This window comes from the organism of the source record quoted next, unplaced genomic scaffold (assembly GCF_019419815.1).
Source record: "Pyrus x bretschneideri cultivar Hongxiangsu unplaced genomic scaffold, Pyrus_bretschneideri_v1 Contig4, whole genome shotgun sequence".
NCBI classification, from domain to species: Eukaryota; Viridiplantae; Streptophyta; class Magnoliopsida; order Rosales; family Rosaceae; genus Pyrus; species Pyrus x bretschneideri.
In genome coordinates this window covers 6,487,028-6,557,998 of record NW_025999723.1, presented here as the reverse complement: position 1 = coordinate 6,557,998, position 70,971 = coordinate 6,487,028, and the positions used below count along the sequence as shown (strand labels likewise).

General features: G+C 36.9%; 7 protein-coding genes, 1 non-coding gene and 2 pseudogenes across 8 annotated transcripts; 5 read left to right on the top strand and 5 right to left on the bottom strand.

The window, feature by feature from the left end:
* Positions 1-7,549: 7,549 nt before the first annotated feature.
* LOC125468743 lies at positions 7,550-14,690 on the top strand (annotated as a pseudogene).
* A 1,233-nt stretch (positions 14,691-15,923) lies between these two features.
* LOC103948414 lies at positions 15,924-18,492 on the top strand (annotated as a pseudogene).
* A 9,486-nt stretch (positions 18,493-27,978) lies between these two features.
* Positions 27,979-31,103, top strand: LOC103948415 (very-long-chain enoyl-CoA reductase). Its single transcript, XM_048565221.1, has 4 exons — positions 27,979-28,290; positions 28,558-28,597; positions 29,529-30,283; positions 30,821-31,103. Exons 1-4 carry the CDS (start codon positions 28,222-28,224, stop codon positions 30,887-30,889), a joined length of 933 nt encoding a protein of 310 aa, XP_048421178.1. The 5' UTR covers positions 27,979-28,221; the 3' UTR covers positions 30,890-31,103.
* A 957-nt stretch (positions 31,104-32,060) lies between these two features.
* LOC125468767 (actin-like) lies at positions 32,061-35,051 on the top strand. The gene is made up of 5 exons (XM_048565220.1): positions 32,061-32,254; positions 33,355-33,424; positions 33,567-33,960; positions 34,140-34,753; positions 34,854-35,051. The coding sequence occupies exons 2-5, from the start codon at positions 33,365-33,367 to the stop codon at positions 34,917-34,919; spliced, it is 1,134 nt and encodes a 377-aa protein (XP_048421177.1). The 5' UTR covers positions 32,061-32,254; positions 33,355-33,364; the 3' UTR covers positions 34,920-35,051.
* A 2,134-nt stretch (positions 35,052-37,185) lies between these two features.
* Positions 37,186-40,608, bottom strand: LOC103948416 (dolichyl-phosphate beta-glucosyltransferase). Its single transcript, XM_009359448.3, has 10 exons — positions 40,394-40,608; positions 40,244-40,292; positions 39,937-40,043; positions 39,727-39,772; positions 39,328-39,462; positions 39,112-39,201; positions 38,852-38,980; positions 38,672-38,755; positions 38,429-38,493; positions 37,186-37,748 (listed from the first exon to the last, which is right to left on the bottom strand). Exons 1-10 carry the CDS (start codon positions 40,510-40,512, stop codon positions 37,562-37,564), a joined length of 1,011 nt encoding a protein of 336 aa, XP_009357723.2. The 5' UTR covers positions 40,513-40,608; the 3' UTR covers positions 37,186-37,561.
* An 86-nt stretch (positions 40,609-40,694) lies between these two features.
* Positions 40,695-40,767, top strand: TRNAK-CUU. The gene has a single exon. It is a non-coding gene; the product is annotated as a tRNA-Lys (tRNA).
* Positions 40,768-42,653: 1,886 nt separating this feature from the next.
* On the bottom strand, positions 42,654-43,634 carry LOC103948417. Its single transcript, XM_009359449.3, has one exon. It carries the CDS (start codon positions 43,543-43,545, stop codon positions 42,868-42,870), a length of 678 nt encoding a protein of 225 aa, XP_009357724.1. The 5' UTR covers positions 43,546-43,634; the 3' UTR covers positions 42,654-42,867.
* A 4,305-nt stretch (positions 43,635-47,939) lies between these two features.
* On the bottom strand, positions 47,940-50,472 carry LOC103948418 (glucan endo-1,3-beta-glucosidase-like). Its single transcript, XM_048565797.1, has 2 exons — positions 49,417-50,472; positions 47,940-48,302 (listed from the first exon to the last, which is right to left on the bottom strand). Exons 1-2 carry the CDS (start codon positions 50,434-50,436, stop codon positions 48,129-48,131), a joined length of 1,194 nt encoding a protein of 397 aa, XP_048421754.1. The 5' UTR covers positions 50,437-50,472; the 3' UTR covers positions 47,940-48,128.
* A 5,906-nt stretch (positions 50,473-56,378) lies between these two features.
* Positions 56,379-58,893, bottom strand: LOC103948419 (glucan endo-1,3-beta-glucosidase). Its single transcript, XM_018647764.2, has 2 exons — positions 57,823-58,893; positions 56,379-57,159 (listed from the first exon to the last, which is right to left on the bottom strand). The coding sequence occupies exons 1-2, from the start codon at positions 58,840-58,842 to the stop codon at positions 56,701-56,703; spliced, it is 1,479 nt and encodes a 492-aa protein (XP_018503280.2). The 5' UTR covers positions 58,843-58,893; the 3' UTR covers positions 56,379-56,700.
* A 4,030-nt stretch (positions 58,894-62,923) lies between these two features.
* Positions 62,924-65,687, bottom strand: LOC103948420 (glucan endo-1,3-beta-glucosidase). Its single transcript, XM_048565475.1, has 2 exons — positions 64,591-65,687; positions 62,924-63,406 (listed from the first exon to the last, which is right to left on the bottom strand). Exons 1-2 carry the CDS (start codon positions 65,608-65,610, stop codon positions 63,062-63,064), a joined length of 1,365 nt encoding a protein of 454 aa, XP_048421432.1. The 5' UTR covers positions 65,611-65,687; the 3' UTR covers positions 62,924-63,061.
* Positions 65,688-70,971: the final 5,284 nt, after the last annotated feature.

Sequence of the window (70,971 nt, the reverse complement as noted above, 5' to 3'; positions counted from 1 at the left end):
CACTTATTTCATTCATCTCATAACGCTTCCTTTCCCACTTGTAACATAATAAGGTTACCTTGGGTAGTGTAGGAACGACAGGTCCAAACACACTTTGGTAAGGAATTTGACCTAGATTGTAATTTTTGTTGTCCAATCAGTTCTACGCTGTCACTTAATCAACTGAACACGGTTCGATATCGTGGCTTTTCATTTATGTCGGTAGCTACAATATAAGTGAAAACATCATCGATGATAATCTTATTCCAATTCCATTTAGCTCATCCAAACTAGTATACTGGACCAAGAACTTTAAGTTTCGGGAGAAATCTAGATTAATCTCATGAGATGGAAATGATTTGAGACAACGATCAAGTTTAGATTCATTGTTGTACCGTGTCTTCCTCTTCTAGGGAAGTGAATCCTACAAACTGAGTGATCTGTCGTGCTCCAGGCCAAGACAGATTGATTGGTTATCTGCCAATGTACCGGACCATCTAACAAGGGCGTCCAAAATATCCAACAAGGGTGGCACACCCTCCAAGGATGTTGACTCGACGTCCGTTAAGTACGTCTATCCTTGCAGGCATGTTTGCAGCTGGTATATGATCTCGTCACTTTAGCTAGATCAGAGGAATGTGTCTGGAACAACATTCTGAAATCTAGAATTCATCGCACTTACTTATCATGCTTGTGCGGTATGAGGATTGAGATGAGACATAGTGGGCAACGTCCACGCAAATTCGTGATGTTCTCTAAGAACGTTGACGTTCTTATCTCCTCCTAACGGAGGGAAGACTATCTTATTAAAGTGACAACCCGCAAATGAGTGGTAAAGAGATCGTGTGCAAGGGCTCGAAGAGAGCTAATGTGAAAGAGAGTCATGATCGACAAAAGATACACATCCTTCTTTGAGGACCCATGGTGGTACGTTGCGGTGGCGCAACTTGGCACATGGAATGCTCATCCAAATGCGTAAATACGAAAATCATTAGGTTCGTACCCAGTAACCAACTGTAACGTCATATAGGTTGGGTGGCAATGAGCCTCAAGGCAGACCAACATAACTACGTACAAGGATTGCGTAGCCCTAGGCAGAAACCGAAAACTTGGTACGTTTACCAAAATTTGGGCGATCATTTAAATTGCGCTTTATGATCATTAGGCGAGGCTCTTTGGGGTGAACATGGGAATTCAATGTTCAATTATAAAACCCAAAATACATGCAATACTTTATCGAAAACCGTCGATGTAAACTCTCCGGCATTATCCAGTCTCCTGGACCTTAAGGGATAAGTAGGGTGGTGAACCCTTAATCGGCCATGAGGTTTAGCAGCAATGTGTGTCGACAAACATGTGACCAGTTTATCGATTCATCAACTAAAACCATAAGTATTTGTATGGTCCGTATTTTGGTTGGATTAGTCCACATATATTCCCTTGAATCCACTGTGAAAAGATGGTCGTTTCGTATCTTTGCGAGGGATAATTTAAAAATCAATTTCCCTAATGAGCATGCTTGGCAAAGTATGCTTGTAGGCACAATATCCTTACTTCAGATAAGAAGATGCGTTGTAGCATCATTGTTCGACCTAAGTATCCCAAAATGTCATGCCAAAGCAAGTAAACTGCTCAATCACCAGACTCCAGGCCGGCCATATGTGGTGTATTCCCAGTTGGGAGACAATCCATTGGCCCCAAATCAAAGCTTCAGGCTCATTTTTGGAGGTGATGCAAAGATATTTCACTCTATTTTCTTCAGTGGTTTCATTTATGATCATTGTCATCTCGAATATCCTTAAAAACTAAACGACATGGAGAATTTAAGGTCCCTTAAATGGTGATTTAGTACCATTCATACAATGAGGAGCGTGCCTGTGTTCTTAATCAGGTTGGATAGACCTGAAGTCATTGTTAGAGATGTGATTTAGGTGTAAAGTTAGTGTGCGTAGTACACATTCATCCAGACAACTAACTTCCCCATATTCCTACCTAATCATGTGTTTAATTGAATTTGTCACATGTATTAAGAAGCATGATTCAATTAACTCATATTCGATGACAGCATTAATAAGATTATCCATAAGTAAAACATACACCAAACTTGAATCCAAGAACATAGAAAAATGTTCACAAGGTAAATGGTTTACTAAGGGGATTTGGCCAACAAGGCCATCCATGACAAAATTTTGCTTTTCCAACTACGTTTGGTGGAGCAAAATTAGCCTCACATATTGATTACTAGAATGGTACTCCTTAACAACATTGGTAGGGGCACGAACATGTGCATAACCAATGATCTATTCCATTAAGACGGAAGTAGATTCTGCAGGGTTAAGGTTTAGGAATATTATCCCTTATTCTTGAATTTTTAGGTCTTAGGTACCAAGGATCAAGCTTCGAGCATGATACCACACCTTGGCAGGCCCTAATTATATGTTTGTGGTAGTAATCAGATCCAAGAATTTGGTAAACTTCCGCTTTCTACATTACTGCTTCAGAAGCGAGTTAGAAACAAGGAAGGACGAGAAAAGTATTCTCTAGTCAAAATTCGATCGGATTTATAAACTTCAGAATTGTACTCATTCATAGACATAATCATGGTATGCTTCAGGCAATGTCTTTCATGATTAGACAGTCCGTAGGAGCGAGCCAAAAAGCCATGAAATCCTTGATTAAAAGGTATTTCCATTTGTAATGCTTCGGGCACAAGTCTTCGAATGAAGATCATGGTGGAGGCTTATTCAGCTCTTCCTTACCATTGTTGGCGTCAATGGTTTCTTAGCTTCTTGATAGTCAAGTGGAGATTCACGTCTTGTACCCCACATAAAATGGTTTCTATTAGAAACATCCAAATCAGGAAAATCGAACTTGTTACGGTACGACAATCCACTGAATGGAAAGAATTAGATTGTGATTGGTGCTATGGGAAGGAATCATCCATAAGCATCAAAGTTAGAACATTCGAGTTATAAGACATGGTTTTCATGAAAAACGTCGGGTTTTCATGGGTGTGTTGTTTTATGAAAACTTCGGGTTTCAAAGGCACTAAATTTGAAACTACAAGTTCAATTTAGTTCATGAATGTTTAGTTCATAAAATAGAGGTTCCTGCAAGAAACACCGAACGTAATATACAACTAAGTGTAGTGGATTTGAGGTTCTTCGGGAACTCAAGTGTGAGAGCTTCGTTACTATGAAAGTATGTGACGGTTCAAAGTATAAAAATAAATTATTGAATCGTTAATGTCCAAAAGTGATCTTCATGTCAATAATTTTGGATTCATTATCAGATTAATGGACTGCATGTCACTTTTAATTAATTCAATAAATCGAGTCATACATGGTCGATTGTAGAAGCTAAATAATATTAGAGTAATATTATCAGGTCGAAAATATAGCCCCAAAAAATATTTAGGCTCGGGTTAGGTGCCTTAAGTGAAAGGCAGAGCCCAAAAGGGGCCTCGGATATGGGCTGCAAGCCATGGGTCAGGGGGTATAGGCGTATCCATTAAGGTTGGCTTTTTGGACCAAGGAGGTAGGCACGAGAGCAAGGCCTAACAAGTTTGCTAGATTGATAATGCAAGGGAAGCCCAACCGAATGGCTGGCATCAAATTGGGTCGTAAGGATGACCCAGCAAGCAGCACAGGTTTGCTGCTGGCAGTCCAGTGGCACGCGGGACAAGGGCCTAACAAGTATGATAGCTTGCTAGCATGGGCCAAGAGCATATAAAGGTCCAAAAAGGAAAGCTATAACCTTCATTGATGAATGTGGGCTACGGGCTCGAGTTATCCCAACCAGGCCGAAGGCCTGGGGTGACCATCTGCTCGCAGTAAGGCTGTTGTCAAGGTCCATGTGAATGCAGCAAAGCCCAGAGGGCTGCTGCCCAGTTTATGCTGCAAGGGGTGGTGCCATACCAAATCCAAATTTCCAAAATTTTGACATAGGTAGGGTTTAAGAAACCCTAGAATTGCTTCTAATTTAATTTGATACTTTGACTCACATATTCCACATAACAATTTAATTGTGCAATGCATGAAACAAATATATAAACATCTACAATATATATATCGAAAGGAAAATATAAACATAGGGGGTTCATGCATCATGAGGAATGTTTTCATGCTTCATGTTGTTTCAAATATCTTACTTTATTTTAAGCGTACCTGATTGGCAAAAAACAACAAAAGCCTTTGAATTTGTAGAAGATCCTTCTCGGAAAGCCGAAATTGCATCTCCAATGCGTTGTATCGCGTTTAACATAAAAAATAAAAAAATTAAATTGAATCAATAGCATGTAGATCAATTCAATAAAATAATAAATTAATCATAAAAGGAATGATTAAAACGTAATACTCCCCTGATTGAAGAATAAACTCTTTTTAGTGCAGCGTCAAGAGCGTGCTGATAACGTGTTGTATGCATAATTTACTGAACAATTATGGAGGCCATATGGAGAGAGAGGGTGCGGCATATAGAGTGAGAAGAGAGAGATGTGTAATTATGGATGTGTTCTAGTCCACCCCATTGTGCCTTTATTTATAGTAGTAGGGAAGGTTAATTCCATACCCTTTAGGATTACAACATTGAATAAGTAATCAACTCATAATAGGTATATAAGAGATTTCCCTAGATATATTAGGATTTACACAATCACATTCCTAATCTAATAGGATTGCAACAGATAACAAGTTTATCCATAAATATAAATATACCAAATGTAACATTTTTAATTCGAACACTAAATGAATATATTTAGAAATAAAATTTAATTTTCTTGACATGTAAATATTCTATTTTTGAAATAATTAATTACATTTTTTAAAACCCAAAGGATCTTGATAAAAAATTGAAAAGGAATAAGGTTTAAATCAATAAAGTAGAAAAAATAGGTATGGGAACCTAATTGCTTCTTAATTTAATCTCCTTATTTACGATTTCTTTTACTTTCACGTCTATTCATCTTCACATCGACCTATACATTTTATCACTTGGTTGTTCGCTCATAGTCTTGAATCCAAGGTCCCTTGCTCGGCCGCACATGGTTTGATTAATATTAAATTTAATGCGCAAACAGAATCACACTTACATGTTTTCTACGTCAACCAATCTAGACCACATGGTAAGACGCCCATGCATTCAAACCAAATGACAAAAAAGTCCTTCCAGGACGCTTGGTCCAGCCCAAAAGAGAGAAACATGGTGTAATTCATGGTTACAAACATGTGTGCAATCATAATGTCATTTATACAGTTACTAGGGCAATATAATTATGTTTCCCTCTTTTCGGCCGGGTCGGATTAAGAGAGGGATTTATTTTGTCCTTTTTCTTTGGAGTGTAGGCGTGCCACCCCCAAACAACGGATTTGGCTTGGATGAAATTTGTATTTGAAGTGAATCGTGAAGCTTTTAACAAAACGATTGAATGACCAAGCAAGGAACCTCTTCTTGGCCTAGATCTTTCACTCCCTTAGGATCAAGAGTGGTTAGAATGGATTTGTATATTTTGTGATTTTTGAATAAATGCAAAGAAATTTAAGGGTGGGAGGAATTAAAATGCGTTAATATAAAGAACGATAACGTAAAGAACAAGAATGTAAGTGTGTAAAGTAAATCGACGTGAAGTAAAGTGCAATCGAAATAAACAAACTCAGCTAAAATGAATTCAAATAACAAGATAATTAAAAGTGCTTAAAACAATAAAGCTTAAAGCCAAAAACTTATATGAACTAAGAACTTGAAAAGTAAACGGCCCGCGGCTAGAAATAAAAACCTAGATTAAAAATGGCTATTGTTTGTCATTTTAGGTCCTTTTTTTTTAATCACTTTCGGATAAAAAATATTAGTTCATCCTCTTGAAGTTGAAACTCTTTGAATGTGATTAACAATCAATCAAACTAATTTGGGCAGGTTATATCACATATATTAGCTACTGAAGCTGTTGCAGGATTTGTTATGACCGCACAAATACATAACGAATTGGGAGATAAAGATTACTGCGTAAACAAATATATCAAGAGGTCACACATGCAGCAGATAGACTTGTCTTCATTGCCTTCATCTGCACTTTCATATTATCCGTCCTCTCTTCTTATGCACTCCCCAAGAAGGTTTATTATAATTGGGAGGGATATGAGGATTGGTAATCTATATATATCTTCATTTTGTTGTACTATTCTATATATTAATGTGTAAGTTGCCACTTAATTTAATTCAAAAGACAAAGGTGGAAGAAAACCGACTAAACTGAAATTTTATTGGCACTTGATCTAAAAAGTTATCATGCACTTGTGTTATAAAGTGGAACTAATTTTCAACTAGTTCTATTTTTCTCCTCATATACTCTTAAATCAAATGAGGATTTTTTTTGAAGAAAAATCAAATGAAAATTAAAAGGCAAAAATAAGTGGATATAAGTTCAGAATAGAAAAGAATAGTGAAAATCAGTACCCTTATAAAAACAAAAGGGAGAAATTAATTCCCACTCGGATGAATACAATATATTTTTCTTGGTGGGCTGATAACAGCTCCCACTTGAATTTCATCCTCCAGATCTCACAATTGAAAACAAGAGACCAATCAAGTTATACTAATGTTTGAATGCTGAAATTAAAATTACTTGCTTCATCGAGCAAGACCCCATATAATTGCTAGCCTTTCAAGAAGCAGATCAAATAGCAAGGTCTCAAGTTGCAGTTCCAAAAATGTTCCCCTTACTGATGTGCTTTGGTGGGGAAAAATGAAGCAACAATATTTCCTTTTTTGTTCTTTTCTAAAAAAGAAACAAAAAGGTGAAAGTCTTGCATCCGTTAATATGGCAGATGAAGTTGCAGTTCCAAATTCTTTATACTATTTTTGGGAACAAATTAAACCTGTGCTTTCTCTAGAAACAGAAACGATGGCAATGCAGATACAGGGTCCTAATTAATCTCCCTTTTTTCTAAATATTAAAAAGGCTATATCATCTATGGCCAAGAAATCGGAACAAACTTTTGTTCCACAGGCTAGGACCCTGGACGCAGACACAGAGACCTTGATGGTGCTGAGGAATTAAAGATGAGAACATTAATGCTATCCTCCAAAACTGCCCGGATTACAACTCTTGTATTGAGGGTCCTGACCGCCGTAATACTGATTACATCTTTCGTGCTCCTGAGTAACAGTGGCGAACTATAGATGTGCCCCACAATTGAGAGAACTCAGCAAACTATAGCGATAGTGTTATAGGAATCATACTCAAAAAGTGTTTGATTCCAAAATGTAGGAATCAAACTCAACTATTGTGGAAGACCTTCATATGTAACCTTGTGGGTCAATATTTGCATCGGATTTGCATTTTTGTTTTATGGTTAATACACTGTTTTGATTATGATTCTGGGTAGTATTTTTTGTTGGATTATAAACCTGTTTATTGATTCTACATTACTAACTTAAGATAGACACCATTCTGAACTCTCTCTTCCCCCACTGCACAGCAATTGTTGTTCCCTGCCAACGTCACTCTCCCTCTTACTCTCTCTGCAACAGTTTGTCTTCCTTTATTCTTCTCTGTCATGTTTTCAAGATGAGAATGGCGGGAGAAGAAGGTCACGCAATTGGGATTGATCTGGGGACAACGTACTCGTGTGTCATAGTGTGGGAGCATAATCATGTAGAAATTATAGTGAATGATCAGGGCAACAGGACCACTCCATCTTATTTATATGCTGTTTGTGTAACATAGAGCTGGGTAGCATAATAACATTTTTCATTAAACCAAGTCAGTCAGTGTGTTGTTTTGGATATACGACCTATTGTATCTGCTTATTTTATATTTTTTGAAAAATAGCTGTTTCTTTTAATTAGTAATTAATTTGCAGATGCAAAGCGGTTAATTGGTAGGAGATTCAGTGATACCACCGCACAAAGTAATATGAAACTCTGGCCGTTTAAAGTCACTGAAGGTCGTGGTGGGAAGCCCTTGATTGTGGTTACCCACGAGGGACAAGAAAAACAGTTTGCTGCCAAAGAAATCTCATCAATGGTTCTAACAAAGATGCGGGAGACTGCTGAGGCCTACCTCCACTCAACTGTGAAGATTGCGGTTATCACTGCCCCTGCTTACTTCAATAATTCACAACGTCAGGCTACAAAAAATGCTGGCTTCATTTCTGGCCTAAAGGTGATGCGTCTCATCAACGAACCAACTGCTGCACCAATTGCTTATTGATAGTGTTTTATAAAGTTGATGTTTTGTATGATCGTTTTGGAAGGATTTTAGGTTTTGAGAATGATCATGATTGCAAAGAAATTGAGAAGGGAATGTCGGCTATAATGTCTGCTATTGCAGCAGCTCATAGCACTCATATATATGACATCAGTAGGGTTTTAGGTGTGCACAGTCAGCCCTTATCTCCATTGGAGCTAGCTGACAAAAGCTTATCAACCCTGATGGTACAAAGCTAATCTTAGCCCTTCATTGGAGCTTTTAATCTAAGCCTTACACTTGTAAAAAACTATCACTAAAAACTAACTGGCCGTTACATTTTTAAAGAAACTAGCCGTTGGCTTTCTTAGTGTAGTTGCTGCATTCCTTCTCGATCAACCCAGAAATGGTTTAGCATCCAACACTCCCCTCTAAACTATTTCTGGTGTTGACTCCAAGCAAGCTTCTGAGGTACGTGAACCTTTCTTTTGGTAGTGCTTTTGTAAAGATATCTGCAATTTGGTCTTGAGTTCTGTAGTACAGTAATTTGATGACATTATCTTGTAGTGCATCTCTGATAAAATGAAACTTCCTTTTGATGTGTGTAGTTTTTTGATGAAATACCCGATTCCTTGTCATTGTTATGGCTAATTATCACACATTAGCTTAGTTGGTTCAACCTGTAATTCCCCAAAATCTTTGAGAACAAATCTCAGCCAAATTGCTTCAGATGTTGATTCTGTAGCACTCACATACTCAGCTTCGGCTGTTGATAGTGCAACACTTGTTGCTTGACTGAGGCCCACGAGAATACACTAGAGCCAAAGGTAAATACATACCCCGATGTGCTACTCATGTCATCTTCATTGCCTCCCCAGTCACTATCACAGAAACCAACTAATATAGTTAACTGTCCTTTCTCATATTTGATCCCAAAATCAATTGTTCCTTACACATACCTGAGAACTTTTTTAGCAATTCTTAAATGTATTTTGGGAGAATTATGCATGAATCTTGATAGTAGACTTGCAGCATACTTGATGTCTCGTGTTGTTGCTGTGAGATATAGCAAGCTCCCAACAATTTTTCTGTAGAGACTTGCATCCACTGGTTCACTTCCATCTTCACTCTTGAGTTTTCCATTTGCAATTAAGAGAGTGTTTATTGGGTTGCATGCCTTGAGACCAAACTTATCTAGCAGTGTCTGTGCATACTTCATCCAATGAATGAAAATGTAGTCTGATTTTTGGATCACCCTCATTCCAAGAAAGTGATGAAGTAACCCCAAGTCTATCATCTCATATTTTCCCATCATTTCATTTCTAAATTCATCCACTATTCTCTTACTGTTTCCTGTAAAGATCAAATCATCCACATAGATAGATACTATGAGTATATCAGACTTTTTTTCAACTTTGGTGTAGAATGTTGCTTCACTAAGGCTTTTCTTGAACCCACACTTAGTGAAATGTGAATCAATCTCACTATACCAGGCTCTTGGAGTCTGTTTCGAACCACAAAGTGTCTTCTTTAGTTGATACACCTTGCTCTTAGACCCTTTTACTTCAAAACCTTGTGGCTGGTCCACATAGACCTCTTCCTCTAGCACACCGTTCAAGAAAGTAGACTTAACATCTAACTGTTGTAGTTACCAACCCTTCTGTGCAGCTAATGCAATTAGAGTTCTAATTGTATCCAGTCTTGCCATAGGTGCAAATGTCTCATTAAAGTCAATTCCAGGCTTTTGGCAGTAGCCTTTAGCCACCAATCTAGCCTTGTTCTTTTGCACAGATCTATCTAAGTTTAACTTGGTTTTATAGACCCATTTCACACCAATCACAGGTTTATCACTTGGCCTGTTAACTAGGGTCCAAGTTCCATTTTTCTCTATCATTGAGATTTCATCTTTCATTGCTATCTGCCATGCTTTGTCATTCTCAGCTTCTTCGAAGGTTTCTGGTTCAATGACATAGAAATTGCAAGTAAAATAGATTTCATCCAAGCTTCTCATCCTAATTTGTGTTAACCCTGAGCTTGAGTTTGAGCTTTGTTGCTCTCTCTATTGGGATATTGAACCTACAATTGAGCTCTGTGAACTCTGAAGGGTTTGAAATGATGAGTTCTGAGAAAACTGCAAGTTTCCTTTTTCATATTCATGGTTTCCACCAACTCCATTTTGTACAGTTCTTTGCTCAGTGACACCAATTTGTAGTGATACTTTGTCTTGTTCCACTGCATTTGTTTCCCAATTCCACAATATTTCTTCATAAAAAAATCACATCTCTTGAGAGATTGATCTTCTGAGTTATCAAGTTGTATAATCTATAGCCTTTTTCACTAGTTCCATATCCAACAAAGATGCACTTGTTGTTGGATTCTTGTAACTTATGTCTGAGTTGTGATGGCACAAGTACATAACACACAAAGCCAAAAACTCTCAAATGCTTGACTGCATTGTTTCTTCCACTGAACACTTCAAATGGAGTTTGTTTCTCGAAAGCCTTGGTGGGACATCTGTTCAAGAGATACATAGTAGCATTTACAGCTTCTCTCCAAAATGAATAAGGTATTTTCTTTTCATGTAACATGGACTTTGCCATCTCCATTATAGTTCTTTTCTTTCTCTCTGCAATACCATTTTGTTGAGGAGTGTATGCCACTGTGAGTTGCCTTTCTAGACCCATTTCTTCACAGAAAGCATTGAATTCCACTAAGGTATACTCACCTCCCCTATTACTCCTTATTTTCTTGATTTGATGCCCACTTTGTAACTCCACCATTGCTTTAAACTTCTTGAAGATGTTAAAGACTTCTGATTTGAATCTCATAAAATATACCCAACACATCATTGAGTAGTCATAAATGAAAGTCAAAAAATACTTGTTCCTATTGATGGATACATTTTTCATTGGACCAAACACATCAGTGTGAATTAGTTCTAGTGGTTTTGTAACTCTCCAAGCCTTCCCAATTTCAAAATTGTCCATGTGTTGTTTCCCAAGTGCACAACCTTCACAAGCTTCATTCATATCATCTAGTTGAGGCAAGCCTTGCACCATTTCATGTTTCTGCAGGTTTTTCAAACTTTGCACATTCAGGTGCCCAAACCTCTTGTGTCATAGTCTTCTTGAATCAATTGTGCTTGCTTCCTTACCACTTCTTCCAATCATTTCAGCAATAATGGAAAGGTTATGTTTTTCATCTCAACTTTCACAACTAGATTTGACAGAGTCCTATCATCATATATCTCAACAACAGTATCTCCAAACATAAAAAAGTAACCATGTTCCATCATCTGTCCAACACTGAGAAGGTTTTCATCTAGACCTGGTACCAACATGACTTCCTTAATGTGTCTTCTTCCCCTCTTGGTTTCTATGATGAGAGTGCCCTTGCCAATTGCTTCCACAATGTTGCCATTTCCCATCTTTACTTTTCCAATAAATGTAGTGTCAATGTCGGTCAACAGAGACTTATAGGCAGTCATGTGATTACTGCACACACTGTCTATATACCAGACTTCATTGTCTTTTACAACACTGGCACTAAAAGCATAGAAGACATTTGTTTCCTCCTCCACTTGGTTTGCAATGTTCACTTGCTGAGTAGTATTTGATCTGCAATCCTTTTGCAAGTGACCAAATATGTTGCATTTGTGACATTTTCGTTTCCCCTTGAACCAACATTCACCAAAGTGTGCCTTACCACAGTATTTGCATAATGGTTTGGACTTACCACCACCACTATTGTTTCCACTGTTGTATTTATGCTCCCTATTTGATTTTCCTTCCCACTTCTTGTTTTTTCCTTTCCAATCTTTCTTTGGTCTGTTTTGATGTTGATTAGAGTGACTAGAAGACCCTATTTAGTGACTGAAAAAAAATTTCAGTTACACCATCAGCATGTCTCTCGAGCCTTTGGTCAAAAGCTCTTAAAGAAGCCAACACATCTTGTACACTGAGGGTATCAGTATCTATGGTTTCTTCTATCACACTCGCAATAGAGTCATAAGGCTTAGTTAAACTAATTAAGAGCTTTTGCACAATTCTTTCATTTGGCAGATCTCCAAAGTTTTCATTTGAGTCACAACATCAAACAGCCTAGAAAAATAGTCCTTAAGTGGTTCATCTTCTCTCATGCTTGTATATTCAAAATCACGTCTAAGAGACTGAAGTTTTACTTTCCTTACCTTCACATCTCCTCTATATTCTTGTTGCAGAGCATGCCAAGCAACCTTGGCAGTTTCTTCATTTGCTATCCTGGGAAATATGAAGTCTGAGATAGCCCCTTGAATGATTCACAACGCTCTAGCATCATTCATCATATTCTCCCTCAGCGTAGCTATCTGTTTCTCTGTGAGATCCTCTTCTAGGGCATCAATCTCCATCTCTGGTATTTCATATCCATTTTGAACCATTTCCCAGAGATCATACGACTTGAAGATGATTGTCATTCGAATCCTCCAGTAGTCGTAGTTTTCTCCATCAAAGATCGGAGCTTTGAGGTCACCACCCCCAAATCCTTTCATCTTCGACTCGTATTGACACTTAGGGTTTCAGCCTTTACCTAAGCAACCCCAAAAACAGATTCCACAAGCACCCAGATTTCAGTGATCAAGAACTAAGCTTTGAGGCCATGATAGTATTTTATAATGATGATGATTGCACAGAAATTGAGAAGGGAATGTTTTGTATGTTTGTTTTGGAAAGATTTTAGGTTTTGAGAATGATGATGATTGCACAGAAATTGAGAAGGGAATGTCGGCTATAATGTATGCTATTGCAGCAGCTCATAGCACTCATATATATGACATCAGTAGGTTTTTAGGTGTGCACAGTCAGCCCTTATCTCCATTGGAGCTAACTGACAAAAGCTTACCAACCCTGATAGTACAAAGCTAATCTTAGCCCTTCATTGGAGCTTTTAATCTAAGCATTACACTTGTAAAAAACTATCACTAAAAACTAACTAGCCGTTACATTTTTAAAGAAACTAGCCGTTGGCTTTCTTAGTGTAGTTGCTGCATTCCTTCTCAATCAACCCAGAAATGGTTTAGCATCCAGCACTTATGGCATTGACAAGAAGGACGGTTGGTACAGCAAGAGAAGTGTGATGATATTTGATTTGGGCGGTGGGACTTTAGATGTTTCGTTACTTACCATAGGGGATGATGAGCTTGAAGTGAAGGCCACTGCTGGAGACACTCGCCTTGGAGGTGAAGACATCAATAACAGAATGGTGAATTACCATGTTGAGGAGTTCAAGAGGAAACATGATATGGATGTTAGCGGAAACTCGAGAGCACTTAGGAGGTTAAGAAATGCTTGTGAGAAGGCAAAGAGGAGACGGTCATTTACTTCTACCACTGACATTGAAATTGATTGCTTAGATAACGGTACTGATTTCTCTACTACTATTACTCGTGCTAAGTTTGAAGAACTAAATAGGGATTTCTTCAACAAGTGTATGGAGCCTGTTGAGAAATGTTTGAAGGATGCTAGCATGGACACAGGCAGCGTCCATGATGTTGTTCTCGCTGGTGGCTCCTCTAGAATTCCAAAAATGCAGCAACTGTTGTAGGAAATATTCAAGGGGAAGGAGCTGTGCAAGAGCATTATTCCAGATAAGGGTATAGCATATGGAGCAGCAGTTCAAGCTGCCGTCTTGAGTGGGAATGGGAATGGTAAGCTTAAAGACTTCACGCTCTTGGATGTTACCCCACTATCACTTGGAATTGAGAGTGAAAGACCCGGTACATCTGAATTATTCATGAATGTTGCAATTTCAAGAAACTCTATAGTTCCAGTCATGAAGAAAATTAAAGTAACTACCGCTTATGAGCAGTTTTCCCTGTATACGAGGGTGAAAGTAGCATAGCAAAAAACAATAACTTTTTGGGTAAGTTTACTCTCAATGAAATTCCTCCAGCTCCAAAACATATTCCTTCATTTGAAGTTTGTTTCAACATTTATGCCAATAGTGTGTGTAAATTGTGATCTGATGTGGCAGTTGCATTTCCAGCTCATATTGCTAGGATGTTTAGCTAAATTGGTTGTATGCTTATTTGTTTAAGTCTCATAGGTCTTAAGTAAGTAAGCAGACATGTATCTTCATCTTATAGGGTGTAAGATGGAAGGCTGGGATTGTTTTGATGTAATTTGAATACTGTCAAAAGTGTGCAACGTTTAGAAGAGAGTGGATTTTCCATTCCTCTCTCAGATGAATGAAATGGTGAATGTGTAAAGAATATTCAGAGTCATATTATTTGTTCTCTCTCTCTCTCTCTCTCTCTCTCTCTCTCTCTCTCTCTCTCTCTCTCTCTCTCTACCATCATCTCTTCCATTTTCATACTGTAATTTCTTCTATTCTCTGAGGAAATCTGTGTGGTCATAGTTCACAGTTGCATAGCTAATTCGAACACTAACAAATAGTACCCTGACTGTCTCCGCCAATGACAAGGCCACCGGCCAGAAGAAAGGGATTACAATTATGAGTGAGTTTTGAAGGAATTGAGAAGGTGAACTAAAGCCCTATATGGTCGGCTGGATCGGATTGGAGCATTAGTATTTGCTTAATAATTAATTAGAATTTAGTTGAATAATGGTGCGTTGGGTTTTTCTCTTTTGTTGAGTCTCTGCATTCCATTTTCAATACATTTGTTCATGCAAAGCTAGTTGAGCATTGGATTGAAGTTTATTTTATTTTATGTTAAGTTGTTTCCAAAATTCAAAAGTTACATGTGTCTGCAATTGATAACAAAATGGTTTCAAGAATGGGGTGTAATATCCACACACACCTTTTTATTTCTCTCACATCCCTTATTAATTTCTAATCTTTGATATTCTTCGATTCATTCGATCTGACGGCCGAAAGTTAAAAGAGTGAGAAATAAAAAAGGATATATTGATAGCACACTTCTTCAGGAATAAGGAAGAAAGAACAAATGGGCTCCCTTGTTCAAAAATGCTCATTCTTTATGTCTCTTAAATCCAAAACCCAGACCATTACATGGTTCAAAAACTGAGTTTGACAATTTTATAACCAAATTGGAGTTCGACTCCCATGGCGGGAGTACCCGATTTTGTGACTTATCATACCAGTCGCAACGCACAGAACCTAGCTACTCCATCTGAATAGCTCACTTCCACTTCCGAATCTTGGATTAGCTTGTATGTGTCATCAATAGAAAATAAACATATTAATTAATAATAAAAAACCACGTCATATAGTTTATTAAATGTGGTCTAAAAAGTTAATTTTTTAGCATTACCACAAGATAAAAATAAAAGACAGACAAGTATTAAGTTTTAGGGTATTACTTTTGATGTTTGTAGAAGAGAAATGTTAAGGAGGGCTCTCTCAAATGTGGAACTCCCCATGGATTCTTTGCCATTTAATGTTTTTTGCACAATGTTTTATAATGTTGACATGAAAATTAACGTTAAACTATAAGGTAATAGAGAGTCCATATAGAATCTCACTTTGTAAGAGTTTTCCTTAGCATTTCTAGTTTGTAGAATTCATAAAGCTCTACGGCAGCCAGGTAGCTGAAAAGGTGTTACAGATTTAGTATATTAACATTTCAAATGTGTGCGTTGTCATTAATGAATCTTAGGCATAGAAAAAAAAAACCTAACATAAATTCTGGAGACTCATTGCATTCCAAGGTGGTTTTAAAAAGTGGTCATTGCATCCCCCAGCACTGCCCCTGGTTATAACGCCGACCTAACTAGTTTTCTCTGTGACCATTCGTCTTCTTCTTCTTCGAGTTTTTGGGCTGACAATGGCAGGAGAAGGCGGCCACGTAATTGGTATTGATCTCGGCACAACGTACTCGTGTGTGGCTGTTTGACAGCACGATCATGTTGAAATCATAGTGAATGACCAGGGCAATAGAACCACTCCTTCTCATGTTGCTTTCAATGATACTGAGACATTAGTAGGTGATGCAGCATTTAACCAGGTCATTCGAAACCCTGTCAATTCCATCTTTGGTAAGTTTAACTTTGCCTTATGCACATCAAGACAATATTTTTCCTTTTCCTCATGTTTATAATCAAATGCATATCTCCTGTGATTCGGTGGATGTTGTAATTGTTCAGTTTATATCCTGTTTCTTTTTTCCCACTACTTCCGTCGTCCGATCGCTATATATACTTACACACACACATTGTGTTCATTTATTCTAATTAATGGGATGGTTGTAATATGAATAATTGTAATGACGAAAAAGCCAGTGAAGTTTTAGTGTATGCCATCACGAGTTTTCTTGTTTTATTCAGAAATTTGCAGTTTCTCTTCAAAGTTTCTTTGCTTTATTGTGTTTCTAAATGTGGCACCAATTTCAGATGCAAAGCGGTTAATTGATAGGAGGTTCAGCGACCCTTCTGTTCAAAATGATTTGAAGCTCTGGCCCTTCAAGGTCACTGAAGGCGCTGATGATAAGCCAATCATTGTAGTTACTTATAAGGGCGAAGAGAAGCAGTTTTCTGCTGAAGAAATATCATCCATGGTTGTGGCAAAGATGCGAGAGACAGCTGAGGCCTTCCTTGGCTCAATAGTTAAGAGTGCAGTGATCACAGTCCCTGCTTACTTCAGTGACTCGCAGCGCCAATCTACCAAAAATGCAGCTATCACTGCTGGCCTACGGGTGATGCATATCATCAACGAACCAACTGCTGCAGCTATTGGTTATGGCATCGACAAGAAGGCCGGTTGGTACAGCAAGAGAAATGTGATGATGTTTGACTTCGGTGGAGGTACTTTAGATGTGTCACTAGTTACCATTAGTTGTGGTGTGTTTGATGTGAAAGCTACTGCCGGAGATACTCACCTTGGAGGCGAAGACATAGATAACAAACTGGTGAATTATTGTGTTGAGCAATTCAAGAGGAAGAATAATTTAGACGTGACTGGAAACTCCAAAGCTCTTAGGAGGTTAAAAAATAGTTGCGAGAAGGCGAAGAGGAGACTTTCCTTTGCGTCTTCGATTGACATTGAAATTGACTGTTTGCATTGTTGGTATTCAAAGTTTACTAACTCAATACCAAAATATGTGGGTGATAAGTTTACAAACTCTATCACACCTCTCACTTTCACTCTCAATAAAATTGGACAAAGAAATAGAGAAAGGAGGGAAGCAACAAGCTTTGGTAAAACACTTGGACTTTGATATATGAAAGAAGTAGCAAGCTTGGTGATAACAAACACTTTGAAATATTAGAAGAGTTTACAACTCTTAAAGCTTACAAGCTGAAAATGAGAATGGAAATGGGATTTGGATGGGATGATTTAAGCTTAGCAAGATGGCCTATTTATACAAAACAGAAATTGATAAACAATGCAACAACACTTGCAATGAATGATGGTGTTCCACATCTTTACACCCTTTCAAACACATGCAGCAACTTTGGATAGTTGGCACACACATGTCTTGCATCATTCCAGGTTGTAATCACAACCTTTCGGCTTGCACACAGCAGCTCACATCTCTGCTGTCTTTCAACACACTTTCAGCTAGCACATGGAGGAAACTTTAGTCTTTGTAGTTGTAGCATGAGTGGATACAACCTGTAAAGAAACTAACAGCCATTAGCAACCTTTTACAGCCTGTTTTGAGTTGAATTTCCAACATGCATGAGGGTATTGATTTTTATACAACTATTACTCGCGCCAAATTTGAAGAACTCAATAGAGATTATTTTATCAAGTGTATGGAGCCGGTGAACAAGTGTTTGGAGGATGCTAAAATGGACGTTAGCAGCGTCCACGATGTTGTTCTTGTTGGTGGCTCTTCAAGAATTCCTAAGGTGCAAGAACTCTTACAAAATGTCTTCAAGGGTAAGGAATTGTGCAAAGGCATTAACCCGGATGAGGCTGTAGCTTACGGTGCTGCTGTTCAGGCTGCAGTTTTAAGTGGGAAGGGAAATGAGAAGCTTCAAGACCTCACTTTGTTGGATGTCACACCTCTATCACTCGGGGTGGAGACTGGGCGCGAACGCAACATGACTGTTGTGATTCCAAGAAACACTAAAATGCCCGTCAAGAAGAATTATACTGTTACTACTCGCCATGACAACCAAGCAGTTGTTAGATTCGCCGTTTATGAGGGTGAGAGTACAACAACTGTGAATAACTACTTTCTGGGTGATTTTAGGCTCAAAGATATTCCTTCAGCTCCAAGGGGTGTTCCTAAATTCAATATCATCTTTGATATTGATTCCAATGGGATTTTGAATGTATCTGCTGAAGACATGTTGACTGGGCAGACGAAGGGCATTACTCTCACCAATGACACAGCCTGTGAGGGAATTGAGAAGATAATGTAACATAGATCACGCCATGCTAAAGACTGAAACGGTAATTTTCTTTTACTTATGCCGGTCCTACTTTGTAATTCTTCTTGATAATTTGGTTATAATGTTTCAACTATTATGTTAGTTTTGAATTCGTGTTTCCACATGTTTCTCTTTGTTTAGAGAAATGAGTGCATGATGATATTTTTGGAGTATCAAGAAAGAGCCGGTTGGTGATTTGAGATGTGAGTCAAAATCTTGTATATATTTCTATCTTGAACTAGGCACAAATTAGTCCTTTGTTGCTATGTGCCAGCAGGGTCATGCTGAACTTGTCGAGGAATTGTCAGAGTCATGTATGGAAATTGAATCAATGAGGGTTCTTCATCGTAATCTTTTCGTTTTAGTGCATTCAACTAATCATGTCATCAAATTCCAAAGACATGCTAGTTTTGGATGAAATGTGTAAAAGTAATGTCTGTATGTAAGTAGTTTTATATTTCATACAAACAATAGTGGGAGAAGGACGAATAGAACCTAGAACCTTAGGTGCAAGGATAAATGCTCTCAGGTGCTTGACCAACAATTAATCATTTTATAGTTCCGTTGATGCTACAATATTCATAATTTGAGACGATAAGCTTAATTTGTGTTGAGTTGTATTTAAGAGTAGAAATATTTTCTATTTGCTTTCTTGGTTGAGTAATGTCAAGAAGACCAATTTTTTAGACCAAATTTTCAAACTATATGATGTGTCACAAATAGAAAATAAGCACGTTAATAAACAAGTATCCAATCCTCAACTACCACATCATATAATTTATAAAATATAATTTTAATAGTTGATATCCTTAACATTATCAGTCTCTATTTGGTCCGTTGACATTACACATTACCAAAAAAAAATATCTAGAGATTGCATTTCCAATGAAAATTTATATCCAACTGCAAAAATTGTGTGAATGAATGCAAACACATTAATTCCTGGGAACAATAAATCTTCAAACTCCTGATACCATTTAGACTGTTTCCTCTTCCCCCACTTCTCTGTTCAAGAACAAACAAATGTGTTCTTTAACCTTTACAATCACTCAAGCAAGAAATTTTGATGAGCTTATAAGATCACTTGCTTACAACATAAAACCTTTGTGAGCTTATAACTAAACCGCTTCCATACAATTTTAGAAATTTACGTATGAAACAAAATTGGTGTTCGATGAGGCCGAGGATGAGGTGAATGAGAGGAAGGTTAAGAAGGCGAAAAATGGAAGTGGCGGTGATGCAAGGAGCTGGTCGTTGGAGGAGTTGATGAGGAAGGAGGAGAATAAGAAGGAAAGGATTAATAGGAAGGATTATTGGTTACGTGAGGGGATCGTTGTTAAAGTCATGACCCATGAGTAAAGCCTTGGCTGATAAGGGTTACTATAAGCAAAAAAGGGTTGTAAGGAAGGTGATTGATAGGTTTGTTGGGGAGATTGAATGCTCGAAAGCAAGCATGTTTTGAGAGTTGACCAGGCAGAGCTTGAGACTGTGATTCCGACTGTTGGGTGCCTTGTGAAGATAGTCAATGGGGCTTACAGAGGATCAAATGCCAAGTTGCTGGCAGTCGACAAAGATAACTTTTGCGCTAAGGTGCAGATAGAGAAGGGCGTGTACGATGGTAGAGTGCTTAAAGCTGTCCAGTATGAAGATATTTGTAAACTTGGCTAGTGAATTTGATAGAATACTTGGTTTTGTGAAGATTGAACTATATTGTCTATGATGATCATCTGCATTTTAGATTGTTGGAAAATATTAGTATTTAGGTTTAGTATACTGTTTGGTTTTTTTAGCTTAGCTCGTTAGAATTAGGGTTTTTTTTTTTTTTTTTTTTTTGTGTGGCTATTATGTTAGTTTTTATATATATGATACTTTTTAACTCCATAGAATAATTATAGAATAACAAGTTGATCATAATGTAATCTCTTTATGTTATATAGTCGTCTCGGCTAATATGTAGTGTTTCTTTGTCTTTTAATGATATTTTTAGTTTTGTAATTTGTTTGTTCGTGTTATGCGTCTAATTTTCAAATTGATATTAGAGCAGGTTTGATCCCGCTATTTGATCATGAAAATTGTCCGTTGTTCATTGTAGTCCAAAAAAAAAGGAAAAAATAATTGTTGTTCATTGTTATTTGTTTGTTCTTGTCCCGTACTCCAGCGTTTTCCCTGCACCCATGCAACTTGTTTGACGAACCTGCACCTGACCCGCATCCTGCACCGTTTCCTCATCTGGATCCATTTCTACCGTTGTGACCACCTACCTGCAGTCGAACCCACCGCATTGCACCTGCCCTGTCCCTCACGATATGACTTGATGAATCACCACAGACCCACCGCCATCCCTCTGAATCGGAACTCGTTGGAACCACCACTGCTTCTTGTTGGATAAAGACGAGATGACCCGTTTGAATCTGCACGACCTATTTGAAACCACAGCTGCACCCTCTTATCTTACTCGCCCCCATTTGACAACCCAACGCCTGCAATTTGGAACCGCAACTGCGATCTAGAGAAGACCACTGCGATCTGGAGAAGACCACAGGTAAAAGCCAAGGAAAAAGGAAGAAGAAAAAAACGAAGAAGGACGCAGAGAAAATGAAAAGTAATTGTACAAATACGTGGTAGTAGTATTTTTGTAAAATGAAGGAGAGAAAAATGAAAAAAAAAAAAAAAAATTGGCCTTTTGTTTTATAGCTCACACGGTCAGGGCTAGGCCTGGCAAATGGGTCGTGTCTGTCGTGTTCGTGTCGTTTTCGTGTAACACCGGTTATCTTAACGGGTCGTGTCGTGTCACACCCGTTATCTTAACGGGTCCTTAATAGGTCGGGTCACTTTACCCAACGGGTAAAGTGACCCAACCCGTTATGACGCGCTATGATCCGTTAAGAAAAATGTTTTTTTTTTCCTTAAATTTGCACATACCACACGTTGCCACATAAATATTACTTCAAAACATTAAAACACATTTGTCGTTTAAGTACTACATCTACACTTGAAAATAAAAGCCTAATAAACAAACATCCATACACTACTAATCTATTACAAAATATTAAATGTGCAATGATATGCAAAATGAAAGAGTTTTTGTTTTAAAGGTTGTGAAGCCTTTCTCAAAAGTTTAAACCTTACCAATGGAACTCCAAGCTTGCATGTTATTCCTTTTACAAAATCCTCAATTTTCTTCGATCATCATGACATAAGATTTTGTGGTATCCACTAGTGTAAATATTTTAAGTTGAATATCAAATTCATCTCTGAATGTTTGTTTTTTGCGATTTTTGGCATATGCGATCTTGAAGCATATACAAACAAGTTTGACGATTGGATCATTGAAATTATTTTCGTAGAATGCGTATCCCATCAAAACGATAGATTCACTAACACTTGGAGTTTATCTATACTTTTATTAAGTATAACATAAGATTTTGTGGTATCTACTAGGGTAAATATTTTAAATTGAAGATCAAATTCATTCATTGTATTCATATAGGGTCAAGGATTGTAGCTGTAAAAAATCATCAAAATCAGAGCTAAAATAACCGTTAAATCGTGATTTTTCGTTGATAACCGTCGAAAAGTTTTGTCCATTACTTGATCTCTGAATGTTTGTTTTTTGAAATTTTTGGCGTATGCAATCTCGAAGTATATACAAACATGTTTAACGGTTGGATCGTTGAAACTAGTTTCATAGAATGCGTATCTCATTAAAACAATAGATTCACTAACACTTAAGAGTTTATTCATACTTTCATTAAGTATAACATAAGATTTGGTGGTATCCACTTGTGTAAATATTTTAAATTGAAGATCGAGTTCAATCATTGTATTCGTATAGGGTCAAGGAGTGTAGCTGTAAAAAAATCATCAAAATCAGAGTTAAAATAACCGTTAAATCGTGATTTTTCATTGATAATCGTCGAAAGGTTTTGTCCCTTTACTTGATCTTTGAATGTTTCTTTTTTGCGTTTTTTACCATATATGATCTTGAAGCATATACAAACAAGTTTGATGGTTGGATCATTGAAATTAATTTCGTAGAATGCGTATCCCATCAAAATGATAGATTCACTAACTCTTAAGAGTTTATTCATACTTTCATTAAGTATAACATAAGATTTTGCAGTATCCACTAGTGTAAATATTTTAAATTGAAGATCGAGTTCATTCATTGTATTCACATAGGGGCAAGGAGTGTGGATGTAAAAAATCATCAAAATCAGAGTTAAAATAACCGTTAAATTGTGATTTTTCAATGATAACCGTCGAAAACTTTTGTCCGGTTACTTGATCTCTGAATGTTTATTTTTTGCAATTTTTGGTGTATGTGATCTCGAAGTATATACAAACATGTTTGACGGTTGGATCGTTGAAATTAGTTTCGTAGAATGCGTATCCCATCAAAATGATAAATTCACTGACACTTAAAAGTTTATTCATACTTTTATTAAGTATAACATAAGATTTTGTGGTATCCACTAGTGTAAATATTTTAAATTGAAGATCGAGTTCATTCATGATATTCATATAGAGTCAAGGAGTGTAGCTGTAAAAAATCATCAAAATCGGAGTTAAAATAACAGTTAAATTGTGATTTTTGGTTGATAACCATCGAAAACTTTTGATCCGTTACTTGATCTCTGAATGTTTGTTTTTTGAAATTTTTGGCGTATGCGATCTCGAAGCATATACAAACATGTTTGACGGTTGGATTGTCGAAACTAGTTTCGTAGAATGCGTATCCTATCAAAACAATAGATTCACTAACACTTACAGTTTATTTATACTTTCATTACGTATAACATAAGATTTTGTGGTATCCACTAGTGTAAATATTTTAAATTGAAGATCGAGTTCATTCATGATATTCATATAGGGTCAAGGAGTGTAGCTGTAAAAAATCATCAAAATCGGAGTTAAAATAACCGTTAAATCGTGATTTTTCGTTTATAACCGTGGAAAAGTTTTGTGCTGTTACTTGATCTCTGAATGTTTGTTTTTTGCGATTTTTTGCTGATGTGATCTCGAAGCATATACAAACAAGTTTAACGGTTAGGATCGTTGAAATTAGTTTCGGAGAATTTGTATCCCATCAAAACGATAGATTGACTAACACTTATAGTTTATTTATACTTTCAATAAGTATAATATAAAATTTTGTGGTATCCACTTGTGTAAATATTTTAAATTGAAGATTGAATTCATTCATTGTATTCATATAGGGTCAATGAGTGTAGTTGTAAAAAATCATCAAAATTAGAGTTAAAATAACTATTAAATCGTGATTTTTCATTTATAACCGTCAAAAAGCTTTGTCCCGTTACTTGATCTCTGAATGTTTGTTTTTTGTGATTTTTTGCTGATGTGATCTCGAAGCATATACAAACAAGTTTGACGGTTGGGATCGTTGAAATTAGTTTCAAATAATTTGTATCCCATCAAAACGATAGATTGACTAACACTTAGAGTTTATTTATATTCATTAAGTATAATATAAGATTTTGTGGTATCCACTTGTGTAAATATTTTAAATTGAAGATCGAATTCATTCATTGTATTCATATAGGGTCAAGGAGTGTAGTTGTAAAAAATCATCAAAATCGGAGTTAAAATAACCGTTTAATCGTGATTTTTCATTTATAACCGTCGAAAAGTTTTGTCCCGTTACTTGATCTCTGAATGTTTGTTTTTTGTGATTTTTTGTTGATGTGATCTCGAAGCATATATAAACAAGTTTGATGGTTGGGATCGTTGAAATTAGTTTCAGATAATTAGTATCCCATCAAAACGATAGATTGACTAACACTTAGAGTTTATTTATACTTTCATTAAGTATAACATAAGATTTTGTGGTATTCACTTGTGTAAATATTTTAAATTGAAGATCGAATTCATTCATTGTATTCATATAGGGTCAAGGAGTGTAGCTGTAAAAAATCATCAAAATCGGAGTTAAAATAACCGTTAAATCGTGATTTTTCGTTTATAACCGTCAAAAAGCTTTGTCTTGTTACTTGATTTCTGAATGTTTGTTTTTTGTGATTTTTTGCTGATGTGATCTCAAAGCATATACAAACAAGTTTGACGGTTGGGATCGTTGAAATTAGTTTCGGAGAATTCGTATCCCATCAAGTTCAATGGTGTGTGTGTGTGTATATATATATTAAATAGATTTAAATCTATTTATTTTGTACGTATAATTGATTGGTACATGGAGTAGTACATCACGTGAGTCATTATAAAAATAATAAGATATGTTATATGTGTGATAAAAAGTTAATAACTTAAAAAAAAAAAAAAAAAAAATTCTCACCACTTCTATTAATTTTCATTTTTCCCTCTCTTTTTTGTTTCCTTTTCAACTTTTCTTATAATTTTAACTTTTTCCTCCGGCAGCCTATGGTGCCTACCCATTTTTCCCTAATTCCCTCTCTTTTTTGTTTCCTTTTCAACTTTTCTTATCATTTTCATTTTCCCTCCCTTTTTCTTCAAAAAGGGCGGCACTACAGGGAATGGAATGGAATTATCAATTATGGAATCAAATCAATGGATGCATATTAATTAATAATTATTATAGTTTTTATAAAATTTAATTCAAAATTTAATATATATATATATATATAATTATTATAGATAGTTAATATTTTGGGGGTATAATTATTATAGTTAATTTAATATATATATATATATATTATAGTTTTTGGGGTATAAAATTGTTAAATTAATATATATAATTATTACAGTATTTTTTTAGGGTTATAAAATTATAAAAATAATATTCTGCTTATCGTATATCGTGTTACCCACATGTATACCCGAATCAACCCGTTATCTTAACAGGTGCTTATCGGGTTACCCGATAACGACCCGATTCGTTATCGTGTCGACCCGAACACCTGTTAATTTCGTGTCGTGTCATGTCGGGTTATCGGGTCGTGTAAGGAATTGCCAGGCCTAGTCAGGGGAAACAAAATTGGTTAAGCATTTTTGAGGCCCACATAGGTTGGTGTCTTATTTGGAAGTTTCCTGAAAATGTCACTTGAGTGGTCAATGTTACTCGAGTGTTTAGATTGACCACTCAAGTGACGTTGACCTAATAATAGATTGGAATTGTTTATTTGTTTGTTGATGTGCAGTTGAGATATAGGAATCTTGTCTGTTTCGTGATAGGGTCCATACTCCCATCTGTCTTCTGGAAACAGAATATGTCTTCCTAAATCTATTTGTCACCCGCCATTTGAGTCTATATCCATCTACCATATGTCTGAACTTGCCTGCTTGTTTGCTTGTAGCGGAGCCTGCCTATTTGTCTATCTATTCACGCAACAGAGCCAGAATGTATGTCTCACTAATGGAGTCTGCATCCACATTTACTTGTTGGCAAACTTATGTTGTTTACCGTCATGAGTTTGATGAGGAGTGTTGGAAAGTATTAGTACTTAGGTTTATGTTAATGTTTGCTTTTTTGGGCCTAACATGTTATAATTAGGGTTTCGTTTCCTTGTCTATAAGAGTTAGGTTAGTTTTCTATATATAATAATACTTTGTAACACTACAGAATAACAAGTATGTTACAATGTAGTGTCTTTGTGTTATGTAACCATCTTGGTGAATTTGTAGTGTTTCTTTGTTTTCAATAATAATTCATGTTTTGTAATCCATTTGCTCATTCGCCTGTGTTATACGTACTTTGATTTTCAACTCAGATATACTACCCTGTTTTATGGCATTGCTTCTCTCTCGTTGTATGTTTCCTGTTCATGTTGAGTACTAGGAAGCATTCCTTGAGAGTTTGGAGATCGTTTTTGCAATTTTAATCACTAACAGTTTTGGTTTATATAAGTTTGTCTACACACATAATAGCTTGATTGCGACAATCCTCTTGTCAATTGTCTATTCTTACTGCTTATATACATAACTAGTGTAATTACTCGTCGATATTATACGGAAATTTACACTGCATATAGCATTCGCATATGAAATTTTTTTACAGTACCTAGAAGAGACGAAGAAAAATAGGAATTTCAATGCGATGTCTGTGATGATGTGCCTACTTTCTAGTGACCAATCCATCGGACCAGACATTGCAGAGTTTCCTTGTTAGTTATATAATGTCTCAAGCACAACCAATTATGAGGCTTCTATAAAACTTAAAGACTCAGGTTTTTCACTTTGATTGCATACCCTTCAACTGAGGGACGCATGTATTTATAATGCCAACCAGATTACATCAGAGGGTTTGAAAACCCTATTTACAAGGCACTCTGAAATTCAAAAGATACAAATAGAAATCAGCAGATTACAAATATTTGAAAATTACATCCTATAAACAAGGAAGACCAAAACAGATAGAAGTTCTAAACAAAGTTGAACTCCTCAAAGCACGCTAGCAGTAACTGCCTTTTGACTTCGCCTAACAGCTTCATGTATTCTCATTAATCATTACTGGGATGAACATATCATACCTTTGTGCTTTATTTGGTAGCTAGTTATGTAACTTCTGCTTTGGTAGTATGAGGCTTTCTTTGACTCACTTCTACCATGCCTGCATTCTTGTTTAGTCATTTATGGAACCGAGTCTTCAACCGGTTTGATGTCTGAAGATTAGTGTTTCGTAATGGAAAGGTTGAAAAAGCATATGTATTGTAGGATGAGATGCACTGAATCGGGAATTCGTTTAGCGATTTTGTTTAAGATGGCATGGAAAAGTTGCACGTTCTGGTTCTTTTTGGCACTTTAGATCCAGAAGCTGTCGATGTTTTTCTGCTTTTGGAAACCAATGGTTCTCATTGCACCTGCAGTACATGGTCGTTCTTTTTATACGATTTCTAAGCACACTGTTACATTACTCCTTCTAATATAGACAAGCTGTGGATTGTCAAAGTACCAGTGTCAGTGTCAATCCCCCGCTTGTCTATCCACAAACCCGAAGGAGTTCTTGTCTAGTATGCGGCACCCGTATAGGGCTGCAAAATTCAAAGAAGTGAGACCAGTGTGGGGTTGGGTGAGACTAAATACAAGCGATCTCATTCTTTTGTGAGGAGGATCAGATTGATGACGTCGTCCGTCAGTCGTACGTAATAGAGTGCATTTATGCTCACCCGGAATTATTTCATACCTAAATAACCATATAACAAATTATCATGAAATGAGTACTTTACTCAATAACTAAACAACTATACTTAACAACCTGATATTATTCTGATTCATGATTTCTTTTATTTTAAGTAAGTAAACATGTTTAGATATTGATCATAAACAATAAAACAGCACGTGTCGAAATTGGATAGGTTATTAAAAACATGGCCCACCATATAAAAACATGGGCCCATCATGGAAAATCCCTTCCAAACTTTTTCACATAGACTAGTCACTAGTGTACATATTTAGTAGGAGTTTGGGGTTTAGTGTTGTTCATCAGCCTTGATAGTTTAGCTATCATAATTTCCTACCCCAACTACACGCCATTAATATTATACCATCCATCCGTTATCCCCCAAGCTAACTCTAACTCCCATACTCAAACAACATTTCACGTCGGTATTAAAGAGAAAGAGCCCATTTCCGGGTCTCACTCTCATTTCTCTTTCTTTCTTCCGAGTTCTGATTGATTCCCAACTCTCTGAAATTCGAATGGAAATTGCGTGAATTTGCTGAAAGAATTAAAAGGGTTTGCTGCTTGATCGATTTGCTCAAGTGGGTCGCTCTCACTTGCTCTCGACGATGAAGGTGACCGTAGTTTCGCGGAGTGGCCGAGAAGTTGTCAAGGGCGGCCTTGAGCTCAGTGATTCTGTATGCTTCTCTTTTTCCCGGAATTTTTCTTCTTTTTGATCTTATTTGTGATTCATCAAAATATCTGTTGCATTTCTGAGAAAACAAAGCAAATTATTTTCGAATAAGAAATTACTTGATTGCACTAGATGGGAAATTTTGAATTTGGGTTCTGTTCAGTTTAGTTAAAGATTCAAGTTTTGGATGAGAATTTTGGATTTGGGTTAGGTTCAGTTTAGTTAATTGTTAGCTTTTCTGAGTTTGTTGGTGTCACTGTTTGTGTTGCAGGCCACAGTAGCTGATCTGCAGGATGCAATCCATAAGCGAAGTAAGTGCTCTGATATACTTCTTTTTCTCTTGACCTTGTATAGCTGAATAAGTACAGTCTGTTGAGAATTGATAGTGTTTTTTCTGGTTGATTATCGTCTTTTAACGAAAACGATAAGATTGTTTGAGGGCTATATCTATAGCTTACAAATTGTGATTTGAAGGCTAGTTGCTCTGCATCATATTTGCTTAAGTTTAGGAATAGGGTTTTGCATATGCATCTTTAACTAGTTTTATTATTTTTTGTAGACGCAATCATGTAGTATTGTCTTTTCATGAGATTAGTAAGTATTCCTCTTCTTATGAAAATATTACATTATTACGTAAAACAAACTATACGGTAACATCCTTTAATCTATTTGAGTTATAATGTATAGATGCTAATGTAAGAATTTAAAGTATGAAAGCTTGTGGAAAACTGAATTGAGGATCAATGAAAAGCTTGTGGAAAACTGAATTGAGGACCAATAAGATAGCTGCTTCACCTCAATATCCACACTTTAAATGCCTAAAAGAGAATGTACCAAACAAGAGTTATTTGTTTTGCAGTTATTTGAATATGTAGACTATCTGATATACGTCAAGATTAATATCATTGGAATTTGAAAGAAAATGAAGAATAAATTATGAAACTTTGGTGTGCAGTTCACTTTCTTTGTTTTAGAAATAGAACTATTTAAACCCGTAGGATCTTTTAGATTCGTTAGCAAGATCAGAACTTTGGTACCTGGCCTTAATTATTTGTTGTTTACATGTGTATTTTTCTTTGGTTATAGGCGGTTGGTTTATGTCATTGCTGATGCTTGTTCATCCTTAATCCTTATGTGCCTTGACCCATTACAAACTTCAAAAAGAAATTTGTGTTTCTATAGGTGGCTCTATTTATTGTAAGATTATTGTTTTTTAAGTGATTTCATGTCTTATGTCAACAGCCAAAAAGTTCTATCCTGCAAGACAGCGGCTTACTCTCCCCGTCCAACCAGGATCAAAGGAGAGGCCGGTTGTCCTTAGCTACAAGAAGAGTCTCCAAGATTACATCAGCGGAAACTCAGACAACCTAACTGTGGTGTTCAAGGACCTAGGTCCACAAGTGTCATACAGAACACTCTTCTTCTTTGAGTATTTGGGCCCCTTGATCCTTTACCCCATCTTTTACTACTTCCCTGTTTATGATTATTTGGGCTTCAAAGGAGACCGTGTCATCCACCCTGTCCAGACATATGCCCTATTCTACTGGTGCTTCCACTACTTCAAACGTATTATGGAAACATTTTTTGTACATCGCTTCAGCCATGCAACCTCGCCACTCTCTAATGTATTCCGGAATTGTGCTTACTATTGGAGCTTTGGTGCTTTCATAGCTTACTACCTGAATCACCCGCTTTACACCCCTGTTAGTGACCTCCAAATGAAGATTGGGTTTGGTATTGGGATAATATGTCAAATCTCAAACTTCTATTGCCATATCCTTTTGAGGAACCTGCGAAGCCCTGATGGGAATGGAGGATATCAGATCCCACGTGGTTTTCTGTTCAATATTGTGACATGTGCAAATTACACTACAGAGATCTATCAGTGGTTGGGCTTCAATATAGCAACACAGACAGTTGCTGGCTATATCTTTCTCATAGTTGCTGCTTCTATCATGACCAATTGGGCCCTTGCCAAGCACCGCCGTCTTAAGAAGGTAATCATATAAACTTTTGTGCTCTACAAATCAAAGTCTTTATTCTTACATGCATCCTTATTCTCTAATAAGGTTCTTGACGAAATATTTGTATCTCAGTGTGCGGATAATTGAGTTCTTAACTAAGGACTTCGTCTGAAGTCCTTGTTAGAGAACAACTCTATATATAGTTACATTACATACTTTTATGTGATAGTTTCATGTTTAGATTGTGTATCACTGCACGGATGGGTTAGTTTGCGTGCACGATTAATAAATGCTTCAGAAGCTGAACTTCGATGGGATGTGATATCAAGATTATCGGTTCTTATTATGTTAAATGAGTGCTTTACTTCGATTGGTTCAAAATTAGCTTTCGTGACAAACATACAATTGCCTGCCGCTTTTGTTCTATTTCTATTTTATAGGAATGTGGAAAAACCATGTCCGATGGATGAGCATATTTAACATTTATAGGTTTTATTCATGGTGTCAGAATGTTGTGATACAAGTTTGTATCGAATATGAGTGCATTTAACACGATTTGTGCCATCGCAGATATTTGACGGGAAAGAAGGAAGACCCAAGTATCCACGCCGATGGGTGATCCTACCACCATTCCTGTAGAAGCCATTGACTCCTGGATTGCACCCACGCCGGATTGGTGATGGAACTTGAAGAAGTTAAAATCAGAGTCAATTTCAGACGATCTTAGCATTTCATTTGAAACGAAGGATTTGCTTGTCGATCTATGAAACATAGGTCATCTTGTTCTTCCCGTTTTAACTGTTTTGTAATTTGAACTTCTAGACCATCTATGACATTTCTCTATTTTTTTTTTCTTAAATTCTTATTATATTAATCGTAATCAATAATTTCAGAAACAACTTGCACGAAAGCTCAAATCTTTTTCTCTGTAGATTATAGTAGCTTAGAATCTTGCTTCGGTCCACGCTATAAGAACACATTTAAGAAGAACATGGCCTAGCTGGTGACAGTGAGGATTTGTATTCTGCCAACAACATTTGTGTGACTTTTAAGTGGATCGTCCTTGACATCTAAAATGTTGTTCATAGCCTTACCTTTTTACTCAATAATGTTTTTTATTGTTGCCCAACGTTACAGCTTTCTGAAATATTGTTCAAGTTGGCAAGCAAACCACATCGGTATGAAAAGCGTGAAGAGCATGAATGCAAGGAGAGTGATGATGAGTTACTTGTGCGCATTCCAAATCTATTCATTTGCCAGTATGGCATCACCAATGACGAATAGATTCCTTATTGCACATTCAATAGGATCATTTGCTTATACCACGTTGATGGTTAAACGTTTTCAGTTTACATGTGTTAATCATATTAAGTTTAAGCTTATACGTAAATGAATACTGAAATGATTTGAATTGAAAAGACGATATTCATGAAACTACGTAGCTAATTTCACAGAAGTAGACTCATCTGCTCATATACTATGTGTTGATAGTTAAACGTTTCGATGTGAGGCTTATAAATAAAATGAAAGTCTAAGCTAACGAGTCAAACATTTAAGGCAAGTCACTAAGATGTTGTCACGTCGTCATAAATAGAGTCGAATTAACTGTAATGCGAGATAAAGAAACTGAGAAAGGGACCCACTTTCCCTACTGAAATCAGATAACTACTTTTTTCATTTTTTTTTTTATTTTAAAGAAAAGGGTAGAGGTTAATGGGGTAGTGGAATAATGAAAATAGGTATACTAGGGGCAGAAGGGTCAAACCAGATGAGAAAAATGAGTGGAACAACGCAAGGCGAGGGAGCCCAACACAACCCATTGGACGCGGTCTGAAGTCTTCTGCATTTCCACCAAAATCCAACGGCCCAAATTTGAAGTCGGCCTCCTCCTCCTCCTTCGCCCACTCTCAAACGCCACTCTGTCCGTCCCTAACACGTTGTCTCCTCTCTCTCTCTCTCTCTCTCTCTCGCCTTCGATCTCCCTCGTCGCATTCCCAGAAAAAGGTCAATTTTCTCACCCCCTCTCGGTTTACTTCTCTGATTCATGGTGCTTTAGATAATGGTTTTTGGGTTCCTCTTTTTTTTTTTTTTTTGGGTTGCATCTTGCATGTGTGTAATTTCTTTATGATTACATTGCTGCATTGTTTCTTGTGGTAGTTTTTGAATACTGGTTATGAATGTTGTGGGGTTTGATCGCGTTTCAGACTGAAAAACTTGTCTTTTTCTTCAATTGTTCGTATGCTGAAATGGTGACTTGGGATTTGCCCAATTGCCTTTTTTGCTGAAAAAAAAAGGGTGTTAACATTTGATGGGTTGTGTATGCTTTGAATCATGTTTGGATATATGATGTAATATTCTTGCCACCATGTCATTACAACAACATTGCTTCATTTCATAACTGGTATTGCAGAAAACGTAAATAACTGAAGATTCTGGAAACATGAACACAGAATTAAAAATCAGGAATGCCCACAAAAAGAGAGAACTTAGCAGTGTTGTTGTTGTCCCTTTGTTTCGTATTTTTGAATAACTTTCAGTCCATATAGATTTTTATCAGTATTGTTGATTACAAGTTCAATGGGTGATTCTAGACCCCGTGAAGGCCGGTCTCTTGCCTCTTGTTTTGTTGTTGCATTGAGATTTATTGGTACATGTTTCACCTTCGGCCATTTGATCCTGTTCAGTATCTTGGATCATTTCATTATCGTTTTGGATGTGATTGGTTTTTTACTAGTCTTGGATGCTTGTTGATTGCCTCGGGCTTCTTACATCTTGCAAACATTCTTTCAAGAACCATATTATTTTCGGTTTCTGTTTTTCTGGTCTGCTTTTATGCTACATCGTGGGTGTGTGTTTGTGTTCCACTTGTAACCTTGACTCCCTGAATTCCTTTCCATTGCTTTCAAGCAGTCTTTCATTTGGATTGGATGGAACTCTTTGTTAAGTTTTCTATATTTAGCTGCAAGAGAACTTTTGGTAAAGCACTTGGGAAAATTTTGGTGTGGTGATGTGTTGTCTGTTTCTTTTCTTTTCATATGAGGAAATTGTTTCTTGGCCTTAAACATAAAGGGAGCTGATGTAATTGATTCTTGTGTGCCTAGCGGGTAGAAGAAGATGGCAGAAGCTGAGGACATTCAGCCACTCGTGTGTGATAATGGAACGGGAATGGTCAAGGTATTAAAATATGTTTACTTCTGTTTGACTAGAATTTAAATTTGATGTGCAGATGGTTTGGATGATTGTACCTTTTTTTTTTTTTTTTTCTTTCTTTTCTGGACATTGTATTTTAACGCTTGTTTTTAATGTTACTGTTTAGGCTGGATTTGCTGGAGATGATGCTCCACGAGCTGTGTTCCCTAGCATTGTAGGCCGCCCTCGTCACACTGGTGTCATGGTTGGCATGGGCCAGAAAGATGCTTATGTTGGTGATGAGGCTCAGTCCAAGCGTGGTATTTTAACTTTGAAATACCCTATTGAGCATGGTATTGTGAGCAACTGGGATGACATGGAGAAGATTTGGCATCACACCTTCTATAATGAGCTTCGTGTTGCCCCAGAAGAGCACCCAGTTCTTCTAACTGAGGCACCTCTGAATCCTAAGGCCAATCGTGAGAAGATGACCCAAATAATGTTTGAGACCTTTAACACTCCTGCTATGTATGTAGCCATTCAAGCTGTTCTGTCCCTGTATGCAAGTGGTCGTACAACCGGTAAGTATATAGATTGGTCTTCCCTGCAGAAAGGGTGTTAATTTGAAATTGTCTCCAATAACCGAACAATGGCATGCTTGATTGTTTATCTTTACATGTTGACCTGGGTTTAAAATATGTTATCTAAATCATCTTCTTCTCATCTCTACTTACGGGTGTGTTTTGGCTTTGCTGTGAAGGTATTGTACTTGACTCTGGTGATGGTGTCAGCCATACAGTCCCCATTTACGAGGGGTATGCCCTCCCCCATGCCATCCTTCGTCTTGACCTTGCTGGTCGTGACCTCACTGATCACTTGATGAAAATTCTTACGGAGCGTGGATATTCCTTCACTACCACTGCTGAGCGTGAAATTGTTAGAGACATGAAGGAAAAACTCTCTTACATTGCCCTTGACTATGAGCAGGAGATGGAGACTTCCAAAACCAGCTCTGCAGTTGAGAAGAGTTACGAATTGCCAGATGGGCAGGTCATTACCATTGGTGCAGAGCGGTTCCGATGCCCAGAAGTCCTTTTCCAACCATCAATGATTGGAATGGAAGCAGCAGGCATTCACGAAACCACTTATAACTCCATCATGAAGTGCGATGTCGATATCAGGAAAGACCTGTACGGAAACATTGTACTCTCTGGTGGTTCAACCATGTTTCCAGGCATTGCTGATAGAATGAGCAGGGAAATTACTGCCCTTGCCCCAAGCAGTATGAAGATCAAGGTGGTGGCACCACCCGAGAGGAAATACAGTGTCTGGATCGGAGGCTCAATCTTGGCTTCCCTTAGTACCTTCCAGCAGGTTTGTATTCATTTCTACATTTCTGCGTTTCTGCATCCTGTTCCAAGTTGATCTTGGATGATTACTAATTCGAGCTTTCCGTTTGTTTTCTTGGTTGCAGATGTGGATTGCAAAGGCAGAGTACGATGAGTCTGGGCCATCTATTGTTCATAGGAAATGCTTTTAAACTTTACGACAATAGAATCATGGAGAGAATTATGTCCAACTTTGTTATCCTTTATGCTGTTCCACTTATCACTGCTATAACTTTGAGAATCTTAGGAGTCAGATTTGAAATGGGTCATTTCTTTCGCTTTTATTCCAGGTTTTGAGATGTCGTGATCATCATTTTGCTGCGGTTTCTCCATCGCTTGTTTCGTTACGAACTTCTTGTTTGAGCCGAAGAATTTACTTTTCATGACTTTGATGATCATTGTAGTGAGAATTACGCCTCTCATACGTTTCAGAAGACAAGTGATTCAAGCTTTAATCTACGAAAGAACGTTGCAGGCTCGCTAAATAAGGACAACCACCGTATAAAATCGATATAAAACAAATACAGGGACAAAATAATCTCCAATGGGTCGGAAAGTGAGTTTCTAAACTATAGGGACTCACTGGATACATAGTGTATGTCCTCACATATAGGGACTGTATAGGGACAACCTTGAGTGGAAAACATGACCCACATTCTTGATTGAAGCCTTTAAAATTTTTAATGCTTTTAATTAATTAAAAATAATTAACATAAACAAAAAAATTTGCACCTTGAGTGGAAATGGGACCCATAATCTTGATTGAAGATCTTAATGATTTTAATTTTAATGTTTTTAATTAATTAAAAAAAAGTTAACATAAACAAAAAATGTGCACGTAATCAAATTATCACATAAAATCATAAAAACTTCAAATTTAGGGACTTTACTATAAGAACTCTACCATTGGAGGCAATATTCTTTTTGAGACACAAGGATTCCCCTTTAGTCCTTAAATGAGTACTTAAAAATGGTGGTGAGAGTCTTTAACTAGGGACTTCCATTGAAAATGCTCTTAGATTCCTAGCTCTGGCCCTCTCTTCCTTGAAAAACACCTCATCTTCGACAAGTTTTAGTACTCTTTTCGATACTTCCTTAGGCTCGACCTCCAGTTAAACTTGGGGTAATGCTAGAGATTTAAAAATTAAATTTGCAAACTAAATGATATGTCACCAAGCACGAGCTCATGAAACGATGAATGCGAGTAATAATGAAGGGTTAATACAGTAAACATGATAAATAATTTCATTTCTAATACCAAGACATCTTAGAATAAATTTTCACAACTGCTAGTTAAATTGAGAACCGTATCAATTTAGACCATTCACCCGTCTCCTTGAAATTGGACAAATCTCTTATGTAGAATGTCCACAATCCTGCAATAATCATCAATTTCGAAGGCAGCCCTTGATATTACTCCAACCGTACGTGTGTCTGGTGGCCATGGATTCTCATTTGTGGCTTCTGTCATTCTATAAACTCCATCCGCATGAACTCTCATTAAAAATTCAAGTCTTAAGATCCCACACAAGGAAGGAAGACTATGAACAAAGAAGAGACTTACAGTTCTGCAGGCGTTACATCAGTCAGCGCCAAACGAGCGGTTTTTATCTTCTCTTTCAAGAAGGAAGAGGCTTACTTCTTCAGTTCATAGAACAAAGCATGCATGTCGATCGTAAGACACCAGAGAGTCACAGTGCTTGACCCTGGGTCAAGCCGGCTTGAAGGTACTCAATCTCCCCACTTTGGAACCTTGAGCTTCCTCGGGATATTAAACCTCCAAAACAATAGCCTTAGCCACACCATCCCTTGAGAAATTGGTCGCTTGTTCCGCCTGCAACAACTACGCATTTACAACTCCTTCCGTGGTGATATGGGGAATGGAACATCACCATATAAGTAAAAGTATATCTTCGAGTTAACTGCACCAATTTAGAAAGATTATATATTGATAACGATAATTTTGGAGGAGCGCTGCCGGAATCAAACAGCAATCTCTCAACAAAGCTCAGGCGAATGACATTTGAAAGGAATCGGATATGCGGAAGCATTCCCGTAAGGATCAGAAATCTCATCGACTCGGATGCGTTAGGCTTTGAGGCAAACCATTGACAGGCACTAGACCAAGTTCAATAGGTAAACTATATAAGCTGCAACACCTGCTTTGTTTGGATGACATTTAAATTTGATGTTCTTGTTGAATTTTGTATTTTTCTTCTTCGAAAGGCTTACGCCTCACCTTACGGGTACATGAAATGCCTCTACACAAGCTTTCGTGTTTTAACTGGACAGTTCTAACCAGATGCAGGCTACTTGTATCGTAGCAAAGTAAGACATTCCTCCTTACCTGTAAATCACAACCTTTCAAAAAGCGATGGCTTGTAAATTATGACCGTTCGAGCCACTGTTAGACTCCAGTTAAGCAGAAATGGCTAAGCCAAATTATGTTTCAGAAAGTTTTGCAGTCATGACCGAATAGTCGTACAAGTACTATACTGTTAACATAATCCAATCGTTCTTAAACGTACAAGTTTATAACTTTCAAGCTCGTTGAAAAAGGGACACTATTGTGAAGTCGAATACGTAAAATGTATGATTAGAAGAAACTGGAGTTGCCCCCCAAATGATTTTACTTGCTAAAATCGTGGTGGTTAGATCACGACTTTGCCCAAAGAGGCCTTGAAATAAAAACCTTCTATAAATCTCTTCAAAGGCTTTGGAGGGAAAAGAACCAGGTGCCTTGTAGTTGTCTAATGAGTATTTGCTTTCCGCTGGCGTTTGATAAGTACAATACTCAGCTACGAATTTTCCACATGCCGGTTCTATATCCAACAGACATGAGCACAAGCTCCCAAAGCATATTTGGGATGCTCAATGGGTTCACCTTCGATCCAGGAATTTCAGACCAGCTTACAGATATCTCAAGCATTGGGATTTTGAACCATTTGCACAGGTAAACCACCTCAACATCAAAGCACCATCTGCAGAAAATCCGCATCCGATCAGTAAAACAAATCTCTAATATCATAGAAGCACAGAAAATCAGAATATAGTAGTCATCCTACAAGCCACTTTGACAACATTAAACACATCAAAACATTGAACTGTTGCACCTATCAGGTTTCAAAATTGCGCACCACTACAAAATATGTGGCCTTCTGCATGCATTTCATACTAAATTTTACCAAATCCTCTAGAAGGTATTCATCAATTCAATCACACACAATAGCCCAAAATTATACCAACCAAATGAGCCACCACGTGAAAGCTCCAAATCTACTTAGATACAATACACCGTATACGTGATACCCTATGAATGCATTTATTATTCTCACACTGAATGCTTCACCATCTTCTAAGCTCAGTTTTCCTCTTTTTTCCCCTTCCCTTTAAAAAAAAAATAAAGAAACTCTATCAAACGGCCACCTGGAAAACTTAAAGTTTTGAAAAAATGTCTACTCACAGCCAGCCTTCAACTTCCAAACCTCTAAGCAGCATAAGCTACACGGCACTCAATGAAAAATAACATGGACCAGTAAAATAATGCTTGTAATTTAATTGGGAAGCAACAGAAGTGAGCATAAACTATGGCACTTTTCCATATTTAGTGCAGTTCCCTATTCAAACAAATTGCCATATATACAATCTAATGCAGATTTACCTGTTCAAACGGATGTTAGTGAAAAGCTTCCTAGCAGCAGCCCTAGTGAACATCTTAAAACCACACTGTCATGCATGAAGAATACCATGTCAGCATTGACAGCTACATGCCTTATTTAAAACCTAGTAGGCTATATATGAAAAAAAGCAAAAAATAGTAACCATGTGCGCTGTTCTCAAACCGAAAGAAGAAATAATACAAGAAAGCACAAAATGTATGTAAAAACAGGAGAAAAAGTCATACCTGTGTATCCCGAATCCCGGGACCAGCAGCCAAAAGTACCACAAGATGAAAACCTTTCATCAAAAAATTGCGGTACCACTTCCTCTGAAACATTAACCAACTGGATCAGTTAAAATATTTAAAAAATTAAGCATGACGAGAATTGAAATATCCAGATAGCTGCAAGCAGAAAGACTCAACTGTAGCCAGGGCTTTCCCCTCAAGATGAGCACGAGAACCAAATGCAGCAATGGGGATATCAGATATTCTAAAACTTGAATTACCAGCAGAAGAGTCCCTAAACTTATCCTGTTCGGCAACTGCATGAATCTGGAATGAAACAAAATATCGTCACACTTACGAGTCCCCAAGGTGGTATGTAAGAGCTTTGTTAGAATTTCATCAAGACTTGGAAGCAAATGTCGGATGGAAAACTTTATCTAGGATGGTTTCGTACAAACCTGTTTTTCAAGTTTTTCTACGTCATTAACCTTGGTTGCTCCATCAGCATCCAGCATTAGAAGTAGCTCACCACGTGAATGTAGCATTCCCTGTTTTACAATGCTTTCACATACGTAAAAAGCTTCAATCAATTATCGTCACGCGTAAGGGGAAAAAGATGGGCCCTTTAATAACATCCGACATAATTACAAGGGCATGGTTCAGATTAGACTCACTTTTCTAATAGCTTCTCCCTTTCCATGATTTCTACCGAGAAGGATAATCCTCACATTATCCACACCGTATTTCTTTACAAATTCAAATGCTACTCTTTTTGTCCCATCAACACTTCCATCATCAACAATCACCACCTGTCCACAAGAATATATCTCAAGTAAGGCAAAGGAGCTAAATAAAGAACCAGGCATGTAATGTAACTGTGTTCTGAAGTGTTTACTAATCAGTAACTATTACTACTAAATTTTAGTAATACTGCAGTAGTTCACCAATGAAGTTTCGAATATCTAGGTACTAGATGGGGGTAAAATTATATGAGTTCATCATGTCACTACGCCATCAATTAGGGTGCTAAGGAAACACCTGTCAAAATGGATTCAAATGAACCAAGAGAGTACCTCATAAGTAAAAGACTTATCCTTAGCAGCACGTTGTTGAAGATAACTACAGAGTAAGGTTTAAACGTCATTACAATATAATATGATCACTCTATCAAACACCCATCAATATGATCATCAAATGGGAATGGTGCAGGGAAACAAAGAAAACCGAATCGTGATAGATTTATGAAGTGGAAGTGAAATGCAATTAGCTAAACTTCAACTTACTTCATGGTTTCGTCAAGTGCTCCGGGAAGCCTAAGCTCCTCATTGAATGCAGGGACAATCAAAGATAAATACTTCTCTGCCGGATCAAAAATCGAAGGGCAAGGAACCTAACACAGACACGCCTCTAGAAGATTCAGTAACACATCAAAAGACGATTTTACAATTGAAATCGAAAGGGTTGACTTGCATAACCTTGGCAACAAAACCCAAATCCAAAAGTTTGCATCAACATCCACAAACCCTAATTGAAGCAAAAAACATGAATTTTGAACCATGAACCAATTGAATTACCGCAATCTAAATGTACCTGTTTCAACGAATTGGGGTCCTCGAAGATCGCGGGAGCATCAACATGCCTAACAAAATATAAATTAAATACATCATATTTAAGTCAAAGAAGTTATCTTTTTGCAAGGATTAAGAGGGAGGGAATTAAAAGGGGGATTGCAGAACGTACGCGTTGTTGTTTTTTCTGCGATAAGCTTCGAAGAAGACGGCAGAAATGAAGGCTGTGGCGACGACGAGACTGAGGGCGAGGAGGAGCTCCACCATCGCCCATACAATTACAAACTCCATTGTTGTTGTTGGTTTGAATTTTGCAGGTCCAAAAGTGGGCGAAGGTGGCGGCTCTGCTCCTTTGTTCCGAGTTAAAAAATGAAGTCAGTCCTGCACCAGCAGCCTCTCGGACAATTTGATGTTTGACCAAAAAAACCTTGAAATGAAAATCAATACAGAAAAAATGGGCTTGAGTTTAACAAGCCCGTCTAGCTCAGTTGGTAGAGCGCAAGGCTCTTAACCTTGTGGTCGTGGGTTCGAGCCCCACGGTGGGCGTTTCCAATTTTTTATGTTTCATTTTCCTTGACGTTCTTATTAAAAAGTAAGCGACATGCATTTTTTGGTTTTTAAAAAAGTAAGAGTACGTTTAGTCTAATTGTGTTCGACGAGATCACTCATCCTTTTTGTTTTTTGGCGGACAGATTAAAACTGATCTAACTCGCATGTGTTTTTACAAGTACTTTTAACTTCTTGTGTTTTTGTGACCTCTATATCTTGGTCAACTAACTTTTATTTTATCTCTGGGTGGTCTAAATGTCGCATTTTGACTGTAACCTACTCATTGCTCTGGCTCTTTAACTGATTCCTGAGTCTTGACTATAGAAGCCTGTGGACTATCTTTACAAACCAGTTAAGGACTTCTTCGGCCTTTTGTATATGAGCTGCTTTCTTCCGTTCCAACAGAAATTAGCATACAAACAGGTAATTACCATATCTTCTGGGGTTTTCTTCGCATTTCTGTGTTTGTATAGCTACTGTAACTTGTACACGACACAAACAAAACAATTCAGGCTACTAGGTGTATCAACACGAAAAGTCCACACGTTTGTCAAGTTTAGATGTTAAAACCACAAACAATGCACCGGCAATCATTTTACCAACCTTTTATAACTTGGTATTCTCTTTTCTTTTCCATACCAGCGATATGGGGATGGTGGTATTGAAGATATGACATCAACATTCATGCAACAGAGATGTTGTTATCACGGTAAAACGTATTTTGATATGAGAAAGTTAAAATATATGACTGTGATTTACAATTCAGTCCAATAATATCTCTAAAATATATAAATAAGTGTTTTTGTTTTCAATTGCAGATATGTTTACGTTCTTAACTAAGCTACAAGTCTCTTGGCGTAAGAACTTTTATGTAGATGAAGTATTGCATGTGACACCATATGATATCTTATGCCCTAATTATGAGTCCAACATAGAGGTGGTGTAGAACACTTATTACCCCCACGCATATGTGATACATGTACATGTGGCCGTATACATAAAGCAGCTCAATGCAGTAAAGTTGGCAAGAATGGAGGGGACAGAGATGTCCACGATTCCTTCGAAAATAAAGGTAGTTGAGAAGATGGGCCTTCTCTCGAGGAATGCTCATGATTAAAGCCACAAGAGTAGAAATTAATTAATTTTAGGGAAAAAAAAAGAGCACATAGGTGGAGAAATTGGCCCTTCAACCTTCAAACCCTACCCCATTTTTCTTGCTTTTTCCATCGTGCCAAACAGACCTTTTACGAACCATCCTCATCACTCATCACATCATTAACATCACATTCACATCCATGATCATTCATATACCATACATTGGAACTTATTAATAACTAAATTATTGATTTTTATTTATTTAGAGGAACATTTTAAGTTTTAACCTCTCAACAAATTTTTGCCGTAAATATAATAAGATAAAAACAGAACGTTGTTCTAAACCAATGGGCAGGATGTGTGGCTTTGTAGCTTCGATGTTTAGTTCACGGGGGTTAAAATCTGGGGACAATTTACTAAATAGCTGTGTCAATTTTCAGAATCAGAAATATTTATATAATTCAGGTACTAATTATCATGCAAACTCTTCAACTAATCCTCCACAATTTGAGTAAAACTTACCTGCAATCTCTCGTCACATTCTCACTGTACGGGATCACAGATGCAAGGATATAAAATCGTTGCATGCAAAGTTTTCTCATGTAATTTGGGCTAAAATATGAAATTATAGGACTTGAACTACAAAGATGGACTTGAATTTTTAAATTTTAATATCAATAAAAAAACTGTCGCAAAATCTGTCACTTACCTCTGCTGAATTCAGAATTCCGCAGCAGCATGTGCCGTATACAGTGAACACCGATATATGAACATATAGGGAAGCTCAATTCACTATAAATAACAGAATTCTTTATTCATACTAAAATACACAATTTGCTTCCAACAAAATTAACGATTTAATATCCTCAACAAATAAACCAATTTCCCCCTCATAATAACAAAACCCAAGAAAAAAGGTCAACAACCCAATTAAGCAAATTAACACCCTAATAGAAGATAATAATGTTCATGAAAAAAGAAGTTAAAAATATGAAAATTTTCCTAGTGAGCCATGGCCACAGGATGAGAATTTGCATAGCTAATGGTTCTCTGGTTAGGCATGGCAAGCATAGCAGTGTGATCCAAGAAATCTTGAAGCGCCACCACAGACTGCAAAATTGTTCTGAGATCATCAGCACTTGAGAAACCCAAGTTTCCAACTTGCCTGACTGCATACACATAAAAAGTAATGCACCCTTTTCTGAATTTAAACCTAGCCATCTCACAGCCACTCAGCCCTCTGATGAGCCGCTTGTTCACTTTCCCAAGTGGGATTTCCGGCGGCCAAAGGCGGTCCACGGCGGCCTTCATGGCCTCGGTTTCGAAAACGAACAGAACCACCTTGGACTTCTTGGTGCCAAGGCCTAATGTGAGGGTGTGCCAAGCTTGGTGCGCCAAGATAGTGAAGTTTGTGGGGAGAAAAGCTGTGGTGGAAGGAAAAGGAAGCTTATCGTTTCTGGGTTTGCTGGGTGGGAATGAGAGGAGTTGGAAAAGCTCCAATGGCCTTGCTCGACGGATTGTGAAGGACTTGACGACGAACTGGCCTCCAAAGCGTAGGCCTTTGACTTCAGAGCTTGGCTTGAAGGAAAATTCTGACGCTGTTTTTGTTGTTTGGTCATTTGGATGTTGGTGTTTTTGCTTCTTGTTTTTGTTGTTGATCTTCTTCTCTTTCTCTCCCATGATTTGTTTGTAGAGGAGGAATATCTTGGGTTTTTGGTGGGTGCTGCTTGGTGGGTTTTGCTTGGTGGGTTTTTGTTAATGTATGATAAATATAGCTTTGGATGGTATATTGTATTGGAGTTTTAATGTTTCTTTTTAGTTTTGCTAATCCAATATTATATAAATGTGATTAGTTTATTTTATTCAATCAACGGAAAAGAATAATAAATGGGTGATGATGCTGCCGCTGCATCTTTAGATTGAGACTCAAGATTTTCTCATGCAACTAAGTACTGGTTTGGTACTGAGGTGATTCTGAAAAAAGCTGGTATCAAAAAAAGCTGGGAGCTGTTTTTGTGTTTGGTAAACATTCAGCTTCAGTTTTTTTTCACAGTTTTGGGTGAAAAAAAGCCAAAAACAAGAAGCTGCAAAACCCAGCTTTGAAAAACTGGCTTTTTTTCATATCTGTTTTACATAAAAGTTTACCAAATACTATAATACTGCTTTTTTTTTTCAAAAACACTTTTACAAAAAAGTTTACCAAACACTCTGCTGCTTTATTTCACAGCTGCTTATTTTCACAGCACAGCTGAAGCAGCTTTTTTTCAAAGCACAGCAATACCAAACCAGCCCTAAGTTTACTTTTAGCGATATTATTATTTAATAAATATTTGTCATGTATTCAAAAAGTGCATCGTTCATTCAATACATAGTGAGTTTGTGAAATGAGGGAATCTCCCCTTCATTAGGGGATCGATTCTTAGGTGACACAGGATAACCAAAATCTGTTTATCACCAGTTGTATATAATTACATGTCTACTCTTATTTCTTAAACTTCATCTTTTCTCCTATTCGTATCTTTGATTCTTTACATGGAGACCCCTTCTAGAGGGAAGGTTCATGGGTGATGCGGAATAACCATTAGTCAGAAAAAATCTATCATATCACCGATTGGATATAATTATGTGTATATTTTTCATATTACTAAATTACATAAAACTGTCATATGGTAATTAGGATATTTTTCTCTAATAATGTACATGATGAGAGAAATGAACATACAGTTGTAAAAATTGGTGATATATACGACACATTTTCTCCGAAGAAAAACTTATCCATTGCTTTCCATATATGTTTGATGATGCCACAAGACATTGTACATGTATTATGTAAACGTAAGATGTATAATTTATGTGCACATTCTTTACAGTGTTATGTTCATGTAAAGTTGAAATAGGTTATAGGTCAGGTTGGTCCTTGAATTATATAGGGTCTGGCTCACCAAAATAGATGGCATGGATTTTGGCAAGACACCAAACTGATCTACTTAAGATTCAGCTGACTTCTCTCTGATGAACCAAAAGGCAGTTATTCTTTTTCTCATTTTACTACAATTCAGAAACATAACGTGTGCAACTAAATAGAAGATTTTGGGTTTGTAAATGATGATTTACCTTCCTATGTTTGACAAGTGAGAGGAATAGGACCACATTTTAAAGACCCCTCCAATCATAATTGCACCCATTTGCTCAAATTCATTTATCGTCGATCCCTAATTTCAACTGCTAATGCAATATGAGATTCACATACATGAATTAACATTTCTTTTTAATAGGATGTTCGGTTTTTTAATTAAGAACAAATTATTGATGTTGTGTTGATAAGACGTCAATAGTGAATATATCAGTGTGTTATCGATACAAAAATTCATCCTTTAACAAAAAAAGACGATCACCTCCTTGTACAAATAATTTCTATACATATTAGTTAACAAATACGACAATTTGCTTAAAAACTTCTGTTAGTATGAGAGGAAAGATTTATACTCAATGAAGAATATCTAACATTATGTAGTAGAGAGATAAGGTATGGTTGCCTCATATGTGATTCATATGATGACAACCCAAAAGTCTTCCCATTATATTAAAGTGGTTTCCTTCCAAAGTCACCGTTGCCTTCAATCAATTCATGGGAAAGATATGCTAGACTAGAGCTTGTGAGAGGACCAACTAAAACAATCAACTCTTACAAGATATTCCGATGGGCAATAAGGGGGCCTAGCAAAATTTATTTTGATAGCTTTGTCATTTTGAAGCACTACAAAGAGTACAACACGTGTATAAAATATTTATAAAAATGAAACTCAGAAGTTAAATGGGAGTCTATCTGTCAATGGTGCATCCACCTTTTTCAAACAAAGGAAAAGATAAAGAGATATCTATAAGAATGAACGTCGAGGTAGTGATTTCCACTCTGGTTTTTCTTTTTCACTTCTTCTTAAGGCTAAACTATGGAATGGGATGATAGTGATATGATTTGGTAAGTGAATATTGAGATTTCATGGGTTGAAGATGATTCTTCAATACATGTAACCGAAGTGTAGATATACACGATTCGCCTTATTTGTCACTCTACTAATATAAGTTCAATGACAGAGCACTTACTCACAACATGAGAAAAACTCAACTCTTGTCGTCTCTCGGAATGACATATAAAGGAACATTATAACCGGAAAAAAATGTACAAGGAATATAACAAAAATAGAAATACTACGTCCAAATATGCACATAAATACATGATACTTCCTACTGTGATCAAATTACTTTGCATAGATCGAAACCTAACGATTTGATATATGCAGTATTTATATTCTCTTTTTCCAAATTAATGTATGTGAAGAAACATTACATTTTTTTTTTTTTTTTTGAGTAAAGAAACATTACATGCTATATACATAAGATTGTGTACTGGATATCCTCATAATTTTGTTTTATTCATTGAGTTGGTAAATTGATTGCAAGAGTACCAACTATGAATATATATCATGTGGAAGAGAAATGATGAGAGGCATGCAGTTTACAATCCTAACAAAGTCATCTCAGATTAATTGAGATCGACTTACCAAAAAAGCATTTTATGTCTATACTTGCTTAAAACACAAGAAACCAACATATAATAATAACAATCAATCCAGAAAACAACTGGCCACTTACATAGAAACTATTCCTGATGATGCCAAGTACAATACAGCATGAAAATGAGTCTGCAACTGTTAATCCAGTTTAGGATTAGATTTCCATCCTTCGATGGCACTCTTCGACGTTGACAACATGGAGAAGAAGCTTGAAAGCAATGATTCATTCAAGGGAAATTAGTGAATGAATTTGTATGATCCATATAAATACATTATACAGAGACAGAACTGTAGGCTGCAGGTTGGATGTTGTTATCACGGGGCCCTTGGTTTGTAAGCAATATATTATGCTTTCACGCACCATTTACTTCATTTATCGTATGATGATTCAAACTTGAGATCTTTTTCCGACATCCTGCTTCATATCATTCACAAGTAAGTGATATTTTTTGTAGTGTCCTTTGGTCTAAATGTTGTCAAAGCCCAAAGATAACTCTTCTACCAATAGTCTTGGCTGGGCAAGACCTGCTTAATTCTCAAGAAAGCAATTTGAGAACTGTTGGCACAGCCCAAAATGTGTAGTGTTGCTTTTAAGAATTTTTTTTTTTTTTTCCCTTTCTTTTAGCGATGTTGCTTTTAAGTTTAAGTTGTTAATTTTTTTAGGCAGATTTGTAAGAAGTAATTCTTGATTGCTTTATGTTCATTCTTTTCCAATCATAAGTACGGAAAGAAAGACCAAAACTTGAGTGTAGAGATGAAACATTCTATTTAGCCAATTTGATTACGTTAGGGTTTGAAATTTGAAACAAATGCAAATAATTTCCGATTTTTGCACTCTTTTTTTTGGTCCAAAAATTTTGTTTCCGACAATTACAATAAGAAAGATCTCAAATTAATGGAGCCTCTCAAATTGTTTTGTAATATAAAATTAACGAGTAAATTATGTTTTATCATCTTAACTTAGAGTCGCATAACAAATTAATAATTTGTCTATAAACATTACAATATCATACATCAATTTACAAATTCATTGCAATATCGATCTTCGCTAAATTTCTATCAATTTGATTGTTAAATAATGATGTAGGACATGAACCCCCCCTCGCTCTATTTGATTGAGAAATTAATTAAGTATTAATAAATTAAGATTATTTCATCTGAACAAAAATAAAATTAATTAAAAATAAACTCTTTCCCTCTTCTCTCTCCCCGCTTCTCTTCTCCCCATATCACACCAGTAAAAATAGAAGCAGTGTCAGTGACTAATTTGGTTGGTAGGGGTGGGAGCCCGCTGTTTTTAAATTAAGTTGTATATTATTTTATCAATATTTAATTAATTTTTCAATCCAACTAGTCGAGGGAGTAGGCTTTGCGTATGTCACATCAGCAGTTAGCAGTCAATTTAAAGCATTGATTAATGATGGAATAGATATTACAACGAATCCTTAAGTTGATATATGATATTGTAATGTTGAGAAGATGAGGTATGAATTTGTAATGTGACTCAAAATCAAGATGGTAAAGTATAATTAACTAAAAATTAAATCATATACTAATTAATTTCCAAAGGCATCATAGTCACCAACATTCCCAAAAATTAAAAATTAAAAAATTTGAAAAAAAAAAAAATTATGGTCAACACCATTTCTTCCGTTCCTCAAATCATCTCCTCAAGCTCAAGCGTTGTATTTACGGCTTTTTGCCTCCCGCTGCGGGTGTTGCCGGCGTTGCTGGTGTTGTTGATTTTGCTGGTCCAGCAGGCTTTCCCTTTTTCCCGCGTTTAGGTGCAGCTGGTGTAGTTGGTCCAGCTGGTGTAGAAGGCCGTGTTGGAATTTGCATTGTTGGTCCAGGAGTTGCACCACCCTAAATCATACAACAATTTAGTATACATAAGACAATATCATTCTACCAATAACAATAATACAATATGCGAGTTAGGTCAGTGTGTGAAGACAATATATTTGTCATAATGCACTTAAAAGTTCGAAATTCATTTTTGTAATTGAGTGTAAATTGAAATATCAATTAAAATACATCTTAAATTGATACGATGAGAATTCTATTTGGTTAATTTTTACCCTAACAAAGAACATGAAGTGACTACTAAAATTATACGTTTGCATCAAATGCCAATTCACTTTCTAAAATTTTTGTGTGATTACTTGGATATCCACAAATATTGTTCAACAAATAATGTTTAGTACCGATTCGTTTTATTTGCTTCTTATTTTGACTCATTATGAAACATAATTATTTGAGAAATGTTAAGGGGAATTTCTCAAAAGTGAGACTCTGCATTTACTCTTTACCATCTCATGTTTTTTGCACGATATTTTATAATGTTAACAAGAAGTTAAACTATGGAGTAATGATAGGGAGACTAAATTTTATAAACTAAATAACATGGAAGTTGGTGATTGGATTATTACTTAATCGTTGCTAAACGTGCTCAATTTCTATTGGTGACACCTTATTTGGTTTGATAATTTAGTCTACAAATTTAGTCTCTCTAACATTACTCTAAACTATGAGGTGTTAAAAAATCTCACAATTAAGAGAGTCCCCGTAATATTCCTCTAATTATTTACATTAAATTAGAAATTTGAGTGATAATAACAATTTCATTTTTCTGAAAAATAAAAAACAAAACCAAAAACCGATGTCGTCGGTTCACTTTAGACATTTATTTTTTTGTTAATTATATTATTTTCCACATTTTTTAGTCGGATGTAGAAATGTCCCATGCAACATTATTTAATTTAAAACAATAAACAAAAAAAATTGTTATTAGCATTCTAAACATTTTATAATTAGAAAGAAAAATACAATTGTGAGAAATGTCAAATAAAATTTTCAGAGTGTTAATAATAATTCCCTAAACAAAACACCGAATCTAGAAAATTTGCTTAATCTAAGGTACAGGTGACGGATCAAAAAAGGTATCAATTAAAAATTAAATATTTAATCAAGAACCAACCTGTTGATTGCGCATAACCCCAGCATTGTAAACCGGAGTCATGTCTGGTTTGAACAGCCCAAAGTTCTTCTCCGCGGCTGGACCAGGTTTCTGGTTTTCATTAAACAGAGCAAAGATGTAAGTTTCGAACTTCCGGTTTGGCATCAAGGGCGTACCCCTCCCGGACTCAATATGCTTGATCAAGTGACCGTTGTAGTCCACAGCGTTCTGAACCGAGCAGACTGGGAACTCGCAAGCCGAAGGCCAACCGGTCTCGGCCGCGATCAAGTTCACATCACCAAACCCAATTGCCTTGGCAGCTGAGTAAACCGCGTCCATCAACCCATCGAACATGTTAGTGTAAAACTTGCCAGTGAATTTATCGTGCGCACCATTGTTGGGTCTAAAGAGAGCGTAGCTCTCCTTTTCGGGTGACCACCCGAAGTATGGGTACGGGTTAACCATGAAAGGCGACTTGGTCTGGCGACAGAATCGGAGCATTTGGGTCAGGATTGGAATCACCTCCGGTCTAAACCGGCCCATGCTGGGCGGGTCGGAAGACAACATGATTCCGAGCGAGTGAGGGGTCGAGACCTTGACGTCTTTGATCCCCTCGCGGACCAAAGCGTTGTGTAAGGTCTTCATGGCAGGGACGAGATTCGACTTGAGAGCATCGTCCCCCCAGTGAAGCACCTCGTTGCCCATGGCAATGTATTTGATTTTGCTTGCCGGGTAAAACGGCTTGACATGATCAACGACCCAACGGCGAGCGGTGCGCAGCTTTATGAGTTTCGGGATGTCTCCGTTAGGGATGGTAATCGTCAAGGAGATGTTGGTGTTGGCGAAGGCCTTGATGATGTCGGGGTTGGTGTCAAAGATTTTGACAGCGTCGATGTTGGTTTGGGTTTTGATGAAGTCGGCGACTTTGGCTGGTGGCGGGAGGTTGTCGCCGAGAGTACCGTAGTTTACACCGATGGAGTAGGCTGTGGCGGCGAGCTGGACGAGGAGGAGAAGGGAGAGGAGGAACTTGGTGGTAGCCATGGTTTTTTTTCCCTTTTTGTGGTGGTGTTTTGGGAGATGGTGGATCCTCTCCTTTTCCTTTGGAGGATTGGGGAGTTGGTGGTCAAAGCATTTATAGTGGGGAAAGAGGAAATAAATTGAGGAGGAATTAAGAAGATAAGTGATCGTGACATGTAGTTGGTCAAATATCAATTTTATTTGTGATTTCTATTTACTGCTAAATTCTGTTGGATTTTCTTGATGTATGCTAGTTATTAGGAGGAATTTGATCTTTTTATTACACATCAAAACCTAAAAATAACTACCCTAAAACGAATTATCTATTTGGTCTTGTTATCACATACAAATAATTTATCAGATGGTTAAAATGAATGTATATTTAAGTTTTTTAGCTCTCATCTGTTAGTATCACGTAAAGACGTCATAAACTTGTCTTATGATAATTTTGCTTGATTTTGTTGCTTGATTACCCTGAACCCTAATACAGCTAGGCTACCTGTAATTTGTTTACAAAATTGTTCGGGGGCTCATAACATTTTAAAAGGCTTAAGGTAGAATGAAGTTCAGTGCAGAGAGAAGCATCTCTAGCAGATGAGAAATTGAAATGATGCATGCCAACTCATCTTTGGCACTTGGCTAGGGACAAAACGAGCCGTCGTTGTAGGACTGAAAACATCTTTGAGTCATAATAAAATAAGAGGACGGCTCGGTCTTATGTTAAGGGGCGTTGGAAGAGCGTTAGGGGATATAGGTAGTGGGGAATGGATTGATGGATACATATACCTCTTCAGTTGATATGTATACCAAGTGCGGAAATATGGAGAAAACTCATCGCGTCTTTGATGTGATGCCCGAGAAGGATATAGTTTCTTGGAGCAGCATGATTCAGGGATATGCATCAAATGGGCTTCCTAAAGAAGCCATAGACCTCTTCTTTCAAATGCAGGAGGAGAATTTGAAACCCAATTGCTATGCCATGGTCGGCGTACTTTCTACTTGTGCAAGATTATGAGCGCTCAAATTAAGGGACTGGGCTAGCAATTTGACGGATAAAGATGAATTTTTCACTAACCCAGTTCTTGGTACAGCTCTAATTGACATGTATGCGAAATGTGGGAATATGGTCCTTGCTTGGGCAGTCTTTAAGGGTAGCGTTCTCCGGCAGCACGGTCATGAGTCGGTGAATTTCTTCCTCGAACTGGAGGGACTCGACCTTGAGTCCTGGTAAAGGGGATACTAATGGTGGAGATCAAAGACGGGGAGAAGAATATTTTTTATATATATTATCATTGTCTATGTGTGCGTCACGTCACCAGTTAATGGCTGACTTAACAGCAACTTTAAATGATGTATGAAACTGTTCTAAAATTTTGACTTTATGTACCACTCTGGAATGAAAAAAACTTGATGTACTAAATGTTGAAAATCAAGAAACTTGAGTGTAGTAAACTGAGATTAATCCTAATGTTAATATGATATATATTTAAAATTCCTTTTATTTATTTTTTTTTTTTGTTTTTCAACTAATAGATTTTTGTTAAATTAGATGTTAGCTTAGCTAACGATGGGGTTTGAACTCATGACATCTTGCAAAAGCTCAACACTTTTTCACCACAATGGTAAGGGGCTACTTGCAAAATTGCTTTTATTAGCCCCATAAAATTTCATTGTGCACTCTTTATAAATGTGATTTTTTTTTCTGAATATAAAAGTTTAAAGTGCAAAATGAAATATTTAGATTGTCAATAATAACACCCTAAAAACAATTTCTTTTTCAAATTTTGTTGTCTAATAATGCTATATATTTAAATGAAACTTTAAAATTAGAGTTTTTGAAGCATTTTTTCTTGTTTGATCGTTTAAGATTGAACTGCTTTTTTATTATTTAGTAAAGGTTATATTTATAGCTCTTTTTACTTATTATTTAATAAGATTTGTATACATAGATTAGTGAGTCCTAAAGTTTGTTTTTTATTTAAATTATTGTTTTCTAGCATCAATACATTATCCTAATTTTTTTGGAAAACTATCTTAAGAAGGGGCTCATTTATAAATTTCGCACAGGGTTCTGAAATCCCATAGAGGACCCTACTTAAGTTGTGCCAATTGGAGAAAAACTAATATATCGTGACCCAAGTTCGCTTGGCAAAGACGGAATGCGACATGATTATGTATTGACACAAATCACAAACTGGTATATGTTAATGATACTGTTACATAGTGTTGTGAGTTTTCTTTTTGAATATTTACTTTATAGTTGACGTAGGTGGTGGCTATATACGGGTACACTTTTATCAACGCTAAGTTTAAACTTGAAAAACAAGATAATTCTATACGAATACACTCTAAGGGTGCGTTTGTTTCACAGAACTGTGTAAGACTGGACTAGCTTCAGGGACTAAACTGGACTAACTTAGTGAAACGTTTGATGCAGTGTTAGACTAAGAAGCAGGACTATAATATTATATTATTTCATCTATATTTATTAATATTTTATTTTTAATTTAATATATCAATTAATATTTTGTATTACTTTATCTTTTTCCCTATTTTTTTAGAACCATCTTCCTCTCCGATCTCTTCATTCATCTTTTTCTCCGCCACTCCCTCCCCATTCCCCTTTTCTTCCATTTTTGTCCCTCCTTTTCTTTGTACCAGTCTCATTCCCCTCAATTTTTTCTCCGGTTTTACTTCTGTACCAGTGTCCCATTTCCCCTCCTTCCCTTTGTATTTATTTTGCTATTTTTTTCATATTTGGTACCTGTATTTTCTGGACAAATCATAGTTGTGCAAGAAAAATCACTCAAATTCTCTTCACCCAATGCTAAAGTTTTCAATCTTGCACCAGTCCTTTGCACAAAATTTCCCTAACTATGTTTCCAACCCAACCCTTTGCACCCAAAACTTTTAAATTTCAAAATCCTAGGTCACAATCTCTAAGCAATGATGCTGTCGACAGAAGAATATGGGTCACCATGAGCAACGAGGCTGTTGTTGTCCAGCCACCATGGCTGATGTCGGTGGTGGAAGAATCTGGGTCATCACCTCTGATCAATGATGCCAAGCAGCCTAGCCACCATGAACATCTGAAGCTTCAAGCAGAGAGAGAGGAAATACATAAAGAAATAGAGAATCGGGGACTGGGTAAGGGTGAAGCAAAGAGAAGAGGGTCTTAGCAGTCCGCTCCTTTTGAGGGGTCTCGCTAAGACCACCTAACGAGTGCTTTAGTCAAAGCGAATCCCACCTAGTCTCATTAAACTTAGTCCCTCTTGCAAACAAACACTGGACTACACTAGCTTTTAATCTAATCCAATTCAATGAGGCCTAGTGAAACTAAACAAACATGCCCTAATTGTTCGTATTCATTCTTTTTTAAGAACATGACAAATGACTGACATGCAAACTATTCAACTTGTTTTTGGATCGTGACTGTAAATTTGATGTGCATGAGACCACATTAATTACATTCACACATTTCACATCTTAGAAGGAGTTTATACCTTGTGCATACTTGAATGACAAGGCATTTGCCTCTTTTCAAAATGGAACATTAGTGTTAAACTCTAGCTTTGGTGTTTTCTTTGTTTTTGGAAGGCAATGCATTACAGATAGTTTTGATTGTTTGTGAGTATTTTCTGTTTTGTCTAGCTAGCTCCGTGATAATATTTCAAGCAATGTGTCTTTTAAAGATGATTTTTATTTTGGGATATTTTGGATGCGATTTATGGTTATTAATGTTCTTTTACTGATATTTTGTTGGTTTTTAGATTTTTATCGAATTCCTGGACATTACTATAATAATGTATTTCTATGTAGGTTACTATTTTTTTTAAAATTAAAATTTAAAATTTGTAGTTGTTTATATTAATGAGATTTTAAATAGAACTCATAATGTGAGATCCCACATCGTCTAGGGGAGTGATCCTTATATGTATATTCCCATCCCTACCTAGCACGAGGCCTTTTGGGAGCTCACTGGCTTCTGGTTCCGTAGGAAATCCGAAGTTAAGCAAGAAGAGGGCTAGAGCAATACCATGATGGGTGACCCACTGGGAAGTTGCTTGTGAGTTCCCAAAAACAAAACCGTGAGGGAATGGTAAGCCCAAAGCGGACAATATCGTGCTACGGTGGTGGAACGGGCCCGGGAAGTGATCCGCCCCGGGCCGGGATGTGACAATTTGGTATCAGAGCCAATCCCTGGCCAGAAATGTGCCGACGAGGACGTCGGGCCCCTAAAGGGGGTAGATTGTGAGATCCCACATCGTCTAGGGGAGTGATCCTTATATGTATATTCTCATCCCTACCTAGCACGAGGCCTTTTGGGAGCTCACTGGCTTCTGGTTCCGTAGGAACTCCGAAGTTAAGCGAGAAGAGGGCTAGAGCAATACCATGATGGGTGACCCACTGGGAAGTTGCTCGTGAGTTCCCAAAAACAAAACCGTGAGGGAATGGTAAGCCCAAAGCGGACAATATCGTGCTACGGTGATGAAGTAGGCCCGGGAAGTGTGACATCCCACATCGCCCAGGGGAGTGATCCTTAAATGTATATTCTCATCCCTACCTAGCACGAGGCCTTTTGGGAGCTCACTGGCTTCGGGTTCCGTAGGAACTCCAAAGTTAAGCGAGAATGAGGCTAGAGCAATCCCATGATGGGTGACCCACTGGGAAGTTGCTCGTGAGTTCCCAAAAACAAAATCGTGAGGGAATGGTAAGCCCAAAGCGGACAATATCGTGCTATGGTGGTGGAGCGGGCCCAGGATGTGGTCCGCCCCGGGTCGGGATGTGACAAATTGGTATCAGAGCCAATCCCTGGCCGGAAATGTGCCGACGAGGACGTCGGGCCCCTAAGGGGGGTGGATTGTGACATCCCACATCGCCCAGGGGAGTGATCCTTAAATGTATATTCTCATCCCTACCTAGCACGAGGCCTTTTGGGAGCTCACTGGCTTCGGGTTCCATAGGAACTTCGAAGTTAAGCGAGTAGCGCACAAGAGCATTCCCAGGATGGGTGACCCATCGGGAAGTTCTCGTGTGAGTTCCCAGAGCCAATCCCTGGCCGAAAATGTGCCGACGAGGACGTCGGGCCCCTAAAGGGGGTGGATTGTGAGATCCCACATCGTCTAGGGGAGTGATCCTTATATGTATATTCTCATCCCTACCTAACACGAGGCCTTTTGGGAGCTCACTGGCTTCTGGTTCCGTAGAAACTCCGAAGTTAAGCGAGAAGAGGGCTAGAGCAATACCATGATGGGTGACCCACTGGGAAGTTGCTCGTGAGTTCCCAAAAACAAAACCGTGAGGGAATGGTAAGCCTAAAGCGAACAATATCGTGCTACAGTGGTGGAGCGGGCCCGGGAAATGATCCGCCCCGGGCCGGGATGTGACACATAATTTGTGGGATTAAAAATATTAAATTATAAATAATTATACTCTCTAATATATTTTGTGTGTGTGTGTGTATATATAAACATTGGTACATTCTTCAAAACCACAAAAACATAGATATTAGGCTTAATAACATTAATAAATTTCTTAGATTAAACTTGACATGGATATTTTATACAGTCAAAATGAATGTACCCATAGATTAAAAATGGGTTAAAAATTGAATGGATTTTATATATAAAAAAAATGGATACAATTTATATTAAAAATGGTACATTTTACATATAACAAATTGGCATATTTAAGATGGGTGCATTTAAAATTTAAAAAAAAAAATTGTAAAATTATATGTATGGGTATATTAAGATTGAAAAATTGAAAAACTTTTTTATTAAAAACTAATGGGTAGAAACTTATCCCTTTTTCTTTATTATTTTGGAAATGTTTTGAATTGAAATCAATTAGGAGTTTAATAAAGGTCTGAGTATAAAAACGCTAAATCAATTACTAATTTTTATTTAAAAAAATTATGTAACTGACATGTAAATTTATTATTACATTAATGCTATGGACTTTGATCAAAATCTGAAAACTAATAAACTCTCAGTCAATGAACATTAGTAACTAAAGACGGGATATTAATTTTTTCTTTATTATTTTTTACAAATGATAAGATAATTTATATTGAATTCATCTAAGAGAGATCCAAACACGGGACCTCGAGTGCCTGAGCGAATGCTCTTAACAAAAAAACCATAGTCATCAACATTTCACAAAAAAATTAATTTCCAAAGAAACCATAGTCATCAACGTTCCACAAAAAAAATTAAAAACTCAGAAAGGAAAAAAAAAACAATGGTCAACACCATATCTTCCGTTGATCAAATCATCTCCTCATGCTCAAGCGTTGTATTTACAAAGGCCGCGGCTTGGGTCGGTGGTGGTGATTTGTCCGGACCCAGAGAAATCACAGTTAAAGTCGTGACGGCCATTAGCCTGGTAATAAGCATTCATGAGGTACGAAGCGCGAGCTCTAATGTCGTTATCGAAGCAAGCGCTGCCTGGCTGGATGGACTTGCAGTCAACGCCGGTGCCGCAGACGTAGTCAATGTTTGATTGCAATGCTTGGTTGCTGGCTGCTGGTTTTGCCACGCACCACTTCTTGCCGCCGTTGTTGTTGCCTCCAGCTGTCGGTGTTGCCGGCGTTGCTGGTTTTGATGGCTTTGGTTGTTTGGCAGGCTTTCCCTTTTTCCCCTTTTTGGGAGCAGCTGGTGTAGTTGGTCCCGCTGGTGTAGTTGGTCCAGCTGGTGTAGAAGGTTGTGTTGGAATTTGCATTGTTGGTCCAGGGGTCGCACCACCCTAAATCATGCAACAAGTTAGTAACTTAGTATACATAAGACTAACATTATTCTAGCAATAAGAATATAATTTATGTGAGTTAGATTTACGACAGTATGCCCATCATTTGGTGAGCAATTTAATATAACAAATTGGATGAATTTACGATTATTTTTTTTGTGAATTATATTATTTTTCACATTTTTTTAGTGGGTGCAGAAATGTTTATGCAACATTATTTAATATAACACAAGAAACAAAACACCGAATCTAGAAAATTTGCTTAATCTATGGTGCATGTGCCCGACATTTTAAATTGAACAAATATTTTTTGAACAACCGAAGTCTCTACGCTAAAGGAGTTGGGGATGAAATTGAGTCTCACAATCGACTAGCCTTAATAATATGGTTTAAATTCGCTTTTGACGAGAATCAGCCCTAAGACCTTTTATTTACAAGTGAAGAAAAAAAAAATGTCACTAGATAATAGTACTAAGTAACCCTCCCCACCTGATTAGATTTTATGCATGCAACCAATCACTTTAATACCTTAATTACTTATAAATCTACGCTACTGGGCTCAACATTTAACAATTAAGTATTTAAGACAACAATGATGAGATGAGCTAAATAAAGAAACAAAAGCAAAATGGAAAATCAAAAGACGATTAATCAATAACCAACCTGTTGATTGCGCATAACCCCAGCATTGTACACCGGAGTCATGTCCGGTTTGAATAGCCCCCAGTTCTTCTCAGCAGACGGACCGGGTTTCTGATTCTCATTAAACAAAGCAAAGATGTAAGTCTCGAACTTCCGGTTCGGCATCAAAGGCGTACCCTTCCCGGACTGAACATGCTTGATCAAGTTACCGTTGTAGTCTACAGCGTTCTGAACCGAGCACACTGGGAACTCGCAAGCCGAAGGCCAACCGGTCTCGGCTGCAATCAAGTCCACGTCACCGAACCCGATTGCCTTGGCAGCTGAGTAAACCGCGTCCATCAACCCATCGAACATGTTAGTGTAAAACTTGCCAGTGACTGTATCGTGCACACCCTGATTGGGTCTGAAGAGAGCGTAGTTCTCTTTTTCGGGTGACCACCCGAAATACGGGTACGGGTTAACCATGAAAGGCGACTTGGTCTGTGTACAGAACTTAAGCATTTGAGTCAGAATTGGAATCACCTCCGGTCTGAATCGGCCCGTGCTGGGCGGCTCAGAAGACAACATGATTCCCAGCGAGTGAGGGGTCGAGACCTTGATGTCTTTGATCCCCTCTTGGGCCAAAGCGCTGTGGAAGGTCTCCATGGCAGGAACTAGGCTCGACTTGAGAGCGTCGTCCCCCCAGTGGAGGACCTCGTTGCCCAAGGCAATGTATTTGATTTTGCTTGCCGGGTAAAACGGCTTGACATGATCAGTGATCCAACGGCGAGCGGTTTGTAGGTTTTTGAGGCTCGGAATTTCTCCGTTTGGGACGGTAATCGTCAAGGAGATGTTGGTGTTGGCGAAGGCCTTGATGATGTCTGGGTTGGCGTCGAAGAGTTTGACGGCATCGATGTTGGTTTGGGTTTTGATGAAGTCGGCGACTTTGGCCGGTGGCGGGAGGTTGTCGGCGAGAGTACCATAGTTTACGCCGATGGAGTAGGCTGTGGCGGCGAGCTGGACGAGGAGGAGAAGGGATAGGAGGAGCTTGGCGGTAGCCATGGTTGTTTTTTTCTTTTTACTGGTGGTGTATCGGGAGGTGGTGGACGCTCTCCTTTTTCTTTGGAGGACTTGGGAGTTTGTGGCCGAAGTATTTATAGTGGGGAAAGGTGAAAGAAATTGAGGACAGGAAATAAGAAGATAATGGACGAATGAGATCGTGACGTGTGTTGGTCAATATCTATTTTATTTGTGATTTCTATTTACTGCTAAATTCTGTTGGATTTTCTTGATGTATGCTAATTATTTGGAGGAATTTTATCTTTTTATTACACATCAAAACCTAAAAATAACTCCACGTCCAGAGTCCGAAGGTTGATATACTTTTATCACTCTTCTTTGTATATGAAAGTGTGTATTGTCGTGACGAAACTACTAACTGATCTTCTCTATTATCTATTTAGTCATGTATTAGCATTAAAATAACTTATCAGATAGTTGGAATGAATGTACATATAACTTTTTTTATCTCTCGTCTATCATTATCACGTAAAGGACAAAATACGTAACAAACTTGGCTTACGAAATTTCGTTTGCTTGTTGCTTGATTACCTTGAATCCTAATGTAGCTAGGTTACGTGTAATTTGTTGTCAAAATTGTTTGGGGCTCATAACATCTGAAAAAGCTTAAGGTAGAACGAAGTGCAATGCATAGAGAAGCATCTCTAGCAGACGTTGAGATATTGAAATGTTAACTTTTGGCTTTGGATTGATGACACATGCCAACTCATCTTTGGCACTTGGCTAGGGACAAAACTAGCGGACATCCAGAACATTTGTCGCACATGGTGTTGCAATTTTTTTTTTTTTTTTTAATATTTACAATTTGATTGATGTCGGCGACAATTTTTAGAAAATGTTTATGTTTATTAACACTATATCTTAAATTTATAAAGCATCATTCACATCGTCTATTTACATTATGCTGTATGAATTAATGGCGTCACATAACTGTATTAATCTCACTCATCAAAATCCTATTATATAGTCCCCCAACCATGTATAGTTAATTAAATAAACATTTGAGTGGCATGAGTATCCATATCTCAACAGAAGTCATACTTCGCCGGTACCATAAGCTTTTTTGTACTAAACCCTAAACCCATCTATGTTTTTTGTACACCTTCCCATCTCTGTTTATTAACTTAATTTGTGGTTGAAGGCACATGAAGAATGTGGACATCAATTTTTACCAAATTGAAATTAAAATGGGACACTTTGGCAGATAAACAGGGAGATCCACGGAGCAGGATAAGAGAGGAAGGAAAAGAGATGGAGAGTGCGGCGTCCAGAGGCAGCGGAGGGTAGGAGGGATGGTTGACGGAGTTTTGGAGGACGGCGTTTTTCTTTACTTTATTTTCCAATTTTTTATTTTATTTTCTGAAAGGGATAAAATGAATTTCAAATCCAGCTGTTAAAATAACATACACACGTTGGATTCTGAATGAAAATATCACCGTTCAATTGGTGATACGGTTACCATCTAATAATTTCTCGTGAAGGTGAGAGCCAGTGTCCAAGAACACACAGGTCGGGTCCCATTTATGAAATAAAAAACAAAGAAAATAGAGTTTGGGCCCTTAATATGGCCTGACTCACTGATTTTTGTTGCTAGACGTGACCTAAATTTTACTACCCAAGCAAAAAAATTGCAAAATTATGTGACAAATGTAGTCTCATTTTTCTGCTCATTTTATAGTACTTTAAATATAAAAGTTCTAAGAAGGATAAAGCACCCATTGAGAATGCTCTAGCACACCAAGACTAAAAGGCACCTACTCTTATTGTTTGTGTATTTTCTATTTGTCTACCTCCGTCATAATATTTTGAGCAGTGTGTCTTTTAAAGATTTTGTTTTTATTTATCAATAATCATGTTTGGAGTGAGTTCAATAATAATTTATGGTCACTTAGTACTACGGTCTAGTTATATTCTTCTTTATCTGTAAATAAGAGATCTTAGGTTTTATTCTCACCAAAGGCGAATTTAAACCACATTATTGCAAGCTTATTATAAGACTAAGTCCATTCTCCCTCCTCATTAGTATAGATAATATCATTTGTTTAAAAATAATAATAATAATTAGTGGCCCCTGTGACTTGTGGATGAGATAACCACCTCTTCTTTATGTGTATTTGTAAATCTCCAAGTGAAAAAAAGTGCCAAAACATTCCCTAGGTAAGCAATTTGGAATCATTTTATTGTGATGGTTAAACTATAGTCCTTTTTCTCTGTGTTATATATAAAATGGTTTTTTGAACAAAAAAAAAAAGATAAAATGGTTTATACCAAACCTTGCCCATTAAATTAGTCTTTTTTTTTCAACAAAAAAAAAACTATAGTCCTTTTTTAATGTTAATATTTTATATGGTTACATGAGTGAATTAATAACACAAAATGATTGTCTGGTTAGTCAAATAAAAGAATTACTGTCTTAAGCTTGATTCAGGAAAAAAAAAAATCTATAATGAGTTAAAAAGAATTCGCTATCCTTCACTAACAATAGATTCATTACATGAATAACACGTGACAAATAGACATGAGAAAAATGATATATAAGGACCGCATCATAACACTTCCGACCACTCTAACTCTCTCACCTGATTATTAAGGCCTGGTTTGGTACTGAGGTGATTTTGAAAAAAACTGGTATAAAAAAAAGTTGGAAGCTGTTTTTGTGTTTGGTAAACATTCAGCTTTAGTTTTTTTTCACAGTTTTGGATGAAAAAAAGCCAAAAACAAGAAGCTGCAAAACCCAACTTTGAAAAATCGGCTTTTTTTTCACATCTGTTTTACATAAAAGTTTACCAAACACTATAATACTGTTTTTTTTTTTCTTTTTCAAAAGGACTTTTACAAAAAAATTTACCAAACACTCAGCTACTTTATTTCACAGCTGCTTATTCTCACAGCATAGCATAAGTAATTTTTTTTCAAAGCACAACAATACCAAACCAGCTGTAAGATTGTTGCGGTGGTGTGGTCCTATGCACTACAAGCACATACTAATGTTTGATTCGAAGACAGAATTTGATGATTTAAGCAAACTCCTTAACGCTCAAAACTCATTGGTGAAACGATTGGGAAAACAAATTGAGGGGAAAAGTTGTAGGAAGTAAGAGGAAAAGTAATGAAAAAAAACAATGGACGAATATGTGGATCCACAAAAGCATTCAAGGAAAATCCAGGTTCGGAATTGTTAATTATCATTTGATATCTAATACCTTTCCCAACTCTTTGATGTACATATACAATATCATTAAAAGTAATTATTTTTGCACACTTTTTCTTCTTCTGTAAATTTTTATTTATTTGAGTCTCTTAATTTTTATTTATTTATTTAATTTAAATTATAAAAAATAAACAGGGGTAAAAATTATTTCCTTATCTCGAATTTGTACTCAGTTTTGGATTTTAACTCATGATCTATGGCATTTTAATTGTAAACTCAAGTATTTAGTTATACCAAGAAAACATTATTATAAAATAAAAAAAATAGGGCAATAATTTTCATCTTTAATTCTATCAAGATAATCAACTTTAGAGGTACCATTTTTGTCTTCAAGCTAATTCCCATGACAATATATTCTATTTAGTTCTCCCAAATTTTTATATTTTATTTTGTAAAGAAATATAAGAACCTTTTTTTTTCTTTTTCTTTTTTTTTTTTTTTGCCAAAAAACTATTTACAACAAAATGTATTGATCTGAGCCTATCACTTATAGGAAAAATGCAAATGGAAAGTCCAATTTGATAAACCAAAATATTATTGTGAAGATTTAACCAAATCAATTTGGTAAACCAAAATATTATTGTAAAGATTTAACAAAGTCATCAAATGATTAAATATCAAAACACAAGCAATTACATGCATGTTGCACTCACTTGTTACACAGTTTATTTAATCTTCTTCTTAAAAAAATAAAAATAATAAAAAAAGATTTCAGCCCTATTTTAGCTAATTAGGGTCAAGAAGAATAAATTTCCTTTATTTTTTTGACAAATAATAAGATAATTATATTGAATTCATTTAAACTACGAGAACTACAATTCAAACACAGAATCTCATGCGCATGATCCAATGCTCTTAACCATCATATAGTAATTAAATTCCAAATACACCATAATCATCAACATCCCACAAAAAAATTAAAAAAAATTAGAAAGAAAAAAAGTCACGGTCAACAACATATCTTCCGTTCCTCATATCATCTACTCAAGCTCAAGCGTTGTATTTACAAGAGCCGTGGCTTGGGTCGGTGGTGGTGATTTGTCCGGACCCAGAGAAATCACAGTTGAAGTCGTGACGGCCGTTAGCCTGGTAGTAAGCATTCATGAGGTAAGACGCGCGGGCTCTAACGTCGTTATCAAAGCAAGCGCCGCCTGGCTGGATGGACTTGCAATCAACGCCGGTGCTGCAGACATAGTCAATGTTTGATTGCAATGCTTGGTTGCTGGCTGCTGATTTTGCCACGCACCACTTCTTGCCTCCTGCCACCGGTGTTGTCGGCGTCGCTGGTGTTGATGGTTTCGCTGGTCCGGCAGGCTTTCCCGGAGTTGCACCATCCTAAATCACACAACGATTTAGCATACATAAGACTAACGTCATTCTAGCATAACAATATAGCATATGTGAGTTAAGTCAGAACGTTAAGACGGTATGTCCACCACCTTGAAATATCGATAAAAATACATCTTTGCTACAAATTCAAAATTTGTACGATGACAATTCAATTTGGTTAATATGTAGCCTCACAAAGAACATGAAGTAACTACTAAAATTATGTGTTTGCATCAAATGGCGATTCACATTCTACCATTTTTGTGTGATTACTTGTACATCCACAAATTTTGTTCAACAAATAAGGTTGAGTAGTACCGATGACACTACTCTTTACTATATTTAGCTAATATGACAATGTTTTATTTGTTTCTTGACTCGTTATGACACATAGTTATTACATTTAAATTAGAAATTTACACATAATTAATAACCGAAAACTGATTATGTCTCTCTAACTAGGTGTGTAATTTTTTATTTTGTGATTCAAAAAAGTTCACCTCGTTCGGCTTAAGATTTTCCTAAAAATCATAACTAAAAACTAGGAACATTTTTGCTCACCACTTCAGACTTTTGAGTATACTTATCATACACCTAAGTATCTATCACGTGTCATTTTACTTACCTAGGATTAATATTTTTAAAATAAAAAAATAACATTTAATATAAAAATTAACTAAAATTAAATGAAAGAATATTGATAAATGGTTAGGCGCATGATAAACATGCACCCTAATTATAATGGCCAGCAAAAATATCCGCCTGAAAACTGATATCATTTGATCACTTTACACTTTACTTGGTGAGACCGGATGAATTATATTATTTTTCAGGCGTGCAGAACCGGAACCCGACTTCTCTGCCCTATCATGTTAATATTTTATATTAATGTTTTTATAAAAACAATAATGATATAAAAAATTGACGTGATTTAATATTGATTGTACAAATAAAAGAAGATAAAAAAAAGATGAGAATGTATGGGACCGGAGGGCAGAGAAGTCAGGTCCACAGAAACGTTCCCTGCAACATTATTTAATTTAACACAAGAACCAAGACACCGAATCTAGAAAATTTGCTTAATCAACGGTGCATGTGACCGACATTTTAAAGTAAAAAGCGTACGAATTAACAAATAAATATTTAATACAAAAACCAAAAAACAAATAAATATTTAATCAAGAACCAACCTGCTGATTGCGCATAACCCCAGCATTGTAAACCGGAGTCATGTCCGGTTTGAACAGCCCAAAGTTCTTCTCAGCGGCCGAACCGGGTTTCTGGTTCTCATTAAACAAAGCAAAGATGTAAGTCTCGATCTTCCGGTTTGGCATCAATGGCGTACCCTTACCGGACTCAATATGCTTGATCAAGTTACCGTTGTAGTCCGCAGCGTTCTGAACCGAGCAGACTGGGAGCTCGCAAGCAGAAGGCCAACCGGTCTCGCCAGCAATCAAGTCCACGTCACCGAACCCGATTGCCTTGGCAGCTGAGTAAACCGCGTCCATCAACCCATCGAACATGTTAGTGTAAAACTTGCCGGTGAATTTATCGCGCACACCACTGTTGGGTCTGAAGAGAGCGTAGTTCTCCTTTTCGGGTGACCACCCGAAAAACGGGTACGGGTTAACCATGAAAGGCGACCTGGTCTGGCGACAGAACAGGAGCAATTGGGCCAGAATTGGAAGCACCTCCGGTCTGAACCGGCCTGTGCTGGGCGGGTCAGAAGACAACATCATTCCGAGCGAGTGAGGGGTCGAGACCTTGACATCCTTGATCCCCTCGCGGACCAAAGCGTTGTGGAAGGTCCTCATGGCAGGGACGAGGCTCGACTTGAGAGCGTCGTCCCCCCAGTGGAGGACCTCGCTGCCCATAGCAATGTATTTGATTTTGGTTGCCGGGTAAAACGGCTTGACATGATCAATGATCCAATGGCGAGCGGTGCGTAGATTTGTGAGGCTCCGGATGTCTCCGTTGGGGATGGTAATCGTCAAGGAGATGTTGGTGTTGGCGAAGGCCTTGATGATGTCGGGGTTGGCGTCGAAGAGTTTGACGGCGTCGATGGTGGTTTGGGTTTTGATGAAGTTGGCGACTTGGGCCGGTGGCGGAAGGTTGTCGGCGAGAGTACCGTAGTTTACGCCGATGGAGTAGGCTGTGGCGGCGAGCTGGACGAGGAGGAGAAGGTAGAGAAGGAGCTTGGTGGTGGCCATGGTTGCTTTTTTCTTTTTGTGGTGGAGTTTTGGGAGGCGGTGGATCCTCTCCTTTTACTTTGTAGGATTGGGGAGTTGGTAACTTGGAAGTCGTATTTATAGTGGGGAAAGAGATAGGACATCAGAAGATAAGGGACGAATGGGATTGCGACATGTAGTTGGGCAATATCAGTTTTGTTTGTGATATGGGTAATGAATCTAATGACAGGGATACAAAGCAAAATTTGAAAATTAAAAAATATAGAAGTTGATGTTTTGTTTATTACTTAAACGTTAATAAATTTACGACACATCATTTAATTTATAAATTTTGTTTTTAAATTTAATCTCACTTGCATTATCCTTATGATTTTTATTTACTGCTAAATTATGTTGAATTTTCTTGATGTAAGCTAACTGTTAAGATGAATTTGATCTTTTTATTACACTTTCAAAACCTGAAAATAACGAACCCTAAAACGAATTATCTATTTGGTCATATTATCACATAGATGATAGAAAAAATTTATCAGACAGTTAGAATAGATGTAATATCACCCTTGTTCTTTTTATCTCTCGTCTCTTATTATCACGTAAAGAAAAAATATGCCATAAACAAGTTCTCATAAAATTTCATTTGCTTTTGTTGCTTGACATGAATCCTAAGCTAGGTTACATCTATTGTTTGGGACTCATAACATCTCAAAAAGCTCAAGGTAGAATCAAGTGCAATGCATAGAGAAGCATCTCTAGCTGTCGAGAAATTGAAATGTTAACTTTTGGCTTTGGGTTGATGATACATGCCAACTCATCTTTGGCACTTGACCAGGGACAAAACTAGCCGTTTTTGTAAGATTCAAACATCTTTGTATCATACCCCATGTTCTTTTGGCAAAGATGGAATATGATATGATTTTTATATTGATGATATTGCCACATTGTTACACTGCAGTGTTGTGATTTTTTTTTTTTTGAAATATTTACTTAAAACATCATTCAGATCGTCCACTCACAATACCATGCGTATAAAATAGTAACACCATACATAACGATGTTAATCTCACACTCACCAATTTCTGTTACATAATCCCTAATTGTATATCTCTACTAATTAATAAAACACTTATTATCAATCAAAATCATATGAAATTACAATTTAACCTTCTAAATATAAAATATGGTGCAGAAATATAATTTCACATAATTAAATTTTACTTTTTTTTTTTTTTGTAAAAGTCTAACCTACCTATAATCCTAATATATCTCTAATTAAAATAAAAAAATTAAATAAAAAAAAATTTCGCTCCCACATTCTTTATCACTTTATCTCTTTTTACTTTTATTTCAAAAACAAAAATAACAAATTTTTTTACATATTTTATGTGTACCTATATACTAGTGGTTAACTATAGAAAGATTTGAGTGGCGTGTTTGGTGATGGGTGGTCAAAAACAGATGTCATACTTGACCAGGACCGTAAGCTTTGGCATCCGATACCTCATCGTCATCCATCGACCATCTTTGATTCCACGCGTTTAAATCTCAGAGTGAGCAAAGCATCTCCAAAACTTCGATGTTCCAACTAGGAAAGGATATCTCTGGATTACTTCTACCAAATTCACTTATCTGAATCATTAAAATTTGATTGAACAGTTAAAATTATTATAATTTTTAAATGAATTTCTTGTTTGTAATCGTTGATCAAATTTTAATAGTGGATATTTGATGAAAATGAACCTTCGTTCCAACTGGGAACACGACAGAAACCTTTTGACCTAAACTTGCCCGTTTAGATACCGTGTTGGATTTCCATTGGCTGCCCAGAAAAATAATTGTCTAACAGATGGGGCCGCGACAGAAAAAAATTATGGCGCTGGAATTGCGCACATTGATTTTGTTGTCATATTACTTTTCTTCTTTTGTTGTCAGGAAAGCACTAAAGTGATGTGTTCACGCGGTTTCTAGTTTGTAACGTTGTAGACTAACATTAGGCTGATGGTGAGGGCTAAAATGTCCGAGAACACACAGGTCGGCACACATTTAACACACGAGGCACTTACTCTTATTATTTTTCTGCAAGGTACCAAGAAACAGAGTTTCAATTTTTTTTTTTTGTCAAGTTAGATATTTTTTACTACATTAAAAACTAGCACATGTATTAAAAATAAAAAAAATAAAAAAAACTAGTACAAGGCCCCAAATAAAAAACTATGTAAACAATTCCAAATAAAGTAAAAGGTCAAAGTAAAATGAGAACTGCAGTTCAAGATACAACAAGAGACCAACACATGCTTAAACTCAAAGGTTGCAAAAACAAACAACAAAAAAACCTAATCTCCACCAGCATAAACAACATTGTCGTCGCCGCCACATTCTCAGAGGGAGCCAAACTCCGAACCTAAGAGAGTATACACCATATCCAAGTCTCAATCATGAACTCCTACAAATATATACAAACAAAATATCCTATGTGTAGAGAGTGGGGCTAAAGGGGTATTATACATACCAAACACTTGGCCTTGATGGGGATCCGGAATGCCAATTGGGGGAAGGAAAATGGATATGATATCCAATTTCTTATCGAAGCACACTGATTCGAGCACATGGTGGGATGGGGATGAAGTATCACAGCTAGGGAGGAGGGAGCAAGGAAAATTAAAAGACAGAAAGTAGTAAAAGCAGGCAAAAAAGGCCAGATAAGGGGCATGAAGCCTGAATCTGAGACAAGTTTAGGGATAGTTGAAATCCAGCTTACGAAAAACTGAGATAATATTCAAGAGATAACCGAGAATGAAGACGAAGGAAGGAAACTAGAAAGGGGGAATGAATAGGAGGTGGATGCAAGGAGGGGGGAAGGGGCAGAGGAGATGAGAAGAAAGGAAAAGGAGGAAAGGCCAAAGAAGAGACGAGGGAAGGAGAAGGAAAGGGAGGAGTAGCGGGCTGCCATCTACCCCGAGCAAGAGCAAGGGGCAGCGGCTGAAACTTCAAACTAGGGGGGCTGCTTATGAATTTAGAATTTGGAGTTCACATAGAGAGAAACCACGTAACTGCAACCCGCTTCGCCTTGTTTTCTTGTTTAAGAGAGTTTATATTTAGGATTTCATAATTTTGTAGCCCGGTTTGGATCGTCAGCCCAGCTGCTTAATATAATAGCTAATGGGATTGATTGGGATAATTCTGGCTGTTTATATGGTTTTTGGATTTAGTCCAATGCTGCCTTTGACAAATAAGAGCGACATGGATTTTGCTTAAACGAATAGAATTACAATAATGCTCAAGAAATACTAAACTTTGATTAACCTTAAGTTTAAGCTTATAATACAAGGTAGTTACATACTTATACACTCTAATTAGTCGTCTTCATTCTTTTTAAAGAGCATGAACAAATGGCTGACATGCAAACTATTCAGCTTGTTTTGGGGTAGCGCGTGATTATAGTAAACTTGGTGTGTATGACACCACATAAATTACATGCACACAATTTATGTCTTAGAAGGAGTTTAAACCTTGTACATATTTGAATGACAAGGCATTTGCCTCTTTTCAAATGGAACATTAGTGTAAAACTCTAGCTTGGTTTTTTCTTTGTTTTTGGAAGTCACTGCTTTACATATAGTTTTGATTATTTGTGTGTATCTTCTATTTTGTCTAGCTCTGTGATAATTTTTTAAGCAGTGTCTTTTTTTTTAATGTAGTTTTTGTTTCTGACAATCACATTTGGAGTGAGTTCTATAATAATTTGTGATCCCCTGTGATTTGTTATGGATGAGTTAACGACTTCTTCTTGATGTATATTTGTAAATCTCCAAATAATAAAAAATGCCAAAACATTCCCTAGATAAAGTTTTTTTTTTTTTTTTTGAAGAACTAGATAAAGTAATTTGGTATATTTTTATTCTAATGGTTAAATTATAGTCCTTTTTCTATGTGTTATATATAAAATAGGTTATACTAAATCATGTCCATTAATTATTAATATTTTATAGGCTTACATGAGTGAATTAATAACAAAGTCATAGTGTGGTCAGTCAAATAAAAAAATTATACTCTTAGTCTTGATTTGGAGAAAAATCTATAATGAGTCACAAAGAATTCGCTATCTTCTATTGGCAATAGTCTCATCACATGAGTAATACTTGATAAATACACATGAGAAAATACATATGGATTGCATCATAATCCTTCTGACCACTCAAACTCTCTCACCTGATTATTAAGATGTTGCGCCGGCGCAGTCCTCTATGCTACCAGCACATACTAATGTCTGACTCGGAGACAATCAGATAATTTAAGCGAACACTTTAACGCTCAAACCTCATTGGGGAGACGATTGGGAAAACAAATTGGAAGGAAAAGTTGTAGAAGTAAGAGGAAAAGTAATGAAAAAAAGCAAAGCACGAATGGTGCTACAAAAGCATTGAAGGAAGATCCAGGTTCGGAAATGTTAATTATAATTTGATATCTAATATATCTGCACACTTCCTTGATGTATATACAATATTGAAGGTAATATTTTTTGCACTTTTTTTTTTCTTTGGTACATTTTTATTTATTTTTATCTCGACATCCTTCTTTGATTTATTTAATTTAAATATAAAAAATTAACATCAGGTGGAGAGGAGAAAGAGACGGTAAAATTCACTTCCTTGTCATGAATTTTCGTACTCTTAGCTTTGGATTTTAACTCGTGATTTATGGATTTTTAATTGTAAACTCAAACACTAGGTATACCAAGAAAACAATATTATTAAAAATAAAATAAAAAACAATGATTTTCATCTCTAATCTATCAAAATAGTCAACTTTAGAGATACCTTTGTCTTGAAGCTAATCCCCTTGACAATATATTCTCTTTAGTTCTCCCAATTTTTTATATTTGATTTAGTAAATAAATATATAAGAGCTATTTTTTTCTTTAACTCTACAACAAAATGTATTGATCTGAGGCTATCACTTATAGGAAAAATGCAAAAGGGAAATCCAATTTGATAAACCAAAATATTTTGATATTAAATATCAAAACACAAGCATTACATGCATGTTGCTTGTGCAACAGTTTATTTATTTTTCATTTTAAAATGTTCTCCATTTACATGAAACAAGAAGAAAGATTTTGTGATACAGAAGTTGTAGTGAAGATGGCAAGAGATTATCAAGAACTAATGAAGCAGATTCCAGTCCCCATGACTCGCCAGAAAGACGCCATCTTCGTCAGTTGGCTTGCGCTAGCAAATTCTATGAAGCAATTTTACGGGCAACCGTTGCACTACCTCACTCATGTTCTTGTAAAGATCAGTCGAGAATTGGCACCGTGGATGCAGAGAAGCCAATGGGCAGCATTATTCATCCTAGGAGAGCTGAATCTACCATTTGGGATGTTGA

Bases quoted from the DNA above. Each gene is read 5' to 3' on its own strand.
- LOC103948415 (XM_048565221.1), top strand. From the start codon at position 28,222: ATGAAGGTGACCGTAGTTTCGCGGAGTGGCCGAGAAGTTGTCAAGGGC. The intron at 28,291-28,557 runs GTATGCTTCTCT...TTTGTGTTGCAG, and splicing joins GCCTTGAGCTCAGTGATTCT to GCCACAGTAGCTGATCTGCA. The intron at 28,598-29,528 runs GTAAGTGCTCTG...TTATGTCAACAG, and splicing joins GGATGCAATCCATAAGCGAA to CCAAAAAGTTCTATCCTGCA.
- LOC125468767 (XM_048565220.1), top strand. From the start codon at position 33,365: ATGGCAGAAGCTGAGGACATTCAGCCACTCGTGTGTGATAATGGAACG. The intron at 33,425-33,566 runs GTATTAAAATAT...GTTACTGTTTAG, and splicing joins ATGGAACGGGAATGGTCAAG to GCTGGATTTGCTGGAGATGA. The intron at 33,961-34,139 runs GTAAGTATATAG...TTTGCTGTGAAG, and splicing joins TGCAAGTGGTCGTACAACCG to GTATTGTACTTGACTCTGGT.
- LOC103948416 (XM_009359448.3), bottom strand. From the start codon at position 40,512: ATGGAGTTTGTAATTGTATGGGCGATGGTGGAGCTCCTCCTCGCCCTC. The intron at 39,463-39,726 runs GTACTCTCTTGG...TCTTGTGGACAG, and splicing joins ATAAGTCTTTTACTTATGAG to GTGGTGATTGTTGATGATGG. The intron at 39,202-39,327 runs GTGAGTCTAATC...ATTGTAAAACAG, and splicing joins AGGGAGAAGCTATTAGAAAA to GGAATGCTACATTCACGTGG.
- LOC103948417 (XM_009359449.3), bottom strand. From the start codon at position 43,545: ATGGGAGAGAAAGAGAAGAAGATCAACAACAAAAACAAGAAGCAAAAA.
- LOC103948418 (XM_048565797.1), bottom strand. From the start codon at position 50,436: ATGGCTACCACCAAGTTCCTCCTCTCCCTTCTCCTCCTCGTCCAGCTC. The intron at 48,303-49,416 runs GTTGGTTCTTGA...TGTATGATTTAG, and splicing joins GGGTTATGCGCAATCAACAG to GGTGGTGCAACTCCTGGACC.
- LOC103948419 (XM_018647764.2), bottom strand. From the start codon at position 58,842: ATGGCTACCGCCAAGCTCCTCCTATCCCTTCTCCTCCTCGTCCAGCTC. The intron at 57,160-57,822 runs GTTGGTTATTGA...TGCATGATTTAG, and splicing joins GGGTTATGCGCAATCAACAG to GGTGGTGCGACCCCTGGACC.
- LOC103948420 (XM_048565475.1), bottom strand. From the start codon at position 65,610: ATGGCCACCACCAAGCTCCTTCTCTACCTTCTCCTCCTCGTCCAGCTC. The intron at 63,407-64,590 runs GTTGGTTCTTGA...TGTGTGATTTAG, and splicing joins GGGTTATGCGCAATCAGCAG to GATGGTGCAACTCCGGGAAA.